Source organism: Medicago sativa, chromosome 5, assembly GCF_051527215.1.
Source record: "Medicago sativa cultivar Bolivia chromosome 5, Bolivia_mono, whole genome shotgun sequence".
In the NCBI taxonomy this organism is placed as follows: domain Eukaryota; kingdom Viridiplantae; phylum Streptophyta; class Magnoliopsida; order Fabales; family Fabaceae; genus Medicago; species Medicago sativa.
In genome coordinates, this window is record NC_140753.1 from 51,832,294 (window position 1) to 51,904,382 (window position 72,089).

General features: G+C 32.7%; 6 protein-coding genes and 3 long non-coding RNA genes across 13 annotated transcripts; 7 read left to right on the plus strand and 2 right to left on the minus strand.

Moving 5' to 3' along the window:
* The first annotated feature begins 2,624 nt into the window (after window positions 1–2,624).
* Window positions 2,625–6,731, plus strand: LOC146922855 (uncharacterized). Of its 3 annotated transcripts, none has more exons than XM_085715659.1 (3): window positions 2,625–2,980; window positions 4,478–4,970; window positions 6,208–6,731. In XM_085715659.1, the coding sequence occupies exons 2-3, from the start codon at window positions 4,508–4,510 to the stop codon at window positions 6,255–6,257; spliced, it is 513 nt and encodes a 170-aa protein (XP_085571785.1). In that variant the 5' UTR covers window positions 2,625–2,980; window positions 4,478–4,507; the 3' UTR covers window positions 6,258–6,731. The 3 variants fall into 3 exon arrangements, with proteins under 3 accessions (XP_085571785.1, XP_085571786.1, XP_085571784.1); XM_085715660.1 differs by having other exon boundaries at window positions 2,724–2,967; XM_085715658.1 differs by lacking the exon at window positions 2,625–2,980 and adding an exon at window positions 3,031–3,123.
* Window positions 6,732–8,464: 1,733 nt separating this feature from the next.
* Window positions 8,465–13,043, plus strand: LOC146922856 (protein NETWORKED 2A-like). The gene is made up of 3 exons (XM_085715642.1): window positions 8,465–8,872; window positions 9,412–11,192; window positions 11,840–13,043. Exons 1-3 carry the CDS (start codon window positions 8,779–8,781, stop codon window positions 12,920–12,922), a joined length of 2,958 nt encoding a protein of 985 aa, XP_085571768.1. The 5' UTR covers window positions 8,465–8,778; the 3' UTR covers window positions 12,923–13,043.
* A 2,945-nt stretch (window positions 13,044–15,988) lies between these two features.
* Window positions 15,989–17,111, plus strand: LOC146922857 (F-box protein CPR1-like). The gene is made up of 2 exons (XM_085711620.1): window positions 15,989–16,035; window positions 16,430–17,111. The coding sequence occupies exons 1-2, from the start codon at window positions 15,989–15,991 to the stop codon at window positions 17,109–17,111; spliced, it is 729 nt and encodes a 242-aa protein (XP_085567746.1).
* A 6,247-nt stretch (window positions 17,112–23,358) lies between these two features.
* On the plus strand, window positions 23,359–34,923 carry LOC146922858 (uncharacterized). The gene is made up of 5 exons (XR_015012612.1): window positions 23,359–23,504; window positions 23,869–24,045; window positions 24,921–24,960; window positions 25,642–25,750; window positions 34,661–34,923. It is a non-coding gene; the product is annotated as an uncharacterized LOC146922858 (long non-coding RNA).
* LOC146922859 (uncharacterized) lies at window positions 26,043–27,691 on the plus strand. Its single transcript, XR_015012613.1, has 2 exons — window positions 26,043–26,332; window positions 27,511–27,691. It is a non-coding gene; the product is annotated as an uncharacterized LOC146922859 (long non-coding RNA).
* LOC146922860 (uncharacterized) lies at window positions 27,910–34,923 on the plus strand. The gene is made up of 2 exons (XM_085715644.1): window positions 27,910–28,960; window positions 33,842–34,923. Exons 1-2 carry the CDS (start codon window positions 27,910–27,912, stop codon window positions 33,847–33,849), a joined length of 1,059 nt encoding a protein of 352 aa, XP_085571770.1. The 3' UTR covers window positions 33,850–34,923.
* A 5,515-nt stretch (window positions 34,924–40,438) lies between these two features.
* Window positions 40,439–45,925, plus strand: LOC146922861 (VIN3-like protein 2). Of its 2 annotated transcripts, none has more exons than XM_085715645.1 (4): window positions 40,439–40,718; window positions 42,947–43,598; window positions 43,959–44,278; window positions 44,943–45,925. In XM_085715645.1, exons 1-4 carry the CDS (start codon window positions 40,670–40,672, stop codon window positions 45,701–45,703), a joined length of 1,782 nt encoding a protein of 593 aa, XP_085571771.1. In that variant the 5' UTR covers window positions 40,439–40,669; the 3' UTR covers window positions 45,704–45,925. The 2 variants fall into 2 exon arrangements, with proteins under 2 accessions (XP_085571771.1, XP_085571772.1); XM_085715646.1 differs by having other exon boundaries at window positions 40,474–40,718; window positions 44,946–45,925.
* A 2,486-nt stretch (window positions 45,926–48,411) lies between these two features.
* Window positions 48,412–52,123, minus strand: SIC (hydroxyproline-rich glycoprotein family protein). Its single transcript, XM_085715647.1, has 2 exons — window positions 51,567–52,123; window positions 48,412–49,435 (listed from the first exon to the last, which is right to left on the minus strand). Exons 1-2 carry the CDS (start codon window positions 51,859–51,861, stop codon window positions 48,780–48,782), a joined length of 951 nt encoding a protein of 316 aa, XP_085571773.1. The 5' UTR covers window positions 51,862–52,123; the 3' UTR covers window positions 48,412–48,779.
* A 13,218-nt stretch (window positions 52,124–65,341) lies between these two features.
* On the minus strand, window positions 65,342–68,482 carry LOC146922863 (uncharacterized). Of its 2 annotated transcripts, XR_015012624.1 has the most exons (7): window positions 67,926–68,482; window positions 67,507–67,559; window positions 67,241–67,292; window positions 66,965–67,018; window positions 66,821–66,871; window positions 66,268–66,401; window positions 65,342–65,644 (listed from the first exon to the last, which is right to left on the minus strand). It is a non-coding gene; the product is annotated as an uncharacterized LOC146922863 (long non-coding RNA). The 2 variants fall into 2 exon arrangements; XR_015012623.1 differs by lacking the exons at window positions 65,342–65,644; window positions 66,268–66,401; window positions 66,821–66,871 and having other exon boundaries at window positions 66,881–67,018.
* Window positions 68,483–72,089: the final 3,607 nt, after the last annotated feature.

Below are 72,089 nucleotides of genomic sequence, written 5' to 3' on the forward strand. Positions count from 1 at the left end.
AAATATTTGTTTGAATGAGTATATAAAATTTTATATAATTATTAAATTAATAAAAAATAAACATAATACTTTATATATATCGGATGAAAAAAAAGTGTCTCAACTTTAAAAGGTTGATCAAGTGGTAAAAGAAAATAATTATAGTTTTCTCAGTAAATAATCTTAGAGGTTGAAAGGATTTCTATATTAGACCGATAAACCGTTCCTTCATCTTAAATTTGTTCATTAAAAAACAAAATAAGTAGCCCAGATAATAAAATGTGTTAAGTGGTATTATCAATCACAAAGCAAGTTGCCCATACCACATGGCACATGTGAATTTGTTGGCACATTAGGTCCTAAAACACCAATCATTCATTAGACAAAATAAAAGAAAGAAAAAGAGTTGTCTATGTCTTTTTCGTAATGAATGATTGGGGAAGAAATTGATTAAATATTGAGGCAAAAAATAAACATTATAGTATAATAGTTTTGTCTAAGTAGAAAGAAAATTTGTGGACCTTGTGTGTGTTTGGTTCAGCTTTGAATATAATTGATTCTGACAGAATTGATTCTGATAGAATTGATTCTGACAGAATTGATTATGAGAGAATTGATTTATGTTTGGATACAATTATGTAGAATTGATTAAACAAACTGATTTATGTTTGGATACAATTATGTAGAATTGTTTTTGAATGTATAATTACTAAAATAGACATAGCTAAATGAGAATTGATAAAGAAGGAGAATTGATAAAGGGCAATAAAGGAAAATAATAGGTTGTAATAATAAAATATAAAATTTACTGTTTATAATTGATTCTAGAAAAGCTAGAAGTTAGGATTTGTAGCTTCATGAAGAATTGCTTTTGGAGGATAAAAGCAATTCTAAAAAGCCAAACCAAACATGTTGTTTTTGGCTAGAATTGCTTTTGTCACTGTTTATAATTGCTTTTGGCAAGCCAAAAGCTGAACCAAACAGGTGTCATAGGTTCTTGAGACGGATATGCATTAGTACCAGAAGTTAATTATTTATTTTTTTTTAACTGTTTTTGGAAGTTTGGATGTGGATGAGGAATTTAAAATCAGCCATGAATTTTAGTGGATGGGATGGATGTGTCTTTGGATGATTGATTTGGCCAATGTGGATTTGGCATGTAGGTAGCCACTTGATTGACTCTAAATAACATAACATAACATCTTAAGACAAACAAAATATCTTAGACCAATGACTAGGGACCGTCTTTGCTACGTTGCGACCAAATCCCACATTTTCCATCGATTTCAATTTTTTCCTCCCATACACTTGGACATGCTAATCAGGGGAATCTTCAAAAAGTAGCCTCTTCAATTTAAAACTTCATTTTCTTTTTTTTAACCGGTGTCTTAAAGATATCGAGGAGCATGACTCGTAAGTAAGTGAGTAAATAATAATAAAAGAGAAATTATTTTAAAATGATTGCTTAAATAGAATACCTCATGTCAAAAAACTTGAATGATGACAAAATCTCTAACAATAGTTTTCTTCTGAAATTACTAAGGACAATTATGCATCTATGTCAATGCATCTATAATATAAATTAGAAAATACATGATTTTGAGTTGATTTTTTACTTTCAATTACTTTTTAACATTATTGTTTAAATAAATTATATGTTTAAACATTATAGTTTGAATAAAATCAATAATTATTTACTATTGTCTTCAAAAGATTCAAACTGAGTACGTTAAATTAAGAAGTTAAACTCCTACGATGATTTCACCTCAAGTGTGTAGGAGTAAGACCCACTTGTTTTTATATATAATTTTTTTATTATTGATTAAAATAAAAGTAATTTTAATATAAATAAAAAAAAATTCCTCACGGAATCTTTTAGATATTTTTATGTAAAGCATACACTATTTTGTTATTGTTTAAAATTAGGAAAAGGGATTTTATATTTCTTTCTCTTCTATTAAAAATGTTTTTTTCACAAGCTAATGAAAATAATTTCAAAATTGTCAGCATAATTTTTTTTGAAAGATCCTTATATAGAAACATAAATAAAACTTAAAAAAATAATTTTATTTATATTAATCTTAAACAAACGGTCCAAAGTCTACATTGTTGTAATTATGGGCAGAGCTTGATTTACCAAAGAAAATATAATAATTTCGAAATGCCAAAAGGGTAAATGTGTTTACAAGATTATCAAATGCATCCATATTTTTCAAATTTTATGCACAATAAAGATGTATATATATTTTTTTTGAAAGAATCAATGTTTGGCCTGTCTGAAGTTGAACCAAAACTAAAGTTATAGTATTATTAAGAAGTCAACATTAAAAAAACCAAACATTTACATGAATCAGATCATAAATAATAATAGATGACCAAAACCATAAGATTTAAACTCTAACCAAGTGGTCAAAATTTAAAAAGAATGTTCCTTGAACCACACATCTACGCAAATTACAATACAATATTAGTTAAATTCATCAAATTTACTTTCTCCAGCAGCCATGTAGCACCACATCTATGACTTTCATCCGAGCATGTACTCTTCACCTTCACCAACATTTCCTAGAACCCCGTTAATATTTAGACACAATAAAAAAGCCGTGACCGAGTTTGACAACTGACTCAGCCTTTGTGAGTATGATTGACGTCATTTCGTCTATCTAAAAAAACACATATGCAATGTAATTTTTATTTTTTTAACAATCTCTTATCCAAATTGATGCTCAAACAAATTTCCATTTTTCTTAGAACAAAAAGTGGCATTTCAGTTTCACCAGAAAAAACAGCATTTTATTTCGTGGAACTTGTTATTAAACCTTAAAGAACCACTTCAGTTGTCGTGTTATTCTCCATAATCTACGTGGCAATTCTTCATTATTGTTCCTTCCAACCTTTGTTTATGCCAACTGACCTTATCATTGGAACACCTCAGATTATATCCAACGGTTCTCCTAACCTCCACTTGTTTCTCATAACAATCCAACGGTATCTGCAAAACGTATACAAATTGCATTGCAAACTCTCTTTCATTCTCTCTTCTTTCTCTTCATCTTCACTTTATAGAAAAAACATCAAAACTTCTTGAGTTCTAATTGGATTATATTTTTAGAAACTTTCTCAGGTTATTTTGTACTTTTTAAGGTACACACAATTGTTGTTCTATGTTCTATGTTCTTTCTTTTTTGTTTTTGTTTTATTCCTTGAAATAGAAGTTTATGAATTGTTGAGTTTTATTCAAAATTTATTGCTTTTATGACATATTTTATCATTTTAGCTTCTGGGTTTGATTTAGTTCAACTTGTTTTATCTGATTTGTGAAAAAAATAATCAAAGATTTGATTTTTAATTTTTGATGAGTAAATTGAAGCTTTTTGTTGATAAATTGAGTTAAATTGTTAGCTTAGGATGTGATTTGGTTACCTTGGTAGGTGAGGACAGGGCCGTCCCTGAGAATTCGGAGGCTCGGCTCAGGGAATGAAAAGAGGCCAGTGATAAAATCAAAACGTATTTTTTTAAAAGAGCAATAGATAATATAAAACGAGTTTAGGCGAATACCTTCAAAAAGAGTCTTCATTCGCACCAAAACGAGACTTCCTACATGTATTTACTGAAGCAAATTCATCAATCAACTCTTCGTATTGTATATTTGGTGAGGTTAGACATGTAAGATTATTAAGAGATCAATTTGGTGATAATTATCTAGAGTAGATAATGTGGCAAAACTAATGCTTCTAGAGTAGAAAAACTATGAACTTCCTAATGGACAAGTTATCATAATTGGGGCTGAGAGGTTCCGTTGCCTAGAAGTCCCTTTCCAGCCATCTATGATTGGAATGGAAGTTGCTGGAATGGAGATATTAAGGGGGCCTAAAAAGCAATACTTTTTTTTATTGGAGATACTATTACTACTGGGTATAAAAAAAATTGAGGCCCATCCTTGAGGGAGGCCCAGCTCGTTTGAGCTGTTTGCACCCCCTCAGGGACGCCCCTGGGTGAGGATTTGTTTGTGTTGGCTATTTTAAGGTTTGGTTTTTGTTTTCCTATTTTAAGGTTGTCCTTTTTTTTTCCTTTGATTATGTTTTTGTATTGATCATGTGACCAATTGGGTTTTTAATTCTCTGAATTGTGGCTTTGTTGAAAATGAGTGTCTATGTTCAATGTACTTAGAACTAATGTTTTGGGTTTGGTTTTGGGTGTATATACATTCAATGTATATTGCACAATTTTCAGGACATGTGTGTTTCATAAGATTTTGTTTTGTTCTCTTTTTATGAAAAGCTATAAAAACTCATCTCTACTACCTTTTTGTGCTTCTAGTTCAAGTATATCACCAAACACTTTCTGATTTTAATCTTCAAAACAAAACAACTCCTTTTTGTTGAGGTGCAACATCCAATAGTGTTCGATTTCCTGATTTTATCTCTACAACATTGTTTTTACACTTTAATTGAGTTTGTGTTGATTCCTTGTTACTAACTTTTGTTCTTCTCAACAGGTAAAAGTTTCGAGAATTCGACGTAAATAAATGTCGGTGGCATTCACCAATCTCTCATGGTGGTTATGGAGTGGAAAACATCAAGAACCAAGAATCTCAAAAGGGACTTCAATAAATTCTTCAACAGATTTGAACATGTTGGAATCTGAGGTAATGAGATTTCCTTTGGTGCAAGCAAACATAGGATCATCATCAAGAAAGGTGAAGAGAAAATGGAATAGTAGGGAAGAGAGGAGGAAAGTAGATAGGGAATATGATGTTGTTCTTGTTCCTTCTGATGGTGGATGTGTTTCTGGTTCGGAATCCGATGATTCTGATTGGTCAATTGGATGGTTGGAACCTCATGGACCTGGTTTTCCAAGTGATGATGAAACTGATAATAGTTTTGCAGTTTTGGTTCCTTGTTATGGAAGAGATTATGGTAGAATTGAAGAAGATACTAAAAGCAACTTACTCAATGGTGTTGGACATTTTTTAGATAGTTATTCTGATGGTAAGTGTATTTTTATCTGCATCTTTTAAAGTTAACTTTCTGCTTTTTGTCAACTTTATTTTCTCTTTTATGTTATCTTTAATGAATCATTATAATATGAATGCTTGAATTGGAGTAGATACTCTAGTTGGTCCTTGTAATTATAAAGTTCTATCAACCCAGTCCTCCACATTGTCAATATTACAAAATGATCCATAAAATTGCAAAATATTGGTCAAGTTGGTCTCTGTCTGAATTTGTTATCAATTCATCATGATGTTACTAATTTAGTGTCATTCTAGTCCCTATAAATACCAACCGAGGGACGGAATTGATTAACTTTTTGTAATGTGAGGATTCATTTTAGAATATCAATAATGTGAGGGACTAGATTGATACAATCCTACAATTTGAGCATTTACTCCCTTGAATTGGGTTGAACTGTTGTTGAAAATATTGAGTTTATTAAAATGTTTGTTGTCTCTGAGTTTTTGTTTGGGTTTGTGCATATAGTACTCTGTTATCAAAACATAGTTTAAGCTTTATCTTTTTTAAAAAATTAGGGAAAATTGCACTCACCTCCACTCCATTGAAGTATGCTTATAGCACACATTTCTCATCTGAATTAGGGAAAATTGCACTCACCTCCACTCCATTGAAGTATGCTTATAGCACACATTTCTCATTTGTTTTTCTATGGGAATATGTCAGTGGTTAATTTGTCGGGGAAAGAGGAAATTTGTTTGCAGCAGATATCAAACACTTAACCTCTTTCATAATACTCCTTCAATGTTCCAACCACCATTAGGCTACACTTTCATGAACTCACACTACTCACCTATTTTATAAATCAACACTTATCAACGTTATTTATTGTTGAAATCGCACTCACCCCTTAATCATGTTTAAATGACACACATGCCCCTCTGCTTTTTAGAAGCTATGTATGATCGAGGGGTGATCCGTGTCTTGAACATAATTGAAGGGGTGTGTGCGTCATTTAAGCATACCTCAGGGATGTAAGTTAAATTTCCCCTAAAATTAATAGCATTGCTGCACTCTGTAGTCTTGAAAGATAGGCGGTATCAGCTGCATAGCATGTCTTTTTGCATCAAATGATAACAGATATGAATTTGAAAATCTTGCTGCATTTGGACTTTGAGCTTTGTGCATATGTTAATTATGTGGCATTTCAGATTTTATTTTTCTTCTGGTAGCTAGAAGTGTGACACTAATGCCTTTTTTTTTGTTGTTGCAGAAAGCAAGAAATATGTGGAAAACTGGCTATCTTCTATTCGAAATACCTGACACTAATCTTCATCATTTTGATCCTGTATCTTCATGACAAAATCCTCTGATCTTAAGGCAACAAATAATTTGTATATTGTAAATAGTGTAAAAAAAAAAAAAAAAAGAGCACTGGTATGTGATGTGATGTCAAATATGATTGGTAAACTTCTTGGATAATAATTGAAACCTATGAGGAGAAGACATTGTCAAGAATAAAGCAATTGTGGTAGTGATTTTGCATTGAGAATGATTTGTAGCTTCTGTTCTTTTCTTGCTTTGAGAATCACAACAATGTGGTGAAATTGGGAGCAAGAGAAACATGTTTGAAGTTTGGTGACTTTGTAGTTTGAAATTTGTTGATGTAAATATCAATGTAGATATGAGAATTGATTGAATGCTCAATCAATGTTCTCGAATTTGTACATAAATTTTGTATAATAATATAAGTTTATTCTGTATATATGTCTATATGCGTTTTGGAGTTTGCATAAATTAATGTATGCCCTATTATGTACTTATATGTTAGTAGTACTCCCTAGCATAAAAATGATATCCCAACAATTAACTCATAAAAATGATAAGAACAAACATATGAGTATTCATAAAGACTATAAATCTATAAGCAAGGTTGTTTTGTTAGCAATACACTATCTAACACAAACATTAGGGGCAAGGTAAAGGTTGAAGTGGAAAAAGAGAATAGGTATTCTAAAAAACAAGAACAAAATTAAATGAAAAATGACGGATTAAAACTAAAACTTTGAGAGTAAACAAACATGTGAAAAATGTATTTGATGAGTAAGAGTATATCTAAAATGATAGATAACATATGTCATGTGGCCGTCACATGACTTCTAATATGGCTGCCCCTGCCACATTGCCCACTTGTTTACATGTATAAAAGTGAACAAGTCATCACTCAATATCTTATAGATATACTCTTACTCATCAAATACATTTTACAATAAAATTATTTTCCGATTAACCAATTAAAAACTATGTTTTTGGTGAAGGAAGGTAATGAGAGGATATTTAATCAATCAACATTTTGTCTTGAGTTCTTTTATTAATGAATTTATTGATATCTTAATATATGAATGACAATAGAATATGATTTATACAAAAACTTCTCATTTTTTATTTTATCACATGTGACTTTTATGATTATATGGTAATGTAGAATAATCAATGCTATTTTTTTTCAAGTATTTTACATGCATATAAGTTTTAGTATAAAAATTTTGTTAACGTAACCGTATTGTATCCTAAATTTAAAATTTTCGTGTATCCGCGTACCCATATTGTATCATATTCGCACTCATACTACGTATCCGGGCTTCATAGACATATGGGACTTGTTTATATCCGGATCATTTAGTTTAAGAGCAAGCAAAACATTGTATTAAGAAACATTGCATAAAGACCTTTATAAAAAGAAGAGATTTTTGGATATTTCTTTCTTTTTAGCTGTTTATGTCCTGTACGAATTATTTTATAACACTATATTGTATGTTTGGTTTGATTTGTATGACTTATGGTTAAAGGAAGTTGACCCTTTACATCGACTTTTAAGTATCAAAAAAGAATTCCTAGATTGTTGGTGTTTGAGTCATTGAAGCACGTACGGGGCAAATTTGAGTTTTGCAAATAAAGAAAACTCTTGTAAGAAAATTTGTTGTATTATTTATTTTATTTAAATTTATCAACTTCAAATATCATTTGGTAAGATAGGTAATTTTATTTTATTTATTAAAAAAAGAGACATAAACATAACTTTTTTTTTTTAAAAGAAGAGATAAACATAACATCATTTTTATATATAATGAATATTTTTAAATAATGTTTTAGATCAATATTTGAAATGTTACAATATGGTATTAAACATAACAAAAAAAAACATATTAGCAAGAAAAACATTTTAAGAGAAACATAAACACTTAAGAGCATTTTATAATATTTGCTAATTTGAAATAATTTGAAAAAAATATTTTTATATATAATCAATATTTATGGTATTAAACATAATAAGTTTATGTCTTTCTTGTTCTTTTTGAGGGAATGTTTTTCTTGTCCTAAAAACAAACTCTTAATTTTTTGACAAATAAAAACCAACTTATTGAATGAATCCATCCGTTTTCTTAGGTTGCCTGCCACAGCAAGGACCAAACTGACCAAACCAAAAATTTCCCAAAGTGTAATTTATCTAACAAAATCCCTCCAACTTTTGAGCACTTCAAAGGACCCAACACCTTACACCTATGCATGTGGCGAAGTATCCTCCTCTCCATGTGTACTCCTTAAAATCAAAAGGGCATTTTCGTCAACACGTTTTTCTTTTCACCATAATTTTCATTAATCACCAAGTTAATCAAAATCAAATCTCTTCTTTGATCAGAACTTTTTTTGTGACATTGTTTTTATTTGTTTGTCACATTGAATTCACATTGTAATTGGTTTCACTCATCTTTGTGTTTTTTTGTCAAGGGTTTACCTCAATGGGATGAATGTGTATGATTTCTACCTAAGATAAAAATTTAAAATGTTGCAAAGGGCAGCAAGTAATGCATATTCATGGTGGTGGGCCAGCCACATTAGGACAAAGCAATCAAAATGGTTGGATCAATGTCTCCAAGGTATGTTTCATAGTATATATGTATATAATTGTTCCTCGTATTATGAATCTGGATTATTTTTTTTCCAACATCATTATTTCCATCAAAACATGTATATTTTGTTGGCCATTTGGTGATTTAAGAATGACCAACATTCTCATTTTTATCTTGTTTTCTTCAACTAAATTATCTGGAAAATGTGAAAATTTGTAGATCCATTCAAAGATGGCAAACAATTTACATGCATGAAAATTATTCATTTCCTTCTACATAGAAAGTGTTAGTATTTGACATCAACGCATATAATTACATTAAATCACTTCGACTTTCTTTAATTATTTTTTTTTGAAGGAGACTTTCTTTAATTATTATCAATGTCTTCATGTCAGTATTAATATCATGTCTAGTGTTCGTGAGTACTTCATAGAATTTTATCAGTTTCGTTGTATAGTGTTTTGTCAATGTCGTGTATGGTGTCCATGTTTCTTATAGTTGAAGTAATCATCTGCATCATTGCCTTTTTCTGTAACTCATTGGTAAATGACATTCAAACTAAACAGATATGGAGGAGAAAGTGAGTGACACCCTAAGAGTCTTACAAAACGATGGAGACTCATTTTCTCAAAGAGCAGAAATGTATTACAGAAAAAGGCCTGAGCTTGTTGAATTTGTAGAAGAAGCCTTTAAAGCATATAGAGCCTTAGCCGAAAGATATGATCATTTATCAAGAGAACTTCAAAGTGCAAACAGAACTATTGCAAGTGTCTTCCCTGATCAAGTTCCACACCATATTGATGACGACGATGATGAAGAAAGTGACGCAGGAACAATTTCTCCATCTCCTGACTTCAACACCCAAATGCAAAAATCAGTCGTTCCAAAAGTTCCAAAGAAAGATTTTCGAAGTCCTTCGATGTTGTTATCCCGAAAAGGTCCAACTAAGAGAACTTCTTTTTCAAAATATATTCCAACAACTCCAGGATCAGATCTTACCAAAGTAGAAGCAATAGGTGAGATCGACAAACTTCAGAAGGATATTTTGGCCCTGCAGACCGAGAAAGAGTTCGTGAGAAGCGTGTATGAGCGCGCATATGAAAAGTATTGGGAAATCGAAGATCAGATAACAGGTATGCAGAAACATGTTTGCAGTTTGCAAGATGAATTTGGTGTCGGTACTGTCATTGAAGACGACGATGCTAGAGCTTTAATGGCAGCAACGGCACTGAAATCGTGTCAAGAGACGCTTTCAAAGTTGCAAAAAATTCAAGCACAATCATCAGAAGAAGCTAAAGTTGAATATGAAAGAGTTAAAAAAGCTCATGAGATGTTTGAGAACCTTAGAGATCAATTCATCACTAAATTCACGAGTCAAGAAGAACAAGAACATGCCGACACATGTAAGAGCATAATTAGTGAAGAACAGAAAAATATTGATAAAGAGATAGCTAGTTTGGAACAACAAGAGAATGATGTTGTTTTGTTGAGAGAAAAGATTAAAGAAAAATTGGAACAAGATTCTGGAAACACTCTTACGGTGACTGAAATGGCCGAATGTATTGATGAGCTTGTGAATAAAGTTGTTACTTTGGAAACCGCGGTGTCTTCCCAAAACGGTATGGTTAATCGATTGAGATCAGAGACCGATGAACTTCAAACAAATATAAAGAAATTGGAAGAAGACAAAGAAATGCTTATAGCAGGATCAGAAGTTACGAATAAGAAGCTAAAAGAATTTGAAGAGGAATTGTTGAGAGTTAAAATTCTCAACAAAAGTGTCAAATCACAAGATAATAGCTTAAGAACGCATTTCACTGAAGCTAGTTGTAATATTGAGCATTTATCTGGAAAGTTGAATAATATGAAACATGATGTGGAAGATGTGAATTTAGTACTTTACAAGAAGAAGAAAAGTGATTCTAATGTTGATGATTTTGTAACGAAGGATGTTGACAATCCTGCTATGAAGGATGTTGATGATTCTGTTATGAAGAATGTTAATACAAAAGAGGAAAATGATGATGTTGTAAATGTGGATGATAACAAGTCTATGATGAGTCAAAATACTAATTTTATTACTGAAAGGATTGAAAAAATGGGACAACACGATAAGGATGATTTATCCGATACAATGAGCAATCATGATATTGAATCACAAGATTTTGACACTGGTGAGGGTGATCAGCCTAATTGGAGGCAGATGTTTTTGAATGGATTGGATGATAGAGAGAAAATTCTGTTGGAGGAGTATACAGCTGTTTTGAGAAACTATAAAGATGTTAGGGTGAAGCTTAATGATGTTGAAAAGAAAAATAGGGACAGCATTTTTGAGTTGGCACTTCAGGTAAGCTATATCAATCTATTTAAATCAACCATATAGTATCATTATTTTGGATTTGGATTGAATTTAGTCAGTTAGTACATCGGTGGCCGTTTGGTCAAGATCATACGGTGCACAAAAACATGAATATATATATATATATATATATATATATATATATATATATATATATAAAAACTGTCTAATCTTAACTAAAGAGACATTGTTGTACCGACTGCATGAATGTGTATATTTATGTTTGCATGAAATCCAAATCCCATTATTTTAGTATATCTGACATGGAAATTGGTAGAATTGTTATGTGTGACAACTTGTTTGAATATCTAAACATAGGACAGTAAGATGAAATTTGAAATTAAAAATGAAAATGTAAATATTCTTGTAATAATTTGTAAGATTTTATTATTAGCAGAATGGGAACTCAAGTTTCTAAGTATAGCACCTCAAAATAGTTCAAAATTCAAGTCATATATATCAAATGACAAAAGAAAAATGTCGTTTTCAATGTTCGTGGATGTGCTTCATAATTCGTGACAAACACCGACATGTAAATGCCGGTAATAATTTAAGAAACATATCGAACACCAGTCACACACACGTATATATTTAAAACTTTTGTACTGCAACTAATTTTATTTTTGTTCGTGCAGTTAAGAGAAATGAAGAATGCTCTTGTGACAAAGGACAAAGAGATACAATTTTTAAATCAGAAAATAAACGGTCCAGACACAAATCCAGATGAAAGTCCATACACAACAACCACAGAATACAAATATACACCACATGAAGCACTTTTTAGAAAATCAGGTCAAGGATCCAACATGCAGGATACTGATATTTCATCTCTAAACATCGACAACAATTCTATCAGAACATCTTTTGCAGACCAACATGAAAACTCATCAGCCATTGGCCTTAGAACCCTTGAGAAACTCATGGCTGACCAAGACAAGCGGCAAAACCTTTCGGATTTAGAAAAGAAATTCCGTTCAGACCTCGACGACCTCCTCGAGGAAAATCTCGAGTTTTGGCTAAGATTTAGCACATCAGTTCATCAGATTCAAAAGTTTCAAAACTCAATACAGGACTTAAAAGCAGAACTAAAGACGATAAAGGAAAACAACAAATCCGAAGGACATCAGCATTCTAAACATCATCAACCTATACAATCTCAACTTAGGCCGATTTTTCGTCATTTAAGAGAGATTAGAACTGAATTATCACTTTGGCTTGAACATAATGCAGTGTTGCAGGATGAACTACAAGGTAGATATTCATCATTATGCAACATTCAAGATGAAATTGCAAGAGCAGGTAATAATAATAATAATAATGCAGAATCTGGTGGTGCTGATGAAAATAATAAAGATGCTGTGATAATAAGTGGTTATCAAGTTGCAAAATTTCAAGGTGAGATTCTTAACATGAAACAAGAGAATAGTAAAGTTGCAAGTGAGTTACAAGCTGGTCTTAGTCTTGTGAAAGGAATGAAAAATGATGTTGAGAAGACACTTGATGAACTTGATCAAGATATTGGGATTAGTAGTGTTCATAGAGACACAAAAAAGAACACAAAAGGTAATAGAATACCTTTGAGGTCTTTCTTGTTTGGTGTCAAGTTAAAGAGACAAAAGCAGTATCAATCACTGTTTTCATGTGTCAATCCTACACTGTCTAAACAAAATAGTATCAATGAGCAAACACCAGCTCCAATAGAGAGAGAGGAAAATTGAATCCCTTTATTTGAGTACTTGGAAAATTGTTAAGGATATTTTAGTGTGATTGTGTGACAATATATAGAACATGAATGTTATTATGGTATTTTTAATTTCAAGGTTGGATTTTCTTCTATAATTCTTACATCTTTAAAATCCATGTATTTGTGTTTAATGTGTTCATATATTCAGAAAGCAAATGTTTTTTCCTCTTGATTTCAAGTCAATTTTGACATGTTTAATTTCATAATATAATAACCATGCTTACTTTTATGAATTTTCTCATGTCTCACACAATTAATACATTGATTTGCTTCCAAAGCACACTTCTTAACTCTAGCAACAAATTTGGTCTATATTATATTTACCATTCCAAATACATAAGTCAAATTAATTATTATCAATATAGAAGGACCTATTTTGATCTACTGCAATGTCCCAACTGCTTTTCAACATTCGATTACCAACATTATGGGAGTCCAAGACGTTCTTGGCACAGGGATTGAACAGATGTGTTCTCTTATGATAAGGATCGTGTTTGGCAGAGAATAAATTTTTAGAGAAACAAATGTCTATTTAAAGCAAGAAGAGAAATTATAATCAAATCAGTGTTGCACGCTATTCCGTCCTATGTTACGAGTATATTTCTCTTACTGACTTCCATTATTTCAACCATTGAGAAAATGATGAACTCTCTATGGTGGGGGAATGGTGGTTCTAATAGCTGAAGCGTCCATTGGATGTCGTGGGATAAGTTCTCAATGCATAAGAACCACAGAGGCATGGGTTTCAAGGATTTAAATGCTTTCAACTTGGCAACGTTAGGTTTTGTAAAAAAAAAAAAAAAAAAAAACTTGGCAACGTTAGGTAAACAAGGTTGGAAGTTTTAGACAGAGCTTGAGGCGGAGCTACCTATGGACCAGGGTGGGCCACGGCCCACCCCAAACCCTAAAAAAATCATTTTTAATAGGCATATACTCCTATTAGAATATGAAATTATGTTATATATATAATATGTTCCGTCTAATTTACCAATTCGCAAGCTTGCTCTAGGGGTTTAGGCAAGATATTTAGTACCTTCTTGATCACATTTTTCGACTCCTGCATGCCATTCATTTTAACCATTCGGACAACAACTTCCTATGTGCTTTAATTTGATTTTGATTATTATATATATAAGGGAAATGTTAACTAGTGCCCCTAGGGCACTGGTTAAGGACCGTAAATAGTAACTTTTTATGAAAGTTTGTGCAATAAAGTGTATTGCAAATTGAAAACTTTGACATTTTTATGGAATAATTACTTAATTTAGAATGCTTAAAGAGTGCCCCAGGGGCACTCGTTAACAAGACCCTATATATAATGCTATATCGCTCACCAATAAATAAAGCACAATTATTTTTCAATTAAAAGTATATGTGTAATAAAGTAAAAATTATATAATATTTATGTTAAAATATTCTTAAAACATCGGTTTAAATTATGTTCTATAAAAAAAATTAATAGTCACTCGAATTAATTAATAAAAAAATATTAATTTACACCTTTCATAAAAAAAATTATATATAAATTTACACCTGTTAAAAAAATTGGCCCACCCTCAAAATTATTTCCAGCTCCACCACCTTGGTTATTTGGTTTTCCGTATTTTCAAAGTCTGTTATTTCTTCTCTCAAAAAAAAAAGTCTGTTATTTCTCTAATCGAAGTTACATGTCCGCTAACTTAGGAAAATTAAAATCGAAAGTTATATGTGGCGGAGTATTTTGAAGGCACGTTTCATTATTAGGGGTGGTGCGTGGTGGTGTATCGGAACATGTAATTTTATACTCATTCTCAATGAACCTTGGTTGGTGAATGGTGATCGGATTGATGAAAATATTCTAGGAGCACAATAATAAGTTAGCAGTTTTTCTGTGAGTAGCCTTATACACATCGAAAACTTGGAACGAGGATGTTTTTCTTTAAATATTTAGTAATGACGTTGGTGAGTCAATTTTGTGCACTCCATAACTTTTATATGTGCGTATTTAGAATTATATTTCATTTTCGTTTTTACTGAATTATTTAATTTTAAGTTGCATTATTAAATTTACGACAATTATATAAAGGTTATTGGAAGAAGAAAAAAATTGAAGGAATTTAAAAGTTATTGAAAAAATTAATAATTTGTAAAAACTTCCCCTCAAAAAAAGAAAACTAGTAAAAATTTATTAGTAAAATTCATATTATTTTATAAAAATTAAAATTCGTTGGGCTCTAGAGGCTTGTAGAGCCACTACGGAAGGGAAATTTTACCATATACCCCTACAACTTTACCTTCACCCCAACAAACCATTTAAAATATCAATTATACCCTTTTGTCATTAAACTTTGGCTTAAACACACTTTTGCCTCCTAACATTGCAATAGTTGTTATTTTGGCCCCCTATTAAAAAAATCACATTTCAGCCCCCTAAGTTTCCCCCATTTTGCAACTTTCAATTTTAATCATTCAAAATCAACCATCAAAACAGTAGAAGATCAAGAAATCAGTCTCAATCCATATTCTTTGCCCTTTAAATCTGAAACTTGCTCAACAAAACACCCACTTATTTTTATTGTCTTGGATGGTTGATTTTGAATGATCAAAATTAAAAGTTGCAAACGGAGGAAACCTAGGGGGACGGAATGTTATTTTCTTTAATAGGGGATCAAAATCGCAACTAGTGCAAAATTAACGGACCAAAAATTTGTTTAAGCCTTAAACTTTTTATTCACCCCCACATTACACATTTTCCATAAACTTTCCATTGGAGCCATTTTTCCCGAAAACATAATATATAAATAGTAGCGGTGCCATAACTTATTTTCAATTTCGGAAAAGTGATTACATGGAGGGTGAATGAATGGCATTTTGAGGGTCAAAATTGGTATTTTGTATGGTTTGCAGGGGTAAAGAAAACAAGCACCGCTTTTTCACACAAAAAATTAGGTCTTTACCGTTTTTTGTTCCTCGACCACGTAGTAACTAGTAACCCTAGTATTTCACGTGATAAATTCTCTGTTCTTAACAACACTTCACACTTGAGTTGATTCCCTCAAAGATGAAGGAAAAGCAGCTGCATAAGAAGAAGAAGAAACAGAAACTCGCGTCTGTAGAGGTAAGGAAACAACTATATATACATGATGATATTGCTTTCTCCATCCTCTCAAAATTACCTATTAAATCTTTCAAGCGATTTGAATGCGTATGTAAATCACGGTCCCTCTTGTTTGATGATCCCATTTTCATGAACGTCTACTGCAAGACTTTCTTAACAAAGGATCATCCTTAGTACCAGGATAAATCTATTCTCTTACATAGAAATTTAAATCATGTGGGCTATCCCTATTACTATGATACATTTGAGTTTTATTCTCTTTCTAGTGAGAAGTTTCAGAATAGGGTCAAATTAAACTGGGTTTAATATTTTAGGCTCCGCTCATGGAACTCTTTGTCTGCTTTATAGAAATAAATGTAATATTGTATTGTGGAACCCATATAGGAAGATATTGAAGTGCATTGCACCTGGCCCTAGAAATGATTTTTATGTTTCTCATCGTAAGTTTGGTTATGACCGTGTCAACGACGACTATAAAGTGTTGTGCCTTGTTGAAAAATACTCCTTAGGAACATATACATGGAAGATATATAGTTTAAGAAGTAATTCTTGGAGAAAACTTGATGTTGATGACAATATGCATAATTTGTATTTTAAAGAAATTAGCACTAGCAATCAAAAATGGTACATGGATGGACTCTCTCACTGGTTGTGTATAGCTGAAACACATGAAGGTGTAAAACATGGAGAATGCTTGTTGTCATTTGACTGGAGCAAAGAGGTTTTCATTATAACACCCATACCCTCAGCACTGTCAAGTGATCATTTGGTACTATTAAATGGGTCTATTGCTCTGGTTGTAGTTTACACGGCAACAACTACAATTCAAATTTCAATCTTGGGTGAACTTGGTGTAAAGGAATCATGGATTAAAATCTTTGTTGTAGGATCATTACCTTGCCTTTACTGTCCCATCGGAGTAGGAAAGAAGGGTGATATGTTGTTCATGAAGAAAGACGGCGGCTGGTTCGACTTAAATACCCAAATGATGGAGGACCTTGGTGTTACAAGCATCGGACTTCGTTGTCAAATAGTAATTCATAAAGAAAAGCTTTCTTCCATCTGAAGTGAAAAGTATTTAAAAAAAAAATCTTTCTTATTTTTTATCCAAGAGGTATATGGTTGTGTTTATTAGGATTTTAATTTGTATCTGAAGTGAATTTTCAGTTGCAAATATCATAATTATTATCTCAAGTTTCTAGTTTATTTTGAATGCTTACTCTTCTTCTAATCTGCAAACTAATCTGATTTATCTTTCAATGATTAATTACACTTATCGCTTACCATTCCATCATCATCGCCATAGTCATTATTATTGAGGTAGAAATTGTGTTGGATCAAATGTTATTAAATTTGATTGGAGCTATATTAGGAGAACTGCTAGGAATGATCCTTGCAGCCATGGTAGTCTCCAAAGAAAACTAACAATTTTTTATGTACATCTTTATGTTTCAGATGGTTATTTCTTTTAACATAATATTCTTAAATTATAGAGTGGATAGTTTTGCAATATTTATGTACATCTTATTATCAGGTTGGATGTTATAGTCATTAATTATAAGCATTTTTTTGTCCTCGGTTAAAAACTATTAAAAATGCTTTCATGATTTATGCATAAAAAATAGAATGGGAGTGGACTCAGTGTAAAGGAAATAATGAAGTATATGTGTTGGTATAGATGGATGCATTAAAAAATGCAATGGGAATGAACTAAGTGAATGAAAATTATGCATCAAAAGATTTAATACCTCAGTTAATCAGATGAAAAAGTTTCAAACCTCAATTCAGGACTTAAAAGCAGAACTAAGGACATTCACATTCTAGACATCACCATCATCATTGTCCTATACAATCACAATTTAGCCGATTTTTCGACATTTAAGAGAGATTAAAACTGAATTATCACTTTGGCTGGAACACAATGCAATGTTGCAGGATGAACTACAAGGTAGATATTCATCATTATGCAACATTCAAGATGAAATTGCAAGAGCAGGTAATTATTATAATAATAATAATAATGCGGAATCTGGTAATGTTGATGAAAATAATAAAGGTGCTAAGATTTTAATGTATACAAGTATTATGCTGAAACAAATGATTCTCTATTGATTTCATGTCAATGTACTTATCTTCATGTCAATGTACTTATCTTTTATCAGTTTAATATCTATATACATAAATTGATTTTAAAAATTGATTTTAACTAAAAATGAATTAAATGTAAAATTATTTATATTTAGATATATTCGCGTAAAAGTACGTTGAACTATAAAGTCAAAGGTAAAATTCAAGTTTAGAGACACAAGCTATAAACTATAGCTTCTCTTTAAAAATTAATTCCAAAGACAATCAATTTCGAACAACGTCACCCAAATAAGTCAAAATCAATTTTATGTGTCTAAAATTGCCTTTAGTTCTCCCTATCATAAAACCAAACACACTAAGGTGACACACGAACAAATAATGTGACAATGGATACTTGAATTTAAAAGTGTTATCAATACACTCTTCTTAATATAAACCTTTTAATTGGATTGAGGGGATGAAGTTTAAATGGTTACCATTGAATTACATAGACCCCACATAAGTCTATGAAATCTATTTAAATTTCAACAAAATAAAAGATGTGTATTGAGAAGAGTGTGTTGTTAACCTAATTCAACGTATTATCTCATTTTCTATGTTGTGTTAAATCTTTTTCCATGTCATTAAATTTAAATTTAGAAATAGAATATTTATCAAAGTGTTGGAGTTGATAGACAAAATACCAAAGGGTGTCCACATGTATATATGTCCATCACATAAATTTAGAAGAGAGAAAAAAAATGCTTAAAATATATACTATTACATCAAAAATATACTGAACTTGTTGCTTATCAAGTGACAAATATTGAGTGTCCAGTTGTCCAATTTGATGAAATGGTTTTTCAATTGGTGCTGCCAACTTTATTTCGTAAAATTCTCCACCCCTACAACTAACATTTAGATAAATTAAAGCTTCATAATATGTTACATGAAAAAGTACATAAGAATAAACATATATGCAATTCAAGTACTAAACCCTGAATTCAAACTCAATCACACTTACCATATTATGTCCACCAAATGACCAAAATCTTTCACTTGTCCAATATAAATCAGTTGCTATAAATTAGATTTCAGCAATTAAGATGTTTTACTTGCAACCAAAATGAATTTGGATATAATGGTTAACATATTTACTATCTTAAATTTTTATGCAAATAATGTTAAAAAAACTTAACTTTTCTTTATTTACTCTCTTCTTATAATATGCATGGACAAATTTAGAGTTGAAAAATGACCTTAAACACATGTGCAGCAGTTCAATCAAGAGGAAAATCATCTCTTCTAGCAATGCTCTTGTCTAATTTCCTTCACCCCCATTTCTCAACAGCAGCTTCTAATTCCATGTTCTCTTCCTTTGACCAATATCCTAATTTTCTATTCCTTTCAATATTTGATGTGTTATTTTGTATAACTTTTGTTGTTGAAGAAACATTATTATTTGGCCTTGTAATTTGTCTCTCAACAATAACTGGAAAAACAAGGTGTGTCTCTTTTATCAAATTAATTAGAAGGTTGTGAACTTGTACTAAGAAGTTGAACCATGTATTGGAACATTTATAGTCAAAGGAGCTTAGATTAATGCGCAAGTTGGGGTAGGTTGACTCATTGAAACAGATTCAATCATTACCTATTCAATAAACAATTCACAAAAACACATACAAATAAAAACTGATAAAAAAAAACCATTATTTAATCAATTCCCTAGTTAGTCTTTGTCAAAATAGAAATATAGAATTAGTATAAATAACAATCTAGTGAATACACTACTACAAATTTGGCTTTTTATAGCACCAATGTAATAGCGCTTTCACAAAAATGCTATTAAAAGGGCAAAATTTAGATATGTTATAGCGCTCCTGGTCGAGTGCTATTATAGGGTGCACAGAATTTGGATTGGATAGCGCTTTTTGCGAAACGCTATAATTTTACCTCACTTGGATAACACTTCTAAAGAAACGCTATTATCCTACTATCCCTAAGTAAGCGTTTTGAGAAACACGCTATTGTTGACCTTTATTAAAAAAAAAGGAATAATAATAAAAAAAAAAAAACGGCCAAAGTTTTTCATTTTGGCTCACATCCAAAATACTCTTCTCTCTCTCGGAACCTTCTTCCTCTCTCATAGACTTTCGTCACCAAACCACCACCGTCGAACTCACCAAATCCACCCACCACTCTCCAAACCCTCTTTCACTCACTCCTCTCTCTCTCTCTCTCTCTCTCTCTCTCTCTCTCTCTCTCTCTCACACTCTCACACACACACACACAGACTCTACGTTTTCAATCCGCCACCGTCAAACTCACCAGCCACCATCGTCCTCTCTGTCTCAACTCACCACCATCGAACTCATCAACCACCACCGTCCTCTCTCCAGAACCTTCCTCCACCTTCGTTTTCAATCACCCAAAACCTTCCTCTATCCTTCGTTTTAACTCAGCCACAACTGTCCTACTCTTCATCTCACGCACCCACCTCCGTCGAACTAACCCAATCGTTCAGTAATCACTCTCACTCATCGATTGAAAATAGAATCCTTCAAATTCTTGGAACCCGTTGTTTGAAACCTGAAATCTATTGAAACCCTAAGATTAGATTCCGGTAAATCTCAGTTTAATTTTCTTTGATTTTGAATCTCAGATTTTTTATTATATTTTGTTTTTTGCATTTAATTTTTGGTTTTGATTTTGTGCTGTGGAAATGTAGGTGGAAAGCTTGTTTATCAGACTTCTAAGAAGAGAGATATATACGGCTAAGGTATCTTTCATTTTTGGTTTTGATTTTATGTTGTGGAAATGAAGGGTGTTATTGGTTGGGGATTAAGTAGATTGGTGTTATATCGGTTGGGGATCACAGGTGAATCATTGTTCTGAATGCTTAATATGTTAAATGAATACTATGAGACATGTTTGGATTGACTTATTTGAGCTTGTTGACTTGCATAAGCACTTGGAATATTGTTTGGAACTTAAGAAAACAATTTATTTTTATAAGCTGTTTTCAAATTATTTTCATAAGCTCTCCAAAATAGCTAATGAAAAATAACTTATAGCTTATGTGAAAAAATTTTAATTTTATTTCAGTTTTCGTGTCATAGAAATAGTGAATACGTAAGCATTTATCAAATATAGATTTTTCTAGTCAATTTGGTTCTCTATTTTTTCAAGAGGTATTATAAATGTCAATACAATCTATGATGCATGCCTTTTTAGTTGGATACACATTGTACACATTTATGATGCATGCCTTTTAAGAGGTATTTGTTAATAGTATGCATTTTTATTTTGTCTGGCACGTTGTGAAGTAGCAATAAACGTCACAAGAAAGGGGGGGTTTGAATTGTGACCCTTTTAAAAATTATTCCTGAAAGTTAAGTTTAGATTTATATACTCAAGAATGTTCTTGGTGTACGTTAGTTCAACAAGTTTAGAGTATATAACAATTTAATCAAAACAGAATGTTCTAAAGAATGATTATAAGCAGAATGAGAAAAATGATGTTAAGTTAAAATATAAGTTTATTTTAACAAAGACTAGAATGTTCTGGAGAATGATGACAGAATGATAAAACAATATTATATGCTGATTTTAAACCTTAGTCAAATATTTAAGTAATTGTTTTATCTTGGACCAGAATGTTCTGGAGATTAATGTAAGTGTGATAAAGTGTGTGTGTTGTGTAGCTTTAAATAAAGAGAGAGAGAGAAAGAAGAATAACACAGGAGAGTTATCCTGGTTCACCAAACCCGGCTACTTCCAGTCCCCACACCTCGTGTGAGATTATCCACTATAGTTTTCTTGCTAACAGAAACTTCTGACTAGCACTATAAGATCCCAGATCAGTCCGTTACACCTGTATTATCAACCTCAGCAGGCTTCTACAATTCTTTGCGCACTAGCAAAAGAAAGGTTGGAATTTTCTACCTCAAACTATTAAGCCCAATAGACTTGAGAAGAATACAACACACTTTGTATAATGAGATTTGTGTGGATCAAATAAAATACTCAACTCGTAGTTTGAGTTTTACAATAGCAAATTCGAAAGAGAAGATCCAAGAGATATAGTGAGAGAGCTTGGAATTTGCTTTGTTTGCGAAGAGCTTTGTTTGTAGTGATGATTTTCACTTAGAGAGATATTAGCTTGCAAAACTCTTGCTTATAACCTTCAAAGGCCCTTGTATTTATAGGTGAGGAGTGTCTTGGTGATCAAGGGAGAAAATAGAGCTGTTGGACACGTTTTTGATAGCTGTCCAAAGACTCAATTGATTTCTCTTTTCTTCTTTAAAATAGCCAGAACGTTCTCAGAATGTTCTGCATGAATAGCTTGGCTTTTACAGCACTGTTGCTTGCTTGCGCATGAAATAACCAGCTGTTATGAGCTGTATAACTTGTTGCCCAATGCAGATGATGTCATTGTCCTTTGTTTTAGTGACATCATGCTTTAAGCCATGTGCATTTATTCTTTAATGGGCTTCTTGGATCCAAATGGGTCGAACCCTTTTCCTAAGGCCCAAGAGACATTTATTAAATGCTATTTTGCCATGCTTTCTTGCTGTGCAGACTTGTTCACTTTTGATGTACTGTTTCATTTTCATCGTATTTGCCAGAACGTTCTCAGATTGTTCTCATGAAACAAATTCTCATAAAATGAATTAGTAGATAACAAGATTAAATAAATATAATATGTTTGTAATCTTTAAAACATCAAATAAGGATTTTGTCTCAACACGTTGTACACATTTATCATTCATATTTAGTGAATAAAGTTGGACAGTGCATCAAGATACTTTCTTACTCAATGATGATCACATTAATTGCTGATAATATTTTTAAGCACATTAGTGATCAGTCTTAAGAACTAAATGGAGGTTTTCTATAATTTACGTAAATTGCTTTCCCCTTCCTGCGTTACTTTATTTGTTGAACTAAGATTAATTTATTCAATAAAATAAGATCTCTGAATCATTGTTTGTGTGAATAACAAATGAATTGATTTGCTAGTCCTTGTTCCTTTATTTTTCGTTTGCTTTTTTCAGTAATGTGTTCCCATTAAGAAGGTGAGCACAGTATATCCATGTGGATGCAGTATAACCAAATACTCCCTATGTAGAGCATTAATTAAATGAATGAGTATGGAAGATTTGATACACAAAAATATCAATGAGTATTGTCAAATACCTTATAAAAAATAACTGATATCTTGAATGTTTGTGCTTCAAGTGTGGGAAGCAGCAACAAAAGTAGTGAAGGAAGAGGAAGCAATAAATTTAAGCTGGTTGTTTGATAGTATCAATCTTATATAGGTTCAAGAGAGCAGTCAGTCTCAGTTTGCACGGCTGGCAGACTAGTTACAACAACTAATGCTAATCATGTATGTTTCTCTAACTGCATTAAGCATTATTACATCTGTATAGTTACTGGTGGCTTCTAAGATGCGCACCTAATTTGGGGTGTACGCTTGCTACCCTTATTGGCCACTGGAAACTTGTCAGAGGAATGTTTGTAACTAGTAACTACCTAAGCTTCATCTATAAGGCACCCAGCTAGGAAACTAATGATATTCCACTTAAGTATTCTATTGTATAAGTTGATTATACTTTTAGTCAATCGTGTCAAATTTTCTTGGGTCTATTAGTTATATGTTGCTTCTCCAATTATACCTATACATGTTTCATACTATGCATATTTTGTATTAGACCAGTAAATGTTAAAATCATGCGCTTGAATTGTGTTAGGATGGGAGATCGGAAAGTTCTTCTCAGGAAAGTAAAACACAAGATGGTTCCTCTGTTCCCAACGCAAGGGAATCAAGTGGGGGATCAGCCGCGAGTGTTAAAAGTGGGGGATCAGCCGCAAGTAAAACACAAGTTCTTCAGTGCTGTTAAAAGCTCGAGATACAACAATCTCATCGGGTATGTCGACCTTCTCAAAATTGGCTTGATTTCTGGCATGCCTAACGTTGTATATAATTGCTAGAATTTGAATGCTAGTCTTATTGTCTAGCTCTTTTAAGGATTTAACCAGCCACTCTGTATAGCTAATTTTAGGATTAGGACACAGATCACCACCCAAATTGTAGAATTTCCACACATTAGGAGCTTTTTTGCACTCTTTAAAGACATGATCCACCGTTTCAACATGAGTACCACATCTGGGACACAAAAGTTGAGCAGTTCACCCCTCTTTTGATCAATTCCTGATTTACAGGGATTGCCTTATGAATTATTCGCATGCAAGGTTTTAATGTTAGGAATTGTTTTCAGGCCCCATAAATTCTTCTATACTGAGTTCATAAAATCCTGATTAGAAGAGCCAGGATGATCATTATTAATCCAATTTTGAATAGCATTATATCCTGTTTTGACGGAATAATTACCATCCTTTGAGTGCATCCACATTAGCTCATCCTTTTGATTATTGTCCACAATAGGAATAACAAACCAGAGAAAACTTCTGCATAAATGATGAACAAATAGTAATGGCATGTTTGGTTTTGTGTTCAAGTTAACTTATTGCGTCCCAATGCAACTATTGCCATGGTTTTGTTTAATTAGAAATGCAAGCTTCTCTTTAAACGCACGGCTGCGTCAAATTCAACTCTATAACAGACACACGCTAAGTACTACCACAACAAAACTGTAGTCATTGATATCTAGTAATAATTTAATGAGTTTTCTTTTCTATTTCAAAGTTTGTGGTATGATGTTATTTACCATGCTCTTAAAGTTGGTCAATGTTTATTCAAAAGAACGTTAGTATTAACAAGGGTGTGTGCTTCGTGATGTAGGGGTATGTGCTCCACTTGAAGAATCCATGGTTCCCAACAGGTAGCTTATTCTCTTCCTTGGTACTTTTGATTTGTGTTTGAGATAGTGGCATTAATTCAACTATAATGGTTTTCAACAAATATTCATGCATGTTTCTTCCTGTTAATGAATTATGCTTGGTTCTATTGAAATTTATAACTTTTTCTAGTGTTTGAGTTTTAAATGTCTTTGTAGACTATTGGTAGTGTTAAGGGCTGGTATGACTATTTGACATCAAAGTTTAGTTTTGTTTAAGGGAGTAGTGATATTTCTTGGTGTTGACTTGAAAGTGGTGTGTATGGCTTTGAAGATATTTTCTTGGTAATGCAGTAAATGGTGATAGGATTTGAGTGGCTTATTGTGTTTTCTCCTGCATCTTTTTGAATATGAATTTGTTCCAATTTTCATGGAAAAATCTTAATATAACTTTGAGGAGCTTAAATGCTATATTTGTGAGCTTCGTTTTTATTTCCGATAAGTGCAATGCTTGAATTATTTCTAATACGTTTAGTAACACTGAAATGTGGCACTGGATACCGGTTTTCAGGAATGCAATTCATTTGTGTGCTTTCATGTTTGTTACCATTGATTGATACTCAAGCTTATATATTTTTCCATTTGCATTCTTCTTTTTGTCCCAGATTTGAGTGTATGTTACTTGTGGTTATAGGGGAATAATGTGTATTGTTTCATCATTTGCAGATCATCAAATTGGTCACAAAAAAGATCACCTTGAATTGGTTCACTGGTTGATGTTCGACTTATCCCACCCTACCGCTCAATCGCGCTTTTGGTGAATGTATTTTTAAAGGTATACATTCTTAATTCTCTTTCAAACCGAATCATAATTCGTTTTCGTATTGGTACGTGATAATTCACACATGAATTTCACTGAAAAGTGAGTATCGGAGAACCATACAATCATTAACAAACAATGTAAAAATTTAGACTAATTTATCTGGCCCAACAATTTAATGTACTACACTTGGTAGTGGACAGGTGTGTTAGAGGCAGAATGTGTTGTCTGTATTTATAGAATTACTTACCAAACAATGTTAGATAATGTAGCACCCAAAAATAATAGCATATTTCCATTAGTTATTATTTATTAAATTACCTTATTTTAATATAACATTTTATGAGTGTGTTAATGGGATAAAAGCAAATAAGGTTATATTGGAAAAGAAAATAAAGAGTAATGGCATAGCTGTCATTTTACAAACATAAGTTTTTATAAGGCTAAGTCAACAATTAGGTGAAAGAAAATCTCTCACAACTTCTCCACGTTCTGACTCACGTTGGGCATAACCAAAACCCCCACTCCCATTTAATCTCTCTAGGAACAGCAAGAAGAATCGCCAATCCTTCTCTTCATTGCTGACTCTCTAAACAGGTGAGTTCTGATTAAGTATTAATTTATGAGAATTAGAATTTGAAAGCATACAAATTTAATTGAATTAGTTAGTTATATGGCCTATGGGTAGAACTAGTTACCATCGAAAATTGTAACGGTGATTTTTAACTGATATCTGTACAGGGCTGATTTAAGTAATTCATATGTGAGATCAATTTGGTGACTTTCAAACCATAGACATATTCACACTTAATTAGGTTGTGTGTGCTTTGATTGGGAATAACACTAGGATATGAATCTCTGCTTATACTTAGGTGTATCACGGCTTTGCATAACGGTTAGAGGTTAAGTTTCTAGTTCAATAATACTAATTCTGATGAAGTTTCAGGAACGGTGCTTCTTCCTATCACCAATATGTTTTGGTTCTTAGTTTTAATTTAACTTCTTAATATTATACAATCTATTAATTAATTCTGGAAATATAGTTATGTTTTTGTTGTAGATTTACAACTAGTGAAAGATACGTGTTACGGCTATGCATATGGGTAGATCTATATATATATATATATATATATATATATATATATATATATATATAATTTATGTTTCAGTTTGAATTATCACAATCTAGGGACATATATTTTTGGTGGCTATATATATGAACTGTGTTGGATTCCAACCAATATAACTTACTGCCATATATACATATATTATTACTTGTAAACTATTAAAGGATACTAGCTGCTAGTTTAGGTAACTAAGCAAATTAAGGGTAATAATTAAAAGACACAAATTGTGAGGCAGAAGGGTACTCCCAAAAACACATGGGATATCCTAAGTATGTTCGGTAAGGGCAGGTAAATGGGGCGCCATTTACGACTTATTAGTCTACCTTACCGGTTGGCAACCACCTAGGTACACTCACGCTCGGGTGGACTTTTGCAATACGCACAGATATGTAAATGATGAGAATACCTTACTGTAAAGGGTTGTGTTGATGATTCGAGTTCTTTAGCAGAGATAAACTTTGTTATTCATACTCTTATGAATACATATGTATGGTGATGAGATTGTAGTATCTAGATATAATCAAATAGCTAGTAAGAATCGTATATGCAAGAGCTTAATAATTATTGCCGATGAGGCGAGGTACATGTATGATTTATTTATGAACTCACTGAGATGTATTCTCATTCCAATTAGTTTGCATGTTACAGATAAGTGAACTGATAAAGCCAAGGCGAAGGAGACTTGAGGAGTTGTTCGACGTGGCAACCTTTCTTAGTTTCGTTTACTTTTATTCGTTAATAATTTGAAGTACGTGACTTGGTACTCCTTTGGATACTTCATGTAATAAGTACTATGTTTATTTGAGTTTTAAACCTTGAGTTTCAACCAGTTGCTAGTACCTTAGCAAACATTTCTATATTATTTCCTAGTCAATAATATGGAGTGTCACATTTTGGTATCAGAGCAGGTCGAACTTGATAGTACCTTGGGTAGTTACGAGTCAATAGGTTAACGTTACCTTAGTTTCGAATATATTTTTCTATTTATCATTTCATTAAGTATTAAGTCTGATCAGCTTGATATTTGTGTGTGATAAACAGAACAATATGTATGGAAGGGGGCGTGGTAGACGAGCTGCAAATGACGGAGACGCTAATCGTTGGGGCCAGATGATGCAAATGATGCAGCAACAACAGACCCTCTCGACGAACATTCTGAACCATCTCACCAACATAGCTGGAAATACCCAACAAGCTCCACCTCCCCCGCCACCTCCTCCACAGGGAGGGCATGGGGCTTTCCAAGAGTTTTTCAAGATGAAACCTCCAAGTTTTGAGGGAAGCACTGTACCGCTAGAGGCTCATGGCTGGCTAAAGGAGATGGAAAAGATTTTCAGAGTAGTACCATGCACTGAAGGAGAAAAAGTAACATTCGATGTGCATATGCTGAAAGGAGCTGCTGAAGCCTGGTGGGAGGGAGCTAGTGCCTACATGGTGGCCAACAACTTGCCGTTAGATTGGGAACACTTTCAGCCTGTATTCCTTGACAAGTATTTTCCTAACAACGTCAGAATTCAAAAGGAACAGGAATTTCACCATCTGAAGCAGGGGAGTATGTCTATGAATGAGTATGTCGCAAAATTTGAAGAGTTGGCCCGTTTTTCCTCCCAAGCCCTCTATGCACCAGATGATCAATGGAAGATGAATCAGTTCAAGTGGGGATTGAGGGCTGATATTCGTCATAGTGTGTCTGTCCAAGATGTCACTAATTATGCCACCTTAGTGCATAAATGTTATATAGCTGAAGAAAGCTTGAAGGGGGTCCAAGCTGAAAAAGAACAACAATGGCAACAAAGGAAGAAGGACTCCAACAAATTTGCTCAGCAACTTAAGGTGCGGAATCCACAAAACAAGGACAAGAGAGCTCAAACCACCCGGACTACTCAGCCACCAGAGTGTGATAATTGTGGAAAGCGACATTTCGGTGAATGTTTGGCAGGGAAAGGAATATGTTACTCGTGCAAACAGTCGGGACACTTGATGAGAGATTGTCCTTCTTGGAAGAAGAAAGGAGCAGTAGGGAGCAGTGCACCTACAACTGGGAGAGTGTATGCGTTGGACGCAAAGAAGATGCAAGGAGACAACAACTTGATCGCGGGTACGTGTTATTTACGGCATGAACCTACTATGGTACTTTTTGATTGTGGTGCAACACACTCCTTTATTTCTGATAAATGTGTTCAGAGACTTAATTTAGATGTGTCACTATTACCAAATTCAATGGTGGTTACCACTGCGACTGAGGGTAGTGTGGAAACCACACATGTATGTGAAAATTGTCCTATCAAAGTTTCAGAACGGACATTCTTAGTAGACTTGATTTGTTTGCCGTTGAAAGCTATGGATGTGGTCTTAGGTATGGATTGGCTATCTGCTAATCAAGTGTATATTGGGTGTAAGGAGAAGGTAATCTTTGTTCCTCCTAAAACTATGACAGAAGGAGAAGTCTTCTCCACACTATTAGATAGTACACATCAATTGATTCAATGTTTGTTTGGTGGTGAACAAAATTTCATTCTTATGCTCTCAACAGATTTTAAGCCCCAATCAGATGTCAGTTCTATCCCAATAGTGAAAGAATTTGTTGACGTTTTTCCAGATGACATTACATCCTTACCTCCAAACAGGGAAGTGGAATTCTCCATAGACTTAATTCAGGGCGCGGGACCAGTGTCAGTGTCCTCCTACCGGATGTCTCCATTGGAATTGAAGGAATTGAAGGCTCAGTTGGAAGACCTTATCAAGAAACATTTCATAAGGCCCAGTGTCTCTCCATGGGGTGCACCAGTGTTATTGGTCAAAAAGAAGGATGGAGGAATGAGATTATGCATTGATTATCGACAACTGAATAAAATAACCATAAAGAATAAATATCCTTTGCCAAGAATTGATGATTTGTTGGATCAACTCAAAGGAGCCATAATTTTCTCGAAGATTGACCTACGATCTGGTTACCACCAAATCCGCATTAAGACTTCAGATATACCAAAGACAGCATTCAGAACACGGTATGGTCATTATGAATTCTTAGTGATGCCTTTTGGGGTGACCAATGCTCCAGCTATATTCATGGATTATATGAACCGTATCTTTCATTCTTATCTGGACAAATTTGTGGTAATCTTCATCGATGATATACTAATCTACTCTCGAAGTTTAGAAGAACATGAAGAGCACTTGAGGATTGTGTTACAGATACTACGAGAGAAGAAATTATTCGCTAAGTATAGTAAGTGTGAATTTTGGATGTCAGAGGTGAAATTTCTTGGTCATGTAATTTCTAAAGAAGGTGTGATGGTTGACCCCTCTAAGGTAGAAGCCGTGCTCAATTGGAGTCATCCAAAGAACGTCACTGAGGTCAGAAGTTTCTTGGGACTAGCAGGTTATTACCGGAAGTTTATCAAGAATTTCTCCCAGATTGCATCACCTTTGACGCACCTTACTAGGAAGGGCAATCCATTCACGTGGAATCAAGAATGTGAGCAGAGCTTCGAAGAACTGAAGACTAGATTAACTACGGCACCAGTCTTAACTATTCCAGATTCAACCCGAGAATATCAAGTGTTTTGTGATGCTTCCTTGAAAGGCCTGGGTTGCGTGCTAATGCAAGAAGGGAAAGTCGTAGCCTATGCCTCCCGCCAACTCAAACCACACGAAGAGAACTATCCTACCCACGATTTAGAGTTGGCTGCCATAGTTTTTGCTTTGAAGACATGGAGACACCACTTGTATGGAGTCCGTTTTGAGACATTCAGTGATCATAAGAGCCTAAAATACTTGTTTGATCAAAAGGAGTTGAACATGAGACAAAGAAGATGGATGGATTACCTCAAGGACTATGATTTTGAGTTGAAATATCATCCAGGAAAAGCAAACGTGGTTGCAGATGCCTTGAGTAGGAGATCATTATATGCGGCCCAATTAATGATGCATAAGTTATGTTTGTATGAAGATTTTAGAAACCTCAATTTGAATGTCACTTGGTTAAACAGAGGAGTTTTTCTAAACCAAATTGAAATCTCTTGTGACTTACGAGCACAAATTGGTCAGGCTCAGACATGCGACGAAGAGTTACAATCCAAATTGAGTAGGCCAGAATTTTCAATGGCAGTCGATGATGTCATTCTTTTTGAAGGAAGGATATGTGTGCCAAATGAAACAAATCTTAGGAAGCGGATCTTGGAGGAAGCCCACAAAAGCAGTTTTAGTATACATCCGGGTTCCACAAAAATGTATCATGATTTGAAGAGGGATTACTGGTGGCCAGGAATGAAAACCGACATCGCAGAATTCGTGGCACAATGCTTAGTATGTCAACAGGTCAAAGTTGAACACCAGAGACCAGCTGGCACGCTTCAACCAATAGAGATACCAGTTTGGAAATGGGAGAGAATTTCCATGGATTTTGTAGTTGGACTACCTCGCACGCAGACAGGGTATGATTCAATCTGGGTAGTGGTCGATAGGTTGACTAAGTCAGCACATTTTCTACCGGTCAAGACTACTTACACGTCAGCTAAATTGGCAGAAGAGTTCATCTCTGAAATTGTAAGACTACACGGAGTACCAGTCAGCATCATATCAGATAGGGACCCAAAGTTCACTTCGAGACTTTGGAAAGTTTTCCACGAGGCTTTAGGGACCCGTTTGAATCTCAGTACAGCTTATCATCCTCAAACAGACGGTCAAACTGAGAGAACTATTCAGACCCTTGAGGATATGCTTAGAGCTTGTGTGTTAGAAGATAGAGGCAGTTGGGATAAACACTTACCCTTGATTGAATTCGCCTATAACAACAGTTATCACTCTAGTATAGGCATGGCCCCTTACGAAGCTTTGTATGGACGAAAGTGCAGGACACCTTTATGTTGGGCAGAAGTGGGGGATAAAGGAATCCTTGGACCGGAAATCATTCAAGAGACCACAGAAAAGATCAGATTGATCAAAGAGAAATTAAAGATTTCTCAAAGCCGACAAAAGAGTTATGCTGATAATCGGATGAGGCCTCTAGAATTTGAAGAAGGTGATCATGTTTTCTTGAGAGTAACCCCTAAACAAGGGATAGGACGAGCGTTCCAGGCAAAGAAACTCAGTCCACGTTATATTGGACCATTTCAAGTTATCAAACGTGTGGGTCCTGTTGCATACCAATTAGCCTTACCTCCTTCAATGTCGGGTCTACATGATGTCTTTCATGTATCTCAACTTAAGAAGTATATCCCAGACCCATTTCAACCTCTAGCATTTGAAACGGTGGAATTGAGATCTGATCTAACTTTCCAACCACAACCAATTCAAGTAGTTGATCGCAGCATTAAAACTTTAAGGAACAAGGAGATCCCTCTTGTGAAGGTCATATGGGAAGGATCACCTCCTGGTGAGGCAACTTGGGAATTAGAATCAAAGATGATGGAGACCTACCCTCATTTGTTCCAAGGTAAACTTTAATTTCGAGGACGAAATTTTCTTAAGGGTGATAGAAATGTAGCACCCAAAAATAATAGCATATTTCCATTAGTTATTATTTATTAAATTACCTTATTTTAATATAACATTTTATGAGTGTGTTAATGGGATAAAAGCAAATAAGGTTATATTGGAAAAGAAAATAAAGAGTAATGGCATAGCTGTCATTTTACAAACATAAGTTTTTATAAGGCTAAGTCAACAATTAGGTGAAAGAAAATCTCTCACAACTTCTCCACGTTCTGACTCACGTTGGGCATAACCAAAACCCCCACTCCCATTTAATCTCTCTAGGAACAGCAAGAAGAATCGCCAATCCTTCTCTTCATTGCTGACTCTCTAAACAGGTGAGTTCTGATTAAGTATTAATTTATGAGAATTAGAATTTGAAAGCATACAAATTTAATTGAATTAGTTAGTTATATGGCCTATGGGTAGAACTAGTTACCATCGAAAATTGTAACGGTGATTTTTAACTGATATCTGTACAGGGCTGATTTAAGTAATTCATATGTGAGATCAATTTGGTGACTTTCAAACCATAGACATATTCACACTTAATTAGGTTGTGTGTGCTTTGATTGGGAATAACACTAGGATATGAATCTCTGCTTATACTTAGGTGTATCACGGCTTTGCATAACGGTTAGAGGTTAAGTTTCTAGTTCAATAATACTAATTCTGATGAAGTTTCAGGAACGGTGCTTCTTCCTATCACCAATATGTTTTGGTTCTTAGTTTTAATTTAACTTCTTAATATTATACAATCTATTAATTAATTCTGGAAATATAGTTATGTTTTTGTTGTAGATTTACAACTAGTGAAAGATACGTGTTACGGCTATGCATATGGGTAGATCTATATATATATATATATATATATATATATATATAATTTATGTTTCAGTTTGAATTATCACAATCTAGGGACATATATTTTTGGTGGCTATATATATGAACTGTGTTGGATTCCAACCAATATAACTTACTGCCATATATACATATATTATTACTTGTAAACTATTAAAGGATACTAGCTGCTAGTTTAGGTAACTAAGCAAATTAAGGGTAATAATTAAAAGACACAAATTGTGAGGCAGAAGGGTACTCCCAAAAACACATGGGATATCCTAAGTATGTTCGGTAAGGGCAGGTAAATGGGGCGCCATTTACGACTTATTAGTCTACCTTACCGGTTGGCAACCACCTAGGTACACTCACGCTCGGGTGGACTTTTGCAATACGCACAGATATGTAAATGATGAGAATACCTTACTGTAAAGGGTTGTGTTGATGATTCGAGTTCTTTAGCAGAGATAAACTTTGTTATTCATACTCTTATGAATACATATGTATGGTGATGAGATTGTAGTATCTAGATATAATCAAATAGCTAGTAAGAATCGTATATGCAAGAGCTTAATAATTATTGCCGATGAGGCGAGGTACATGTATGATTTATTTATGAACTCACTGAGATGTATTCTCATTCCAATTAGTTTGCATGTTACAGATAAGTGAACTGATAAAGCCAAGGCGAAGGAGACTTGAGGAGTTGTTCGACGTGGCAACCTTTCTTAGTTTCGTTTACTTTTATTCGTTAATAATTTGAAGTACGTGACTTGGTACTCCTTTGGATACTTCATGTAATAAGTACTATGTTTATTTGAGTTTTAAACCTTGAGTTTCAACCAGTTGCTAGTACCTTAGCAAACATTTCTATATTATTTCCTAGTCAATAATATGGAGTGTCACAGATAACCTTCCGATGTGGGACTTGCTATTTTTCTATGTTAGATAAAACACATATGCTAGCCGCCTATATTACTATAAAACATCACCTGTCCAAATTCTTTGAAATTTAAGAACTGCGTACCCAAACCCGAACCACGTACCCAAACGAATTGCAAACTGTGTGACTATGGATAGGATCACCTCTAGGCCTAATGGCCTTATGTCTCTTTGATTTTCTATACTTGTTCCTTGTTCCTTCATGGCCAACTATATTAGTGAGTTTCTTTTTTCTTTTTCATCATTTTCGTTTTTAATGTAATTTGAAATAGTTATGCCTGGATGTTAAAAATTAAGTTAGATTTCACAAGATTAGGTTGTTGGAATTTTTGTATTGGAACTGGATAGTTTGACAGGTTAATAGACAAACAGTGAATTACATAATGTCTGGATGTATTGTATTGTATTGTTTGTCAACTGAGATTCTTTTGATTTTAAGTGGATTCTATATGCACTTTAGAATCCTTTGAGTTATTTTAAACTGTTGGCTATGCTGGAAATTGAATGATACTTGATTAATTTTTCATTCCATACGACACAGGAGAATATGCTCGAGGTAGATCTATTGAGTAATTTTGATCGCTTGTCACGAGTCCTCTCAATGTTTGGTGTTTTTTTTTTTGTGGTTGTGGCTGCTTTTATCTTATATATGTTGTGCACGAACTTTCATTTTTATGCAAGTGTACATTAGATGTCATTTAGGATTGATTAATATTTATGACATTTGTAAATAAGTTTCTGATCAACAAATTACAAGTGTTTATTTCTATCAATGGATTAATGGATTACTAGTGTTTCTAATCATTATTTTGTTGTATTGTCTGATCAACATTTTATTATAATGCTTTTGGCTGTAGATTTCATTTAAAATAATAAAATAAAAATAGGGACTTTTATTAGCGCTTTATGTAAAACGCTAAGAAACATCAGTTAAAAATAGCACAAAAATAAAGCTATATTAGCGCTTTTCTGAAAGCGCTAAGAAACATCAGTTAAAAATAGCACCTAAAATGAGGCTTTATTAGCGCTTTTCAGAAAGCGCTACTGAAACGTTGCTATTTAATAGCGTTTGGAAAACGCTATTATAGGCTCCTGACCTTTTATAGCGGGGGCTTTCTTAGCGCTTGAGAAGCGCTATTAAGAGCCAAAATAAGTGCTATTAAAGGGGGTATTTTGTAGTAGATCAATAACAAAGATCGACTCTATAATGCATGTTAAACATTCACAGAGTACTGTTTAGAATATTATAAGTCAAACATTCATAGCATAAATCTCATAGTACATAGGACCCACTAATTATTCTCCTTTCACACATAACTTCTTTTTTTTTTTTTTTTTGAAAGAACACATAACTTTTTTTTATCATGAAAGTTGTGGAGTAAGAAATTTATTGCAAAAAAATACTACGTATATCACATTACTGGGCAGCCAATTAATCTAAATCGCTCTTTCTAATTAAATTACCATATTTATAAAATACTAAGTTTATTTTATTGAAAAATGCTAACAAATGCTTCAAGTTAAATAAACAAATAGTAGTATAAATATCTTGAAACATGTCTAATAAAAGTCTTAAAAATGTAAAAAGTGATGTTTTCAATATAAAATTTTCTCTTTTTGTTTCTTTAACTAATGCAATTAACATGACCCTATTTTATAATATTTGGTCAAAATTTGAAAAGAAAAGAAAAAAGTGTCATGGAGAACAACATATATACAGGGTCTTGCTACAAAGTACAATACTTGTTGTTAAAGAATCAATATATAGAACGAACTTTTTATTGAGAAAAAAAAATCAGTGTGATAATAATTTCAATTAGTATAAATTTTAATAAATCTTTATAGATTGATTTCTTAATTAATGTCCCTTTTATTTTTACAATTCTTAACTAATGTCCTGGTTAGTGGTTAGTACTAGAATACTAGTATTGGCAAAATAGAATAGAATGAGTACACATTTGTACCAAACAAAACAAGAAGAAAAGTACATATTAAGCATAGGGTCAACCTGCACTGCAAACATGCTGCAGCTTGCAATGCAGTTTGTTTGGGTATGGGTAATATTTCCCTTTCATATTCCAACTCACTGTCATCATCATCATCCTGCAACCAAGATTCAAAGGTACAAATTCAAAATTTATGAATAACATGTTAATCTTTCAATCTAAAATACTATTTTTTAAGTCAAAATGTAACAATTTTTTTGCCACGCAGCTTGTTGCCTGATTGTCTTCTATTCAAGTGTAAATATTGGTTTATATATTTGAAACATAGCAACTTTCAAATGTAACCAAATTTCTTTATTTTTTTGTTAGCAAAATATGTAACTAAATTTCTTTATACTCATTTGTTCCTCATTGAAGACGCTTCCAGGCTAATGCTTGAACGGCAAGTTTCTTTTAGGAACTTGCATGGTAGGTTAATTTTTATAAAAATGAATATTCAATTTAGTCATTCATAATTTCCGACAACCCAATTTAGTCTCTTAATATTTAAAATAGTCTCTAACATCTTTACTAGAAGACAATTCTACTCACTCTAACAAGTATAATGGTAGATGCACAAGAAAAACACTGTTGATTTTTTTGGAATATTGATAAAATATAATCATATGCAACCGAAAAAATCATCAATGAAAATATCAAGATATTTTGAGTCTAAAGTCGGGATGTCATCAGCGTGAACTAAAGTAAAAGGGAACGATGTTTGTGTATTGACTCAATTGAAAAAAGGACTACAAGTGTGTTTTTCTAGCTAATCCGACTCAGAATGCAAACCAAATAATTTAAAAAGAGTAGAGATCAAACTTTAAAGTTTGAGGAAACTTGGGTGCCCTAACTGAGCATGCATAGTAAGAGGGAAATATATGGTATTGGTTTAAGAGATATAATAATGGTCATTCGACTCACATCTGACACCAAGATGCGTCCCACAATTTGATCTAACCTTGTCAATAGTAAAGGTGACAATACAATCATGAGAATGAATCAATCTACTCATATAAATTAAATTAAATTAAATGGACATCCATAGTTTCATGTATCATTGAACGGAAGGAGTCATGAGAATGAGTCATTCTATTAATCAAACATTACAAAAATGATGATGTGGCAGAATGACTAAATCGAAAATGCTTACAAATTTAAAGGGTGTGACCAAAATAACTTAAAGGACCAATCTATTACAAACCTCAAACTTAAAGAACCTCCGGTAATTTAGCCGAATTTTTTTTTTTTAATTATACAAAGTAATTTATAAACGACAATTTTATTTTAAAAAAATCAAATATATTACTCCTTTTTTTTTTATTGACTGGGTATGTAGTTTTCTTTTTTATTGACAGAAGTTATGTACAATATCTTTTATCAATATTATAAGCATACATACCTGACGTATTTGTTAAAAAAAAAAAAAAAGCATACATACCTAACGTATTTGTTAAAAAAAAAAAAAAAAACTCACATACCTAAAGTCTGAAAATTTTGAGTTCAAATTCATAACATCGAAAAAATATCCAACATAATGTTGGTTAGGGATGGAAATAGGTTAGATCGAGCTGGGTTTTGTAAGGCTTAAGTCTGGCCTGTGACCTTCCATAAGCTTATTTTTTAGGCCTGATTTTGTCATTCTGAAAGTCTGATGCAGTTTGCTAGTCTGTTTAAAAGTTTATAACATATGAACATCTTTAAATAAATAATGTGATCTAAGTTAAAATAGATTAACAAACTAATTGATCAACTAGATTAAACTCTCTTTTGATAATAAACATGAGTTTTTAGGGAATTTTACTATATATTGTATCATATTTCAATTTTAGTTTATAATAATACACTTATATATGCAAAAAAAATTACTATATACTAATAAGCTTAAATTACCGAAAAAGTTAACAACTTTATATTTTAATCAAAGTACAAAATATAATATAATAATAAATAATATTATTCATATTTACTTAAATATGTCGACCTAAGAGGCTTTTTGAATGACATGTAGCATGACCTTTTAAGCTAAATAGACTTAAAAAAAGTCTAGGGCTTCTCTATTTAAAAACAAAAGGTATGGTTTGGTCTAACCTATTATAGGATAGGTCGTAGACCCCTGTAGAGTAGTCTGACATATTTCCATCCCTAATGTTGGTATTACATGTTGTATTAATCCTTACTGATCTATATACAATAATATGTAAGTATTATATTAAAAAAAAAATTGTTTTTTTTTAAGAGACTAAAATGAAATATATTACCACCACATAGGCCTTCCCAGCACAAGATGAGCCAAGGAAGAAAACCTAAAAGTTAATACAAAGTATATACAATAATTACAAAACAAGAGCCTTCACCACAAAGCACCTCAAGAACAACAAACAAATATTAGCCTATGCCTAATAAAGTGAACAGATTAAGCCACCAACCATGATAGTTAAAAGGAAGAGATGGAAACTTCACCTTCAACCATTTGAAAGTTAGTAACTTAATCTAGTCTACCACCTGCATAATTGGGCTATCTAAAGAGTTAAAAATTATGTCGTTCCTTTCCTTCCAAATTTCCCAAACAGTCGCATACCAAATAACCTGAAGAATAGATTGCCTCGACTCATTGGCACCACAAAGGTGTTGAAATTGAGTAAAATGCCCTGTAACATCAAAAGGCATCGCCGAGACAACCCCGAGCCACCGAAAAATATGGTTCCAAACCGAACTAAAATGAATACAATGAAAGAATACATGGGTGGATGTTTCAATCGATCCACATCCGCCAGCACAATATTGATCATCAATGTCTAAAACCTGCCGCCTATGTAAATTATTTTTTGTAGGAAGACGATCACGTAACAAACGCCACACAAACAGCAAAACCTTTAACGGAACATCCTTATGCCAAATAGAAGGGATTGCCTCCGCATTAACAACTGTATCCTGAGCAATAATAGAGTTATAAGCACTCCGAACTGTTTAGACTAAAGAAGAGTCCTCCTTCCATTTCCATATATCCTCCAAATGAACCTGCAAAGAAACATTCTGAAGTAAAAGAGTAAGTTCTTCCACTGACTCCTCCTCCCACGCAAACAACCGACGCCTCCACCTCCACGCATCACCCTCAACTCCCCATCGACGCCACTGACTCCCCTTTTCGTAACAACAAATCATACAACCTACTAAATCTATCCCGTAACGACACCTCACCTATCCAAATATCAGTCAAAAAAAAATTGTATAAGAAGGAATGAGGTAATACTATCAAGATTTATCCTTAAAAAAAACTATCAAGATTTAATTTACATACATTAGTAAAGTAAATATTTTTAAATATACATTCAATCGTCATGTAAATATTATTTTAAAATATTTTAGAAATTAACTTAAAAAGGTAGTAGTATAGTGTGCCTTTATTGATTGCATATGTCAAAGAGATTTACATTGTCTATTCATAAAAGTTAATTACATATTTTAAAAAAAAATTGATGGACATTTCATTCATTAATTCCACATATTAGATGGACCCCACATTTTCACCTTCTCTTTTTTCTATTTTTCAAGTTTACTAAATTTATTCTTAGGATTAACATTCCTTAGAATAGAAAAATGTGAATTTATTCTAATGTATTTAGAAAAAAAGATGTTTGATTAACAATATAATATTCACAGAAACCTTAAAAATAAGGAGATTAATATATAATTACACATGAATTTATTCTTATATTCATGATAAACTTTATTCTCACTCTTCTGTTTGGAAAAAAATTTCTATTCCCACAAACATTTTATATGTGAAACTAAAATTGAATAAACTTGTAACAAACATAGACATTATATTTTTATAATTTTATTCTATTCTAAAAAATCTATAAATATAATTTGAAAGAAACGCACTCTTGGAGAATGTACTCCCATCATCCCAAAATCTAAACAAAAATATGTCAATATAAGTTAATGTATTCGTTACAAATTTTGAACTAAATACATTAATTTTTATTGACATTATTCTTTTATATTTTGAGAAGGATTAAGTACATGTGTCCCCCAAAAATGTAGAATTGATGGAGGAGATGTCCACGAGACATCATCTTATTGTTGTTTTTTGAGCATGGAAGTTAGTATTATTAATTAATTTTCTATTTCTAGGAAATTAATTAATTAATTTATGCGAAACAAAATCAGGACCTGGATTCCCTGCTGTAACAGCAACACACAGTTTCACGATGTGGTAAATCTCAGCCGTAAAACATTGATCCAACGGCTCAGATTTGTTTTGCTAGTTTTCACACAGTTTGATCTCAACCACTTATTTATGATCGGACGGCTCACATGCCTTACAGCATCATGCTGTTACAGCAGGAAATCTGCTTCCACAAAATCACTCATCGTGACATTGAATGCTCAAATTACATGACACTCTATTCTCACTCTCTCTCTCTCTCTCTCTCTCTCTCTCTCCTCTCTCTCACACAACACAAGTACAAAGCAGTTGTGCTGTGAAGTGAAGTAATGCTACAGATTCTCAGATAAAACTGTTTTGTGGTTTCGGAAGCAGAACAAGAACAAGAATCATGAATGAACAACAAAACAAGATGTGTTTTTCAACTGCAACCAACACTGGTTTATCTCTTTCTCTCTCTCTCTCTCTCTCTCTCTGATTTTACCTGCTTCTTCTTTATCCTCTCTCTCTTTAATAACAACACCACCATCAACTTTTTTTCTTCCTCTTTGTTAACAATGTAGCTTATACAAAATTTCCTGTTACACTGAAATTTCTCTTATTCTTTCTTTTTTGGGAAATTTTGGAATTTTTTTTAATTATTAATATGACAGTATAGTCTCTTGTTTATATATAATATAACTAGAGTGACCCTCTTACTCAAATAACAATGTCGATATTACTAGGTTGGACACATTCATCTGGGTTGAACCCGAGAGGGACATCGTAGTTGTCTATGTGAGTTTCATATGGCGTTTGTCATTTCGCCTAGAGACAAAAAATAAAATAAAAAAAACTAGGGTGACCCTTGATCTTTTTAAATGAGTTTAACAATAATAAATGTGTTAAGGAGTGTGTATGCCTATAATTTTGCTTATATTTTGTTACGGAGTAGTTTTGTCTGTTGTGTGTGAGTTTCATATCGTGTTTGTTACTTCGTCTATTGACCAAAATAGAGTGAGGGTGACTCTTGATCTTTTTAAATGAGTTTAGCAATAATAAATGTGTTTAGAAGTGTGTACCCCCATAATTTTGCTTATATTTTGTTACGGGGTAGTGTCTCACAATGATGCTTTGAATCTCTGTTGAGAGTGGTGTTCACATTTAGTGTATGACGGCTGTTTGAATGGGTTTGCATCTAGTAGGAGTAGCCATGTGGGTTCACCCAAAAAAATGCATAGTATATGTACATGACTGTTATAATAAATGGGGGGGTGGGGTTGGAAAATTAATAATGCTATAAAAAATTTGTAATTGAGGCTAGCAAGCATTATTATTTTAGGCATCATCCATATTTTGTCTGCAGTGTGTGTGTGTGTGAGCATTTGTGATTCTGAATGAAATTGATTTTGTAAAATTGATGTTCTGAAAATGAGTTTGAACTTTGAAGTGAAGTTGTTTGTATTTGGGTTTTTTACTCTAAATGCATGTTTAATGTAAAATTTAATGTCAATTTTTAACTCAATGCAAAGTTACTTACTGAGGTTGAGTCAATCAATTTTGATTTAATTTAATAAATCATGCCGGCAGTTTCCTGAGTGTTTTGTTAGTCTGCGGTATGCCTCAACCTTCGAACACTCGGTTCAAAACCACCACCGAGAGAGGGTAAAAAAAAGAAGTAATCAAACATCTATGTTTTTGTTAAAATGGCATTTGATAGGAAACATAATCAATTTTGAAACCTTCAACCTTGTATCTAAACATCTCACATTGTACCTCTAATTAATCCTCCCTGAGAATGATTCATGTGTTTCGCCACCATATATTTCTTAGGGCTCCGAAAGGTAATAGACATTAATTGACAGTTCTGAAACTTGTAATTTCCATTCTGAAATTGATAATGCAGCTGATATAGCGTTGTTCGGGATAATTTTGATCTTTTAAAGAAAAATGAGGAAAAAGTATGGTTGTTGATCTGTGAATACTGTTTTTCCGTATTCCTCTTTGTGAGGATTTTCCTTATGGCACCTCCTTCACTTCCAAAAGGAAGATATGATAATACTTTATATCTTGCCATCTCATGATAAAGAAAAAACTAATTAGAAATATGGACTCAAACAATTGTGTTTAGTTAGATCCTTTGAAATTCACTATAATGCAACGTGCATATGAACTGCAGAGCAAATTGTCTTAGAAGTTAATATAATAGATATTTTTATGTTTTGAAATATTTAGGATGACATTGCTTCATTGTTGTCTTCGTCATTTTGATCTGTGTTGTCAAAATGTTATCTTCCAAAGGCTGCAACACCCATCATATCCGCTGTGTTTCCACCGTATGCCAAAACGCCACATTTGTAAGGTGGTTTTGTGGCTGGCCGACACCCCTGATTTAAGTTATAATTAATGCTTAGGTTGACCAGCAGAATGTTAATCAAATTAAGTCATCTCGTTTCTAGCCTACACCTTTCACACACGGTGATAAACATTTAAGAGATGTTGTTGTCGTTGCCTTTTAGGGTAAAACTGTCCGCAATTAAGGTGTTTAATTTATGTGTAGTAGATATTTAAGAAAGATGATAAATATAGTGTTCAAATTTGCTATGGACGACATTCATGCACTTCATTTATTTTCACTTCTGAGATAATATCAACCTAAGAATGATACTCGTATTTCATTTCGATGCAGGTTTTCTTCTTGACCCTGCAAAATGTGGTGTGCTGAATTTCCAAGACAAGCAAAGACTTGTTCACGAGGTTGCTCGTCAGTCCAAAGATGCCCCAAATATACTTCAAGCGTTTACTCGCCGGGAACTCCTAGAATTAATCTGTGCTGAATTAGGCAAAGAACGGAAGTACACGGGATACACGAAGGACCAGATGATAGAATATCTTCTGAAGTTAATTTCTAAGAAATCCAACTTGCACGTTGACCAAAATGCTTTTGCTCATTCTCCTGCCAAAAGTTGCATAGGATCTAAAAGGAAAAAAGAACCTCCATCTCTAGATTTACGTAATGTTCAACTAGAGAACACAAATGAGGAAACAATGAAAACCTTAGTGTGTCGCAATGTTGCATGCAAAGCTACGCTGAATCCAGAACGTTCGTTTTGCAAGAGATGTTCTTGTTGTATATGTCGTTGTTACGATGATAACAAGGATCCCAGTTTGTGGTTGACCTGCACCTCTGATAATCCAAATGAGGCATCATGTGGAATGTCATGCCATTTGCAATGTGCCTTAAGTAATCAAATGGCTTGCATTTTGAAGGGAGGTCGTAGTACAACCTTGGATGGAAGCTTCTATTGTGTTTCTTGTGGAAAAATTAATGACTTAATGAGGTAAGTAGTTTACAACTACTTTGTATACACACAAGTAAAATATACAGATAGATCAGTAATTTACTTTTAGCAAATATTTCTGGAGTTTTGACTCCTGGTTTAGTTTCTTTGTAGTTTCCTTTTGGGCTTAGGCCCACAGACACACACACGCACACACGCACAATTACATACATACTACATAATTACATACACTTGTACATACACAAATCCCGTTGAATACTTATTATCTGTTCATATATTATCGGGAAAACTTACCGTCAAAAATCATGTTAATGATAGAGTCGTACTGGTTGCTCTTCAACTGTTTAAGGCTCCCTGTGTAAAATATTGATTATTTGAATGGATATTTGGATTTAATAGGACTTGGAGAAAGCAATTATTGGTTGCCAAAGAAGCAAGAAGAGTGGATATACTCTCTTTGCGAATTTCCTTGGCCCACAGAATGCTCATAGGAACAAAAGTATACAAGGAAGTGCAAAAGATTGTAAAAACTGCTCTCAAATTACTTGAGAATGAAGTGGGACCTCTGGATCATGTATATGCTAGGATGACACGTGGAATTGTGAGCAGGCTATCATGTGGTGCTGAGGTTCAGAAATTGTGCTCTACTGCAGTTCAATGTTTTGATTTAAAGTTTTCTGAAATCTTTTCTAGTTGTGCAGAAAAGAAAGAAGCACCAAGTAAGTTTTTAATTTTTTTACTTTTTTGTATAAGGTCAGCTGATTGAGCTTTTAATTGTCACGAAGAACCGGATACCCTCTGGATTTTTATGTTAATTGCAATTTAGTACAGTAATCAAAGTTCGAAAATAGCATTATATGCATCTTTATTATTATCAGAGTACTAGATAGTACTCTCGGCAAAGGCAATGGAGAACTCAACAATTTACCTTTTCTTCAATTAACTCTTAAAGCAAAAGTGGACATTTTAAATGGATTGCACCTCCAAGTCTCATCCCACGACCATATGTAGGCATAACCATCTATGTAGCACCTGAACTTTAGATTGAAGGCGTGTTTGGTGTCCGACATGTGTCAGTGTCAAACATTGACACGTGTGGTTACATTTAATCACTTCTATTTCTTCAAATAATTATTACCGGTGTCTATGTCAATATCGTGTCCGTGTCTGTGTAAGAACGTCATAGATAATCATCGAGATAAATGACATTGCATTCTTTCTATATTTATCTTTATATTTTACGCTTGTATCATCATGTGGGAGGATATAGAAGTAAGTAGTCGGACATCGTTGGCGGAAAACAAAACTGATTTGATTATGCATTCATGTATTAGATAATTTTGCTTTTCTATTAACCTACACTAATTTGGCTTTTCTTGACAGCAGCATGCTCTTTACGTTTTGAAGAGTGTCTTCCTACCTCAGTGGTCATTGTGCTTGAATACAACGACAAACTTTTAAAGAACTTTCTAGGCTGCAGGCTTTGGCACGGAATATCAACAATGGACTATCCGGAACAACCCACTTTCATTGTTTTGAGGCCTGAGAAAAGATTCAAGTTAGAAAACCTCTCACCGTCTACTGAGTACTCTTGCAAGGCTTCTATATTCAGCAGCACAGGGATTTTAGGTGCAGCAGAAGCTAAATGGGTAACACCTTGCAAACAACCTCCAAAAGTTATTCGACATATTGCAAATCATTCAACTGTCGACACATGCGCACGAGACCAAATTAAGATATCTGCTGAAAAGCACATGCTTTTAAACATCCCAAACAGGTTTGAAGAGTTTCTCAGCAAGCCTCCAACAGCAGAACCTTTTTCGCATAAAAGTTTTGCAGCAATTCCACCTGTCACACCTTCTAAATCCAACGAAATGAGACAAATGACTGGTTTGAATTCTAAGCGTGTGAAGGAAAATGATTACGAGTATTCTGTGAGGGTAGTCAAATGGTTAGAGCACCAAGGGCACATAGACGAAATCTTCAGAGTGAAGTTTCTCACTTGGTTCAGTCTCAAGGCAAATCAGCAAGAAAGAAGGGTGGTTAGTGCTTTTGTTGATGCACTGATTGATGACCCTGCAAGCTTAGCAGACCAGCTAATACACACTTTCACTGATGAGATTTGTTGCGACCAAAAATCTTAGTAGAGATAGTTTCTACATTTAATATTTGTTTTTTGGTTTGATTCCACTGAACCTAAATGGCATTGGGTGGTTTTATTATTTTGATGATAAATGGTACTGGATATTTATAAACTAGTTTGAACTTAGGGTCAGTACATGGATCAGATTTTTCAATTGTTCCTCTGTGATGGGGTGCATTAATTTATGTTCTTTGAAGAAATCTTAGTAACATGCATTTTAACACTTTTTTTATTGCATTCTTTATTATTAGGTAGAAGTCGTGTATGGTCTTTCAAATATGATTTTGTGCCAATATCTTGATTATGGATTGATGATTGATTGGTGGACCGATTATTGGATACATTTTTGTTCTTATGAAAACAAACTTATCTCGTATCATTAACAACATCAATAATACAACTTGACAAGCCGTTCTACCTAGATTCTGAGCAACTTTAGTTTGTCTTCTAATAATTGTTTAAAATTGAAAATTCAATCGGTCATAATAAAACCAAAATAAGACAAATTGCGTGAAGGATTATTAAAATTATTCACTACTACTTTAGCATCGAGCTCAAAGATGACATCATCCGAACCTAGCTCTGCCACTCAATTGATGGTTAACAAAAGACCATATGCTTCATCTTCCTTTACTGGTAACATAGGCGAATAACTCATTGTTTTAGCTCTAACAAATATGCCATTATGATCTCGCATGTACATGATTTAAGCTTTCCAACAAATGGTTTCATCCACTTAACTACATTTGCAGAGGGTGATTTCCATACCTTTAGTTGTGCCCATTGCCATTGATTGAGAAACGTCACTGCTGGTTGATATATCGATGTAACAGCCTCATCAATCTCGTCCCAAAACTTTAAGTTACGGCTTTTTCAAAGATTCCACATACTACGTTTTACATGAAACATTTTGTTTTTGTTAGTAAATAATAGACAAACAACTCCACCGGCAGACAAAATATATGGTTCGATCAATGCAAAATTGCACATTCATGTCAGAAACATAGGGCGTTCAAATTTGTAGGATATGACGATTCTTTTTACCAATAGTGGATGAAGATTTGAAACCCAACAAATTAAAAAAAAAAAAACAAATAAACAAAAGGTGAACAGGTAACTTAGTAAATTTTGGTTTGGAAAAAAAAAATTAATTGAGTAAATTGATTTTGTAAAACTGGTTCTAACTTAAAGTGAGTTTCCTTCAACAAAAAAAAAAAACTTAAAGTGAGTTAAAAGGAGATTAATCAGTGTTTGAATACATTCATGTAAAAGTGAGTTGATCTATAAATTTGTGTCTAAAAGTCAATTATATAATCAAAAACTATAAATTTTAGCTTCAAATAGAATCAATTATGAATACAAAATTAATTCTACTAAAAAACAAACATACACATGACCATGTGCAATGGGGTTGTTGAATCCCACATTCAACATGTTTAACCATTGTAGTGCCCTTATTGAACATGACATGGAGGAAAGAGATGGTGAATTAATTCAACAAGTTGAAATGCTGTCCGACCTGCCACGTGGCTTCGCGAGATTGGCCGAAAATGGCGCGTGCACGTCACGCGCCGACAGAGACTGTGAGGAACAGGAAACGCGGAAAGAGAAAGGGGAAGTGATAAAAACATTGCCACGTGGCTTGCTACGATTGGCTGCTTGGATTTTTATCTTCTTAATAATTTGGACTCAATTATTTCATTGCAAATAATTTTTTTTTTTACCAAAATTCGTCATTTTTTTTCTCTATAAATAGAGACTTGGATCATTTCATTTGGACACAGAAAAAAAAATCAAGTTTTTCACTCTCTTAATCTCATTATTAGTCTTTCTTTTAAAGTTTTAGTCTTTGATTAGTGAAATGGATCCCAATAACAATCAATTCAACACCCAAAATTCTTCTGATTACCCATTTAGCTACCAAAATCCCAACAATTATCAATAATTATAATTTTATGTATTGCATTTTAAGTTAAGAAAAAAAATTGTATTATTTTAATTTAATTTAAATCGATAATTATAATTTTATGTAATTATAAAAACAAAGATTAAATAAGAATAAGAAATAAAAAGTGGTGGGGTAGGGTGTTGAATGTTTACCATTGAAGTGGTAAAAATTGAATGGGTGTTGAATTAAGAGAGAGAATGATGTGGAGTGTTGGAAATTGAAAAAGTGGGTGTTGAAGGGTATTTAAATTTTTTTCCCATTGTACATGGTCTTAGAATCAATTTTGGTCAACCAAACATATAGTTGATGTGGTCCAATGAAATGAGTGTGTCAAAAGATGTGTCCTTTGCATAAAGTGTGTGTCATCATAATATGATCATACTATCAAATACGGGAAGCACTTGGGTGACATTATGTCACCGTGACATTAAATCTGGACCACACAACACACATTGCCACATAATATCTGGGCCACACAACACATACAACACATCTGGACCACACAACACAACACCTTTGTGTGGCCCAGATTTAATGTCACGGTGACTTAATGTCACCCAAGTATTTTCCATCAAATACAGAAGTACGATGGTCAAGTCACGCAGTGTAAGGTAAAAAAGTCATGTTGCAGTGTACAAAAATACAGTTCAATAAAACAAAAACCTTTTCAATGAGTGAAATCTTTGTGTTTTTTAAGTGTGGAATTTCACCGCAAAAATAAGACAAATGCCTAGAAACTAGAAAGTGGGTGGTGCCCCGAGTAGCAGAAATCCTAATCAGACAATGACTATAATATCAAAAAGACATAAAAACAATAGTCATGCAGTGTAACAAATTACAGTTCTATAATATACATCAACCATTCAATTTTTCAGCCTAATCTGAACCTTGACTCAAGACCATTAAATGATTGCTGTCTCTCAGATTCAGTATGTCGCATAGGCCTAAACGTTAATCAACTACAACGCTCAAAATGTGGTTACACAGTTTTAACAGTTTCTGCCCAGATCATACATAGACATTGTATCTGCACCAATCATTCATGTTAGCAGCCTGAACACATTCCCGAAATTTTCTCCTTGGTGTTTGGTATATAAAGAACATACACTAAGGGCACCAAATGCAGTCATCATACATTTTCTTCAGTGTTGGAAGCTTCATTGAACGCCGAAGCCAAGTACTCAGCAAGGCTTGGTCCAGAATTGGACTTGCTAAAAACAGCAGGCGGTCCCTCCCTTTTTGTACGTGTAGATTTTGAATTCTCACGTGCATATGAAGTATTTGAAGAAGAAATCGTTGAATACCATATAATAGGTTTCAAAAATTTCCACGGATCTTCGACCATGGACCTCTTGTAAAATCGTTCTGGACCACAACCACTGTCTTCATTGGACCAGCGACCATGAGAACTTGATCCTTGTCCACTACCCCGTCCTGAAACATGGCTTCTGTTGTTGTGCCAGAATCCCCTGCCTCGCCCTCGACTAGAGTTAGGATTGTTCCTGAATGCTGGAGACTGATTTGGACTATATTCTGAAGCAGGAATTGGAATATATTCTGAAGAAATATTTGGATTATGGTTGGGCCATTGATTCATGCCTGGTGCAAAGTTGTATGATGGACTGCCTGGTGATTCAAACCTAGGACTTGGATAAGTACCACCACCTGATGGACGTAATGGAAAGTTATACTGAGGAGGGCCTCTAGGTCCATTCCAAACCGGGTTTCTATAGGGTGTTGGCAATGCTTGAGTGGGAGATGGAGACATCTGCGGATTTGTTGCAGCTGTTATTTCAAAGTCGTCAATGTGAATTGTCAGAAGTGAAAAAAGTATATGTAAATCTACACAGCGATCAGAGTGGTCATAAGAGAAAATACTAAAGAAAAGATCATAACAATACAATAATAACTCATTAAAGTAAATGCTTCCGACCTCAATTCAATCATATCTTAATATAAACAAAAATAAAAAAGGAAAGAGAAATTTGTTGTGCTATAAAGTAAGCTGGTATTTTTGTTCCTTGAAAGACTAGGATGACACATTAAATCTTTCAAAAGTAATTAAATAAATCAATATATCCAAACTTTACTCAATCAAGCTCCTCAGGTTAAATTAATATCTTCGGTATATTATTAGAGGGCATTAGGTTTCTTGAGAAGAAACACTAGAGAAAGGGAATTATGTGTCCCTGTAATTTTATTGATCAAGGGAAGAGAAGTTACACGAGAGCTTACTGTCTTCAAACAGAAAAATTCCAGTTACAATAACAAAATAAATTCTAACCTTCTAAACCTGGGTCAGGCATCCTTATATAAACCTCCCAAGCAACAAGGGTTGACCCCTAACAAATAACCCTGAACATATCCTAACTGTCAAAAGGTAAAAAACTGACCCTAACCATCTATCTAACTCCAAAAAACAGTTAAAATGTTAAATATTTCTGTCATTAATTCTTCTGCCGTAAACCTTTAAGGCAGGAGCAATAGGTATATTGGGATCCTAACACTACATACCTCCTTGATAGAGTCAAATTATATAATAGTGCAGATTGTAGTCTATTGATGGAAATGTTCTTCTTCAAACTATATATTTGAAGGGTTATCCTAAACAGAATACAAGCAGGGTTTTGAAGTCTCGATTCCAATATGCATTGCTATAATAATATGAATAACATCAGCATAGATTAGGTTTAGTAGTTGCTGAAAGTTTAAGAACAAATCGACCTTGTCAACACATTATCAATATTATAAAATAATCTCTAAAATAGCAAAAAATATTAATCAATTTAGTCTCTGTCTGCATTTAATATCAAATGCATGCCTAAGCCCCTAGTTTCAAATTCATCCCCGACATCAATACCAACTTAATATCATTATAGTCCCTGCAAATACCCATATAATGACGGACTTTATTAACATTTTACAATTTCATAGACTATTTTGGAATATTGATTATGTAGAGCTTTGTGTAGCACTGACACTTCAGATCAAAGACGTGTTTGATGTAAAACAGCATGACACTAACCTAGGCAGTCAATCTCGGCCAATTTTGGACGGATCCCGGAGGAGCGGCACACCTAAGTGAAAAACTGTGACGGGAATGCAAATCCCAGTCCATTTCTGGTTCGCAGCCGCTTTAGGTGGGAGATCGGGTTCCCGGTTCGCATGCTCTGGTTCCCAGGTTCCCGCTACAGGAAAATCACGATTTTCCCCTTAAAATTTGAACCGTTTGAAGGAAAATTTGGGTATTTTGCACAACCCTAACCCTTTTCTCTCCTCATTGCCATTCTCTCTTTGTATCCTCCGTTTTCAACCCTAAACCCTTTCTCTCTTCTCCCTTCCATCGTATCAAACATTCACACCTCCGCCGCCCTCCTTCACCACCGCCTTCGCTCAGTTCACCCTAAACCCTATTTGTTTTGTTCTTCTCTATTCTACTTCTTTCATTAAATGTTTATACTTTTAACATATTGACTGTATATTGTATAACCTACACCCATGTTTATTGTTCTTCTCTGTCTTTTCTGTTCATTATATGTTTTTTTTGTTTGTTACATTGGTATCAGCTATTTCTAGAATAGACATTAAAAGACACATTGAATCTCTAACTAGTAATTCTTTTATCATAACTTTGCTTGTTCTCTGTTTTTTATACAATCTCTCATTTGTTCTTATACAATCTAATGATCTATCCTTTGTGATCCCACTACCCGGGATCCCTCTATCCAGTATTGACTACCTAGTCACTAACACAAGTGGTTACAATTACATTCAATCACACTTCTATTTTTCTTTTAACTATTACCCGTGTCCGTGTCGGTGCTTGATAAGTCCGAGTTAAGTGGACACAGTCCTACAATTTCAGTAACCTAATTGAGTATTTAACTTATAACAATTCCCTAATATAAAAAGATACCTGAATGCTGTGACGAAAACTCGGGAACAAAATTTAGAGGAAGAGGAGGAGGAGGTGGCAAATGCTCCGGCCGGACATGAACAGGAATCCTTTTATCAGAGAATGCATTCATTGGATCTGTATAGTAATTAAATCTCGGAGCAGTATCCGCTGATAACACAGTTGAAGAATCTTCAGCCAATGGATTTGCAAGAACACTAGGTGTACTGGAACCTTCACCACCAGAATCTTGAGCACGATCAGCTTGTAATCGCATTTCCTTCAACCGTTTCTTTCTTTGTTCTGAATCTTCCATGTGGCCTAATTTCGAAGCGGAATTGAATGATGAAAATTGAAGAGGGAAAATTATGAGTTAGGGTTTGACCCTTAGACGGTGGATATTGCGGCGGTGACGGTGATGAATTTGGTATGAAAGAGCAAGTTGTTGTTGGCGCAATCGGTAGGAAATTATGATTTGAGAAGAACTAGTTTGGACAATCGGTGAAGGAGATTATGAAATTGAATGTTGCGGCGGTGGTTGAAGGAGGAGATCCTCGTTTTGTTAAGTTTTGATAGATGTGGTTGTGCTAGTGTGTTTCAATGGGAAAATATGGGGACATAATGTCACCGTGACATTAAATCTGAGTCACAGTGTTGTGTTGTGTGGCCCAGATGTGTTGTATGTGTTGTGTGGCCCAGATGTTGTATGGCAATGTGTGTTGTGTGGCCCAGATTTAATGTCACGGTGACATTATGTCTCCCAAGTGCTTCCCGTTTCGATGGATGAGGGTTCTCTCTCTCTCTTCTAGAGTGCATTTATTATTAATTTTATCATTGTTGTTTCTCAGCCGTTAGATTGGAAACTGCCCAGAGATGGCCGCACATAAACAAGCAGGAGGGGATCCAATTCCATTATCGCAGGATGTGATTCTCACCACTAAACTCAAGGGGAAAAAAAGGTTTTGAGTGAATAGTTAACTTTCTAAGGATTAATCAAATTCGTTTTTCAATTTGTTGAAAGAGTCAATTAGTCCTTGAATTTGTCAATTCTCAATCAACTTCGTCCCTCCATTAAGTTAGGATGTTAACAGTGATAATGTTGCTCGTTAACCACTCGCATGACTTGCCATGTCATATGCCACACAAGCAGGGACTAATATGACTGAAAGTAAAAAAAATTCATAGACAAATTTGTTTGAAATGCATAAAATTATTGGCTTGTTCGCGGTCTTTATACATCTCTTCCCTAATTCTAAAACCATCAAACCATAATTTGTTTTGATTGAATCCAAAATTCAAAATTCCCAAAATTTCTTCAATCAAAATTGTTCGGATAGAATTTGAAATGATGGGTGGTGGGTGTATGGAAAAACCAATTCTCAAAGTCGAGCTTTATCTTCAAGCTCTGTGTTTATTGGTGATGTCAGAATGCTTGAGTGTCGGTGTCCCAGAATTTGTGCTGTAAGAAAAGTCAATACTCTAAAAAACTCAGGAAGGTATTTCTATGCTTGCCCTATGTTAAAGGTTTGTTTAACAACGGTTATGTGATGTCAGAATGATTTGTTTAAGGGTTAATAGGGGTTTATCCCCCTGCCATTTGGGCGACTTTTGGTTTACCTCCCTATGGAAAAAAAAACTTGAAGATTCCCCTCTGTAAAATAAAGATTCCTTGGTTTACCCCCCACAGCCAACAGTCAGCATCTGACTGTGTATTTTGGCTGATGTGGCTTGCTGACTGTGTAAATAATTTTAGTTTTGATTTTTTTTAATATCCACTTGGATAAAAATTAAATAAAATAAAAAAAATAAAATTAAAATAACATTAACCAATTAAAATAAAATAAAATAAAACAAAATAAAATTAAAACAAAAACCTATTAAAAAAACTAAAACTAAAACAAAACAAAAATTAAAACAAAAACAAATTAAAAAAAAACTCAATTAATTCCCTTTCATCTCTTCTCATTCACGTGGCCACCATCCTCTCCCTCCCTTCCATCTCCTTTCTATTTGTTTTTCATCACCATCACCATCTTCATGTCCTTTTCTTTGTTCTTCATTTTTCCAGCAACAACACAACATCAACACAACAAACAACCCATTTTCGGATCCAATCAACAACAACAACACACAAACAACTCATTTTCGGATTGAATCAAACATAAACAATACAAATGGAATCAAATCAAACAACAAATTTAGGTTAGAATTTGGAATCAAACAACCCATTTTCTGGGTATGAACAGTACAGGGAAGAGAAGAGAATTCATCCCTCTTCTCTCTCGGTTCCTCTCTTCTCTTCCTCCCACTTCTCATTCTTTCTATTCTTTCTCTTCTTTCTTCTCTAATCCATTTGTTCATCTCTTCAATTGAAAACAACTTGCCTTGCATTTTCATCAACCATATTCTTAAAAAACGTAAGAAGCTTGCTATCTTCTCAAAAACCAATTTTTCTTACTGACCCAGTTGCTAATTCTAGAAGAAAGAGTGTTAAAGTTGGAATCTTTCTTTGTTGGGGTGTTAGGATTCAATCTGTGAAACAAGAAAAAGTGTTTCAATGAAGGAAAGTGAGAAAGGGTATTTGGATCCACATCTATGGCATGCTTGTGCTGGTGGAATGGTTCAGATACCTCAAGTGAACTCAAAAATTTTCTACTTTCCACAAGGACATGCTGAACATGCTAATACAAACATTGATTTAAGAGGGAAATTTTTTGTTGTTATTGTAGTTGTTGTGTTGTGTTCTTGAGAGAGGAAATTGAGATTTTTAATAATCAAATCTGAGTTATATTGGTGAATGTTGTTGGAAAGAACTAGTGATTACACCCGTGCAACGCACGCTCGAGAAAACTAATCTTTATTATATACATTTGCCTTAATTTTTTTTGAAGAGTACATGTGGCATCTTCACATTCTTCATCTCATTTAATGCTTTGTTATCATCCAATCAAATTGAATTATGACTCATTCATTTTTTTATTAGCCAATCAAGATGAACCATGACTAATTTAGTTTTCATCAACCAATCAAAATTGATCATGCCTTGATTTTTTCCCTATATATTGACAATTTGTTTTTCATTATTTTCATGTGTCTCTTCCCCCATAATTTTTATTTTGTAATAACAAGTATTTTATGTGTTTTAAAAGCATAGAAGTTTAACCATTTAGTTGTAGATTATAGGGTTGATTTTCTTTTTTATTTGTATCTAATTGTTGATGCTACTTTCTCAGGGTCCCATTGGAGAGCATGTGTCTACATTCTACGACTTCAAGACGTTCAACATCAACAATATAATTTTTAGTCAAGACAATGTTTTGTATTTGATATAGAATCAAGATGTTAGAGTTTAGATACCTTAGGTTGATTGAATATTTTTAATGAATTGATATGTCGAAAAACTAATCTCAATAAATTGATTTAGTCTTTATCTATAATTATTTTATGAACTTTTGTCTTACACAAATGATATATTACACATGAACTCTTATTTGATGAATCATAATTGATGCTTTTAAACACATCTCCAGACATGTCCAGATATGTTAAACATCATCCTAAAGGTTGCATACAATTGGTTCACATCATCTAATTTGGACAAATCTTTTCTTATAAGAAGACATCTAAACTTCATCATGTTTTACTATGACGGATTTTCACTTAACATAGTTTCTTCAATAGAATGTATCAAAAGCTTCAATCAACCATTGATCAATAATCATGGTTTATTTTTTATTTTTTTGACAATATAGGACATGATCCTTTAATTGTCATTTCATCTCATTTATTTGACAATCAATATATGACTTTTTTTCTCCTTTGATTTGTCAATTAGATAGTTACTATTAAATAATTTTTTTTCAGGGACTATTAAAAATATTGTAAATTTTGCTATCTACAATGTATTATAAATAACCTCCATTTGCACGGATTTTCACTTAACATAGTTTCTTCAATAGAATGTATCAAAAACTTCAATCAACCATTGATCAATAATCATGGTTTATTTTTTATTTTTTTGACAATATAGGACATGATCCTTTAAGTGTCGTTTCATCTCATTTATTTGACAATCAATATATGACTTTTTTTCTCCTTTGATTTGTCAATTAGATAGTTACTATTAAATAATTTTTTTCAGGGACTATTAAAAATATTGTTAATTTTGCTATCTACACTGTATTATAAATAACCTCCATTTGCAAGCAATTCCACGCACAATTTCAATAAAAAAATTGTATTCTTTTCAATCTTTTGTCTCAATGTCGTGTCTTTTTTCTTTTTGTTTTCTTTTTTTTCTTTCTAAGTTTCACGTATTTGGTATTATTAACAAGTCAAAATGAATTATATTAACACGGAAGTTTCATATATTTGTATACTTAATAATTTTATATAGTTCACAAATATTCTTTTTTTCCTTTTATTAAGGATAATAATGATAAAACAATTTAAGAGTAATTAATATGTCATTTAATTTAAATTAGAATGATTTCTTAAAGGTTAAAATGTCCCATTTAATTATTAAGAATGAAAATACCTCATTTGATGGACGAGAAGGAAAAAAGAAAACAAATTAAATAATAGCGTTAATTATAACCCTTAATTAAAGGAAATAACTAAACCAAAAAAAGATGGAAACAAACAAATATTGAAGTATATTATATCAAATAAATGAAAGATATTTAAAATTCAAAAAGTTCAATTTTTCTATCTGTATAAAAAAACTGAATTATTTGAATCTTTTAACTTTTTTTTATTAATGTTTTACATTCATTTCTTTTGAGGTACTATTTAATTTACAAACAAAAAAATTTGTCAATAGTTTTGAAATATTATATTTTTATAATTTATAATAATTATATTTTATGCGTCATTTTAATTGGGTTGATCCTATAAATATTAAATTGTGTCGTTTAATAGGCCAAACATTTTTTTTAAAGAGGTCAACCAAAAAATTAAAATGTTCTTTAAATAATATCCTTAATTGTAGCCATTAATTAAACAAAATAAAAAATTTAAATTATATTGCAAAGAAAGAATGATGTGCTATCGAAATTCAAATAATTGAGATTACTTAGAAAAAAACTATTGAATATTTTAAGTTTTTTTAAATAAACAAAAAACAAAAATATTTTTTGTTTTTTGGGAATATTTCATGTATTTGAAAAAATTATCATTAAATTTTCAAAAAAACAAATCTCTAAATTTCAAATACTTTAATTTGAATAATTTGACATATTTAATATTTTCTTTTTTTGTGAATTTTTTCATTTTATTAAGTATAATCATGATAAAATAAATTAAGAGTCATTAATGTGGTCATTTAAATTAAAATGATTCTATTAAATGTCTCATTTATTGGATCAGATAAAAAAAATGTTATTTAAATGATATCATTATATGGTAACATCTTTTGATTCACTATTTTTTCTATTAGTACTAATAATAGCATTCCTAATCAAGGTTGACTCAACTAATAATGAGTTGACTCAATCTTATGGGTGTGAATTCAATCCCCGCTACTAGCGTAATAATCTCTTTGACAGGGGATCTCTAGGTAACTTTGTAAGTGTTCATTGAGTCATGAGACATGTCCTGACCTTGATGTGTTCTCCAGAGTCTAACTCACCTAAATATTTTATAATAAAAAAAAACACAATTTTGTTTAAATTGTAAATTGTAGATTCCGATAGTAGTCGTTGAAAAGCCTCAATCTTTTTATGAAAAATTAAAGTTTGTTCGGCGTATTCTAAATGAACTTTTTTTAAAGAAATAACAATAACAAACACAATATAAAAGGAGAATTGAATGATATCAAAAATTAAATTTTAGCTATAATTCAGTGATTTTTCAAATTCAATTTTACGAATTTTTGACAATGTTTATCTTAATTTTTTGTAAATTATGTCATGTCTTTTAATAACAAATGCACGTAAATGTGTTTTAATACAAAAAAAAACTATTTAATACATTTACGTCTAATTTTAAAAAAGAAAAATGTAACGAGATATCACTAATGATCATTGCACCATAATGATTCTTGGGGTACAACATTTATGGTGAGAGAGTGTTCATTTTGTCCAATGTAGGAAAGACCTTAGACCATCCACATGGAGCACCTATTTTAGGTGCTTAAGTGGGTCATATATATACACATCATCAATTTTACAATTTTTAAATATTAAAACCGAATAAGCACTCAATCTCGCCAACCGAGCACCTCACAAAAAAATGACCAAATTAGTCACACCAATAACTCTAAATCGTTAAATTTCAACAATTTTTTTATACAATTTATTTAGGTAGGGCCTCAAAAAAGTGAAGAGAGAGAGAGAGAGAGAGAGAGAGAGAGAGAGAGAGAGAGAGAGAGAGAGAGAGAGAGAGGTGCTTCCATAGCCACCCTTCTCTACAAGCATCATATTTATTTGCTCCATAATTTGGTGCTTATTTAGTATGGTGCTAAATAGATGAAGTACCCACCATTGTGGATAGTCTTAGAGATAAAAGAGCACTCAAAAATATATTTACCTATCTCCAAGGATACTAACAGAGCTCGAAACTCTGAATCTTGAAATTCAAAGTTTGTCCTTCTAATGCTAGGTTAAACCCTTAAGTTGGAAAATTGCCGTGAACTTGAAAATGAATTTTTGTTTCAAATTAATCATGAAAAATGAAATATCCCTTATACTTAAACCATCTCTAATCTTGATTTTTTTTTACTGAATGAATGTGTTGGTTTAATCATTCATGCTAATTGGGATTTCTTGGTCAAACATATTGTCCGAAAGTTGTTGGTAATTTTATGGTTTTTTTTAAGGAGTTAAAAAAATGACACCACATAATGAACGAAAATCTAAGCGTGTTTGTTTCAAGGTAAGAAATTACATTCCTTGAAATGATATTCCTAGGAATGATATTTCTAGGAATAGCATTCCAACTCATGTGTTTGTTAAAAATTTAGATTTCATAGAAGTGTTTTAGAAATTATTTAGTTAAAAAGATAAAAAAAATGAAAATAAATGTGAGTGGTAGTGGGAAGTTATGGCAAGCTGAGTTCTATTCTCATGAGAATGTTATGTGCAAATAACATTCCAGGGAACAAATTTTCAAAACTTGAAACAAACATGCGAATGTTGCATTTCCAATGTCACATTCCCGGGAATCATATTACAAACCTTGAAACAAACACACCCTAAGTCATCAGGTATATTGGTCATCTGGCATATATGTTGTTTAACATCTACTTTTGCATCCAATGTGGAACTTTAACTCACATTTGATATATTAACATATCTCCCTTAACTGTGAGACTCTTTACGACCCTGATATAGAGAAATAACAATATAATGTTAGACGGATGCACGACATGCTAAAAAAGGTAGGTTGGTGGCGGTTTCATGCAAATGGTTTTTTTCCCTTTCTTTTATGAGAAACAAAGGATTAAGCAAATGAAATCCAAAAACGAAGAAAACAGTTCATCATAATGTAACGACTTTCGCGGGAGCGTAAACTGAGTTGCATAATCACATTAGACTAAGAGAAACTACTCAAGCAAGATTAACATCACATCTTCATTCAAATCCTAAAGGCATTGGATTTATGGATCATCTCACTTATATGTTTGTCACTCTATTCTCTTGCATCCAATCTGAAAGTTTAACTCATATAAGACATATTAACATCTTTCCCTCTAAGTGTGAGACTCTTCCCTTCTGTGATTTGGTAACAAAGCCAAATAAAATTAGATGAAGGCATATCCTGGTAAAGAAGGTGGGTTGGTGGTGATTTAATGGAGGTCGTTTATGTTCCTTTCTTTCATGAGAAGTTATGAAATAAATTAGAAAAGGAGAGAAGATAAAAAAATAATTTGAACATGAGAGAAATGATAAGGAAAATAAGGAGTGTGTGCTTTTCTATGAGCGTGTAAGGAATAGAGTGAATTGCCTATAATTTTACTGGTTTGATTAAGGAGTTGGAGATTTTTGAGTAAATATTTAACCAAAAAATTAGACTAACTAAAAAAACACAACATTATTTTAAAATTTCTAATAAGCATTTATTTTGTCAATTCAACAACACGCATATGCTTATTTCCTTTGTCAAATTCACCAAAGAATAAAAGTGAGGGAATTTGAAGTAGTTGAGGTTGAATAAAAAAATATAGCATGAAAGAGAATAACATCCAATAACTAAATTTTAAGATAATAAAAAATAAACAATTGACAACCAAAAACTAACAAAATAAATTATCATAATGTTGGGATTTCAAGGTGATTTTTTACCGGGTTGGATGATCGTATTAGGTCAATAGCAACCATACAAATGATATTGACACCACAACGTCACATGAAACCTTAAGACATTAGTCATTTTGGTCATCTGACTTATATGTTGCTGAAAATCTACTCTTCCATCCAATGTATAACGTTAACTCACATTTGACACATTAACATATCCTAATCAATTGTGCATCTATCTACGTCCGTAATTATGTTACGTAGTCAAATAAGGTCAAAATTAGACACAACATGTTCAAACAAGTTGAATGATGGTGATTTCATGAAGGAAGGTTTATATTCCTTTCATCTACTAGAATATAGAAAGGAAACTAGAAAGAAAAATAAAACAAATATCATAGAAAAAAAATTAACATGAGAGAAAAATTAAGGTGAAAAATATGTACTGTGTGTTTTATCCGTGAGAGTACATAAAATATATTGAATTATCGGTAATTATGTGGTTTTGTTGAAGGAGTTGAAAATTTTTGGGTAATTATTACCAAAAAATTAGACTTAATTAAAAAAACGTTGTATCATTTTAAAATTTCTAATAAACATGTATTTTGTAAACTCATCATAGCACATGTGCATTTTCCATTGTCACACCCCATCATAGACCATATGTGAAGGAGTTTGAAAAAATAGTGGTTGAATAGAAGAATAGAATGAAAGCGATTGACATCCACAAATGAAGTTTTACCGAAAAAAACGGTTAATTAAGTAAATGTTTCCTATAAATATAAAGTTTTTTTTTTAGTTTCTTGAAAAAAAAATTGCATTTTTTTAATCGTTGTAACATTTTTATTTGGCATTTTTAGGGACCAAAAACACGGACTGAAAATTTTACAGGGACTAAGAATGCTGATAAAAAAACTTGACAAAGACTAAAACTGCTGACGAATTTTTTTACAATAACTAAAAAGTGCGATTTATTTTTGTATGGACTAAAAATGAAATTCTGGATATTTATAGGGACCATTTACTTAATTAACTCTACAAAAAAAATAACAAATGAAATTAAAACACCAGTAAATTAGTTCGTCATAATGTTGGGACTACGGAGGAAACCTACATTGGGTCGGAACATCATATTATGGTAAGAGCAATCACACAAGTGAGATTGACACCACATCTTCACCTGAAATGTCTAATAAGCATGTATTTTGCCAACTCAGCATAACACATCTACATTTTTCCATTTTCAGATCACACCAAAGACCAAAAGTGAAGTAATTTAAAATAATAAAGGTTGACTAAAAAAATTGCGTCAAACCAAATGACATTCGAAAACTAAAATTTTAACATGATAAAAAATTAAACAAATGACATCTAAAACTAACAAAAAAGTTCATCGTAATGTTATGACTTCCAGGGGGAGCCTAAACTGAGTTGGATAATCACATTTGGGTAAAAGCACCCATAAAAGTGAAACTAACACCACATCCTCATCCAAAATTTTAAGGCATTAGTTATTTGTGTCATCTCACTTATTTTTTTTTGACCACCTACTCTTGCATCCAATATGAAACTTTAACTCGCATACGACAAATTAACTTCTCTCTCCTAAATGTGAGACTTTCTACATCTGTAATCAGGTGACATAACCAAATAAAGTAATATTGAGACACAACATGGTAGAAAAGGTTGGTTGATGGGGGGTTTCAAGAAGAGGTGGTTATATTCATTTATTTCATGAGTATAGAGAAAATGAACCAGAAAAAGAAATAAATAAAAAAGGAATTTTAACATGAGGGAAATGATAAGGAAAAAATGAATGCGTGCTTTTACCGTGAGAGTATGGAACAATGTGAGTTGCTGGTAATTTTGCGGGATTGTTGAAGAATTAGGAGTTTTGGGGTAATTATTTTACGACAAATTAGCCTCAATTAAAGAATCGCAACATCAATTTAATTTTAATAAGTATGTTTTTGTCATCTCAGTGGAACACATATGCATTTTTCCATTGTTAGATTCTACAAAAGACCAAAAGTGAAGGAATTTGAAATAAGGGAGGTTGAATAAAAAAAATAGCATGGAAGCGAATGGCGTTCAATAATCAAAATTTAGGATAATTTTTTTTTTTTAAAAATGAGATATAAAAGCTAACAAAACAATTCATCATAACTTTGAGACTTCCAAGGGATCTTACACTGAGTTTTACCACCATATTAGACTAAGAGATACCATACAAGTGAGATTGATATCACATATTCACAGAAAACCTTAAGCCAGTAGTATGTATATGAGTCATCTCACTTATATGTTATTCAAAATCTACTCTTCTATCCACTATAGAATTCTAACTCACACTTGACACATTAACATCTCTTATTCAAGTTTGCTACTCTCTGTGTCCATAATTACGTGACATAGTCAAATAACATCAAATGAAGATGCCATATGTTTAAAAAGGTTGGTTGGTGATGGTTTCATTGAGGGAGGTTTATGTTCCTTTCTCACATGAGAAGAGAGAAAGGAAATTAGAAGTAAAAAAAAAAAAGATACGAAAAAAGGATTTGAACATGAGAGAAGATAAGGGAAAAAAACTAATCATTGTGTGTTTTGTTTGTGAAGGTATAGAAAACAGTGTGAGTTGTATGATAAATCTATGATTTTACTCAAGGAGTTGGAGATTTTTTGGACAACTATTTTACCAAAAAATTAGATTCAATTAAAAAAACACCACATATTTTTAAATATCTAATAAGCATATAATTATCAACCCAACATAACACATTGGCAATTTTTCATTATCATTTGCCACAAAAGGCCAAAAGTAAATAAATTTGAAATAATTGAGGTTGAATGAAAAATTCACAAGAAAGAGAATGACATTCAAAAACTAAATTTTAAGATTGAAAAGTTAAAGACTTAATTGCAGATTTTGTCCCATATTTTCAGCAACTCATGAATTGGTCCGTTCATTTTAAAATCACTCAGCTTCACTGCTAGGAAAAGCAAAATTAGGGAGGAAAATTAGTGATAGAAAAAAATAAAATCCCTCATAAATTCCTTGGTCACAAAATTTAGTAACATAATTAGAGAGGGATTTCATGTTATCCCTCACTAATTTTTGTTTTTTAGTGGTATTTTGGTCCCTTTCTGCTATTTTTAGACTAAAAAACAATGATGTGACATATTTTAGATGACCTTGCATTTAGTCTGATGATGTAGCATGATCAATACCCATGTAATTACATGAAAACTCCTTTAAAATTTTAATTTAAATATGACATATCACCATTTTTAAGTTCAAAAATCTGAAAGAGGCACCAAGACTGTGTAATTTTGAAATGGAAGGACAATTTCTGTGAGTGAGTGAAAATAGAAGAACCAAAACTGTAATTAAGCCAAAATTAAACAAATGACATCCAAAAGAAACCAAACAAGTGAGATTAAAAGAAACCAAACAAGTGAAAGTACTTGAAATGTAGAGGTTGGATAAAAAAATTGCATGAAAGGGAACAACATCCAAAAACTTATATTTAATATAAAAAAATTAAGCAATTAAAAACTAAAAAAAGTTCATTATAATGTTCAAAGTTCTGAGGGAGCCTATAATGGGTTTGAGCATCATATTTGACTACGAAAAAAAAAATCCTACAAGTTAGATTGACACCATATCTTTACCCTAAAAGCTTAAGACATTAGATGTATTAGTCTTCCCACTTATATGTTGTTCAATATATACTATTTCATTCAATTTATAATTTTAACTCACACATGGTACATTAACATCTCTCCCTTAAATGTAAGACTCTCTGTATATCTGATCTGGTGTGATAGTCAAATGAGGTCAGAGGCATAACATGGTAAAAATGTGGGTTGGTGGCGGTTACATATATGAATTTTTTTGTTTGTTTTTTTCATGAGAAGATATAAAGTAAATTAGAAAAAGAAATAAGATGAAAAAGGAATTTGAACACGAGAGAAAATATAAGTGAAAAAACTAAGGAGTGCGTGTTTTATCCGTGATGGTATAGAAAATAGAGTGACTTGCATGTAATTATATAGATTTGTAAAAGGTGTTAGAGATTACTGAGTAATTATGTTACCAAAGTATTAGTCTCATTAAAAAACATCAATTTAAAATGTCTAATAAACATGTATTTTGTAAACTCAGCATAACACATCTATATTTTTCCATTGTCATATCTCACCAAAAACCTAAAGTGAAGGAATTAGAAATAACAGAGGTTGAATAAAAAAAAACTGGCATGAAAGTGAATGACGACTAAAATTCAAGCCAAAAGAATTCAAAGCCACTCAGAAACTAACAAAATAAATCATCATATTATTAGGACTTATGCAGGAGTCTACAATTGATTGTATCATCACATTGGGCTAAGACTAACTACACAACTGAAATTGACACCACATCTTCTCCTGAAGTCTTAAAACATTAGATATATGGGTTACCTCACTTATATGTTTCTTAACATAAACTATTTCATACAAAGTGAAATTTTTACTAACACTTGACACAATATATGTGTTCCACCACCAAGAACTTCTCCCCCGCAATGTTAAACATAAATAACATACCATCGTTGGACTTTCTGGAGGAGCCAGCACCGGTCGATCGACACATTTGAGAAGGAACAACCACACAAGTGGGAATGATACTGCATCTTCATCCAAAAATTTCATGCTTAAATATTAGTTTTTTTTCCTCTTATTAGTTAATAAACCTCCGTTGTTTTATCCCATGTTTGAATTTAACTGACACTAGATACATCATAATATTGTCTCCCTCAACTATGACGAAATTCTAGCCCGTGCTTGGCACGGGTGTCCATACTAGTTACAAACATATATAGTTTGTTATACTCAATATCAAATTCAAAAGATATAGATATTAAATACTCCATCCGTTTTAAAATGAGTGTCGCTTTAGCCAAAAAAAATTTGTTTCAAAATGAATGTTGCTTTCGGTTTTCAATGCAATAATAACTTTTTCTTTTCAACTGTACCCTTCAATTAATACTATGTTACACTACTTCCAAAGTATTATTTTTTCTTTAATGAAAAACAAACCAATAGTTGATTAGGATAATTTGGTAAAATTGCTATGACATTTGACTACTTTATTCCATTCCTTAATCTGTGTGCAATTGGCTAAAGCGACACCCATTTTGAAACGGAGGAAGTAACATATAAGTATTAATGGAAATAGATTGTTAACGTGAAATTACAATTTATTAATTTAAAAGAACATAAATGGTAGGAAAATATGAAAATATTTAAAAGATAAACTTGTTACAACTCATTAACTTAAAGGGCATAAGTGATACAAAAAAAAAAAAACTTAAAGGATCAATTTATTACAATTAAATAACTTAAAAGATATTAGGTGTAATTTATCCATTTTTATAATTCATATTTAAGTTTAACACCATGATATAATATATCTTATTGCCCCCCGTGTTTTTTAACTTGAGATTGAGAAATTATTCTAATAAAAAAAGGGATAGATATGTTTAAATAATATCATTTTGAAGAATGGGTATACAAAGATTTCTACCTAAAAAATGAATGAGATATTATATAAATATAAATGAAGAGTACATGTACAAAAGTATTATACGCAACTTATATCCCTCTCAAGTTGTATGAACAACTTAATTTTTCAAAAAACAAAACAAATCCTTACATTCCAAAGCATTGCTTTCTAACTCATTTTCAGTGTCTTTGTTAACTTCTATAGCTACGACTTGCCGTTATTTCTTCAGGTCTTCGTTATTTCCATAAAAAAAAATGTATGAAAGTCCGATTTCTTATCATAATCTTCTAATGTCAACTTTTGAAAAAGTAAAAAACCTGAAGGAAAAAAAAACATAAAATTAGGCTAATGCAATTTACTATATAGAACAGAAAAAATTTGTCTAAAAACAAAAGAGGGCATGTGTCATTTAAAATTTGTCTAAAAATTTGTCTAATAAGCAGGATCTAAAATTGTTAGTTCTTTCAAATCTAGTCTATTGTGTAACCCAAAAAAATAATCTAGTCTATTGCATTGCATTTCTAATAGAAAAGGCAAACTATAAACTGTAGAGCAGAAAGATGAAATGCTGATAATCACTTATCTAAGGATCATGATTGTATCACTAATTTGTCACATGATATGCATATTTTTCATTTTCTAATAGAAGAAAATTTCATATATTTAATCAAGGCAAAAAGAACATATAATCAAAAAGATGAAGCTAAAATCTGACCAAGCAAGCAGAATGATTATGTGGCAAAAATAATGCTCCAATGTCAAATTTGTAACACATACATTATTAACCACTAAAAAACATATAAATATGTCTAAAGCAAGAACTATTGACTTCAATAGAGCAAAAAGCATGTTATAAATTGATCTCAAAATTCCATTTGACAAAACAAACAACAATTACTTATAATAAGATAAAAAAATAAAAATAAAAAGTTTAACTTACTTGTAATCATCCTTGTGATTTTTCTCTAATCCTCTCTTGCTTGTGATTCGGTTCTTGTAATCATATAGGTGAAGTTGAGGAATCATACAACCTGTTTTTGTTGTACAATTTTGAAGGAGTATAAAGAAAGATTCCTGAAAAAGTAGCAGTACATATAGAATGTATGAAAAAGATGATCTCTGCTGCTATACTTCTTACCTATTCATAGTTTTTTTTTTGTGTTTCAATTAAAGATAGAAAAAAACAAATAAGAAAATATAATATTAACATAAAATAGAAATGGGAAAAAAATTGGATGAGCTAAAGCCAAGTTAGTGAACAAATTTAGATAGATTTCTGAAACCAACATGAATGGTTAAATCCAACAAAGAAGTGAGTAAATTGGTTTGGTTACAACGACATCAAACAGCAAGAAGGTTAGAGTTTTAAAACAAAGTTAGGAGTGTTTTTTATTTTGAAGAAACAAAATGCAACGAAATAAAGAGCCACACCTAAGATAATCTACAAAGAAACAAAATGCAACGAAATAAACCAAAAAATAATAGAATCTAACCTGGATATGTAAGTAGCCCTCATAACACAACCGTTTCATATAATCTCGCAACTTGCAAAAATGATGTAAAGAAATCAGGAAAATGAAGGATAAGATAGCCAAAGCCAGACATTTTACAACCACATCTAAATTCATAAATATCACCTTTGCTGCATATTTATGTCCATTGACTTGCAATATCCTAATGCAACCTTCCGACTGCAACATCACAATCATTAGGAAAGCGAAACCAGAGTATGAATATCAAATTTGACACGAACGACTGCACAACCTAATAGTTATGATCTAAAAGCAATTACTGAAACAAATATTCAAGGGCTTTGTAGGATAGCAACTTAAACTTGTCATTTCATGTTGCATAAATTAATTTCAAATTGGCATCTGCAGCTATAAAACTACCAAAAGAAAGTAGAACCTCACCTGGACATGAACATAACCTTGAGAACACAGCCCATTCCAATAATTTCACTACCTGCAAAAAATATGAAAATAAATCAGAAAATGAAGGATGCAATTTTACAACCACCTATAAAATCATCTATATCACTGTAAAGTGATATCAACCAAGCATAAAACAATTAATTGTAAAACGAAAAACACCATAAAAAAAGATACAAACCTATGATATGATCATCTACAATAAAAAAAACTGCAAAGAAATAAAACAAAATACAAATGAACCTAACCTGAAAAAGTATAAAAGCTTCAAACTTGACATCCATATGGATAATTTCACAACCTGTAAATAAGAGGAAAAACGCAACAAATATTATAAATCCTACACCTTCATTCAGACAATTTTACAAACACCTTGTGGTTCAAAATCAACCCGGTTCTCGTTTTGGTTCAAAATCAAAAGAAAAAAATTGAGGTTTCAGCAAAAGCATCAAAACAATAGTGAATTTAAACAAACAATTGAACATTCAACAAAAGAATAATAATATGGAATCAATTCATGCAAAAAGAGATGGAAAGCAAGATGAAAACTCTTAACTCATTTTTAACTTGGGAGATGAACGAATTTACCTTATAATATCATGAAATAAAAACTGAAAATGAACATGGATTTGGAATCAAAAACGAAAATTGATTTTGGAGTTGTTACCTCAGGCGCCGCGGTGCGCGTTTCTTCTTCATTCTCTTCCGTGGAACCGATGGCAGTGAAAGGGAGAGGAAAGGTGATTAGCGCAGAGAGAGAAGGAACAGAAAACAAAATCAGGGAAATAATGAAGTGTGAGAGAAGATGTGATTCAAATTTGAAATTTGATTTCAATTGGAACTATGAGATTCAATATTGAGAGGGACATGAGGTGAAAAAGGTCTTGTAAGATGCTGATTTTTGCAGAAGGTGAGGATAAGTTTGTTTGGTAGCATCTCATAACTGATATATTTGTTTGTAGTTTGGCTATAATTGTGAATCAGGTAGCATCTTTCACTTGTTTTTGAGTGGATTTGAATTTCAAATGAAAAGATTTCCCTCCTATTCCATGAGAGCTAAATTTGGCTAAAAAAGTGATCATTGAGTTTTTGTGATGTATAGGTGGATAGCTTGAAAATTTGACACTTGTCAAAATGTATCTAAAAAGATCCCTCTAATAGTCTAATATTAAGATTGGGTTTGATGAAAAGAAGAAGAATGTTGTTGGGAAGAAGATGAATGTCGCCGGAGAAGAAAAGAAGAGAGAAGAAATTGAGATTTTTAATTAAGTACTAAGGGTATTTTAGGTTTTTTACATTATTAACAATATTTATTGTAAAAAATAATTAGGGTTAATTATATTTTTGGTCCCTACAAAATTGCGACCTTGTAAGTTTAGTCCTTGCTTAATTTTAATAGCATTTTTAATCCCTACAAAAAAAATTTACTTATAATTTTAGTCCCTGCTAAAATAAATTTTGTTTAATTATCCTTAAACTCTTAAATTTTTTAACGATTCTTTTTATATAACTTTAGAACACTATGAATGGTTCATTTACTAAAATCTATAATTTTTTAACATGAAATAAATTAAATATGAACTTTTTAAAACGACAAAAGTTTAAGATATAAGTAACAAAAATATGGACGTAGAAATCAAATTTTTGCGATATTTTTTTCGGAGGACCTTTTAATAACGTTCTTAACACGCCTGTAAAAAATTGTTGAAAAACTTAAGAGTTTAAGCATAAATTAAACAAATTTGGATTGAGTAAGGACTAATATTGACTGCAGAAATTTTTTGTAGGGATTAAAAATGCTATTAAAATTAAGTAAGGACTAAACTTACAAGGTCGCAATTTTGTAGGGGCCAAAAACATAATTAACCCAAATAATTATTATTTGTATATATAAAAAAATTAAATGAAAAATAATAGTAAATATGACGTGTCAGTGACACGTCATCCACCGTCACACAGTCAGCACGCCACGTCACCATTTTTATCCAGTCAGATGCTGACTGTTGGCTTTGGGGGGGTAAACCAAGGAATCTTTAAATTACAAGTGGGAATCTACAAGTTTTTTTTTACGCGGGGGGGGGGGGGGGGGGGGGGGGTGGTAAACCAAAAGTCGCCCAAATGGCAGGGGGGTAAACCCCTATTAACCCTTTGTTTAATGGTGATTGATTTTGATTTTCCTTTGTACAGAATGATGATGATAATTGTGAATTTTTTGTCTGGGTTGATGAATCTGAAGAACTATGATACTTTAAAGACAGTGGAATTGGTGTTGGTTAAGGAAGAAAGGCAAGATTGATGGAGAAGGTTCAGTCTATGGTTAAGGCTAAGGAAAGTGGCAATGAAGAGGTTTTGAGGGCAAAGGTTGATGGACAAAATTGATTGTGTAGGAAGTGAGCTTAGATTGATTAAGTATTTGATAGTCATAATTTGCTTGTTTGAGTTATTTAACATGTTATTGTATTGTATTAGGAGTGTGTAACACCCTCAATGAAAAGAGGTTGAAGATGAATGAATGTAACGACATTTATATCATAATATTACCAGCAAATTAGTCCCTGAATTGTCTTACTAACTATCAAATCGATCCACACATTATATAAAAAAAATCAACAAATAAGTCCTTGAATTATATAAACAGGTATCAATTTGATCCTTGGTGCATATATGTTCAGAACAAAGTAAAAAGTAAAAAGACACAATTGGTTGCATAAATGAGTCATAATTGTGTGAGCTCTAGCCACTAGGCTACTTGACCCAAAAAAGAAGAAGGGGTACATTTAAAACCTAGAGATTAAAACTCTCTCACATAGTTTTAAAACTCGGACCGGACCGGCCGGTCGGACCGGTCCAACCGCGAACCGGTGCCATGACCGGTTCGAGCAGATAGTTGGATCGGTTATGCAGTTGAACCGTAACAAACCGGTATGAACCGGCCGGTTTCCAGTCGAACCGGTGACTCGGTGATATTTAGATCTGACCGGTTTTCTGCACAAAAAAGATGCTGAAAGTAAACTGCAGTTCAATATTTTCTGGAAAAATCAGAGTTAGAGAGAGCTGCAGTTGCATCTTAGTGAGAAGATGAAAGAGTAAAGACAAATCACAGAGAAGATGTATGAGAGACTAAGAATTGGGACAAGAAAGAGAAAGGAACACGAATACCTCGGCGGCTGCTGTTAATGTTTGCAACTATTAGGGTTTTTGTTGGTGCTTAGTAGTTAGCAGTGAACTAGTGGTATGATGGGCCTGTCAAAATAAGCCCAAATATTATGATACACCTTAACAAAATTAACAAAACTCATGTGTAAAGAAATTAATACAAAACATTGATATCTTTTTTAAAAATAATTTTTATATTTTGGTTTTTCATTACTTTTTAGATGAGTCGTTTAGTTTAATATGATTAAATGTAGATATTTTTTTAAAGTATTAATCATGTGGGTTAATTTGAAGAATGAGTTTGTAAAATTATATGTATTTATATGTCACTTGAATATTTTTTTACAATTTTTAAGAGATTGAGTCATAGGGTTTAATAGTATTTTTTTTATAAGGACCGAGTTATATGACCGAGTCATTCGATTCAATCCGATTCTGCCATGCGGTTCGACCGTTGACCCAGTGGTTCAACCAATGAACCAGCGACCCAGTAGCCTTACCGAGTCGACGACCGGTCCGAGTTTTAAAACTATGCTCTCTCAATCTACTTTATATCTAATCGTAAGGTACATCTCCAAATCCTAATCCCACTTAACTTAACCTAATTTTTTGGCGCCCCACATCCCTAAAATTTGAATTTCAAATTCATTCATTCTTGAAACCCTGCGTTTTTTCAATCCACGCGTTTTTTCATTTTCGAAGACACTCCTCTTTTCTGCCTAGCTTCATTTCAATTCACCTATCTCTCTCTCACTTTCTCTCCATGCCAATGAATAAAATTTCACTCTCTTCCATGTCTTTTATGCTATCTCAGTAGTATTTCTCCTCTCATCCCTCGCCGTCGTCGACTCGACCGCCACCGTCATCGATGAATTTTCTCCTGCGGCCTCCTCTCTAGGTGAATTTTTGGTCTTCTCTCTCAATAGTTGCTCTTCTCCTCTCTCAATCGCTGCTTTTGCTGCTTTTCTTCATCCTCAACTCCTCCAGTTCCGGCCACCTCACCGAAAACCGCTGCGAGAACAGTGAGTTGAGAGAGTGAACATATCCTGAAGAGAATCACACATCAAATACAGTCATGAAATCCTCTGCAACTATACAGTGGCGTATCCAGGACCCTGCACCAGGGGGTGCAAATTTGATCTATATATATTGATCTACTCATTTCTCTTAGTAACTAATTAGTATGCATTGACAAGACGGTGTGAACTTATTTCACACATGCGTTAAATAATATGTTATTGTGTCATTTAATGTGAGCGAAAACACAAGTTATCATACATATTCATTAATTGATATTAAAACACATCATTGAATGCATGTGTAAAATAACTTTAAAGTATGTGCAGAGAAAGTAAATTCTTTTCCTATTAATTTAAACTACTAAATTTACATTTGTGTTACTTTCACCCAATAAAAAATTGCATTTATTTTTATTCTTTTTAATAAATTATCACATTAAATTTTATGATTTTTGACAAAGTGTAAATTCAAGTATTTACCACTAGGAATTCAAAAGAGTAATATCATTTACATTACTTTATAGGAAAAAGAATAAAAATAGAACTAGAGAATAGAGAGTGAAATGATTCCCCTTAAAACAAAGATATATCAAATGTGTTTAATTGGTCTAGTGGGATGATTAATTGTAGATGAATCATGAAGCCCTATACTATAA

Coding starts and splice junctions, on each gene's coding strand:
- LOC146922861 (XM_085715645.1), top strand. CDS start 40,670: ATGAATGAACAACAAAACAAGATGTGTTTTTCAACTGCAACCAACACT. Junction 43,599..43,958: donor AAAATTAATGACTTAATGAG/GTAAGTAGTTTA, acceptor TGGATTTAATAG/GACTTGGAGAAAGCAATTAT. Junction 44,279..44,942: donor AGAAAAGAAAGAAGCACCAA/GTAAGTTTTTAA, acceptor TTTTCTTGACAG/CAGCATGCTCTTTACGTTTT.
- LOC146922860 (XM_085715644.1), top strand. CDS start 27,910: ATGTATGGAAGGGGGCGTGGTAGACGAGCTGCAAATGACGGAGACGCT.
- SIC (XM_085715647.1), bottom strand. CDS start 51,861: ATGGAAGATTCAGAACAAAGAAAGAAACGGTTGAAGGAAATGCGATTA. Junction 49,436..51,566: donor GTTTTCGTCACAGCATTCAG/GTATCTTTTTAT, acceptor TTGAAATAACAG/CTGCAACAAATCCGCAGATG.
- LOC146922857 (XM_085711620.1), top strand. CDS start 15,989: ATGAAGGAAAAGCAGCTGCATAAGAAGAAGAAGAAACAGAAACTCGC. Junction 16,036..16,429: donor AAGAAGAAACAGAAACTCGC/GTCTGTAGAGGT, acceptor GAACCCATATAG/GAAGATATTGAAGTGCATTG.
- LOC146922856 (XM_085715642.1), top strand. CDS start 8,779: ATGTTGCAAAGGGCAGCAAGTAATGCATATTCATGGTGGTGGGCCAGC. Junction 8,873..9,411: donor GTTGGATCAATGTCTCCAAG/GTATGTTTCATA, acceptor CAAACTAAACAG/ATATGGAGGAGAAAGTGAGT. Junction 11,193..11,839: donor TTTTTGAGTTGGCACTTCAG/GTAAGCTATATC, acceptor TTGTTCGTGCAG/TTAAGAGAAATGAAGAATGC.
- LOC146922855 (XM_085715659.1), top strand. CDS start 4,508: ATGTCGGTGGCATTCACCAATCTCTCATGGTGGTTATGGAGTGGAAAA. Junction 4,971..6,207: donor TTTAGATAGTTATTCTGATG/GTAAGTGTATTT, acceptor TTGTTGTTGCAG/AAAGCAAGAAATATGTGGAA.